The following is a 72,089-nucleotide window of genomic DNA, read 5'->3' as shown; positions in this document are numbered from 1 at the left end:
ATTCCATTTCATTTTATCATCAGTTAAGTGGGGTACCATCTGGTAACGGCTTGTACACAATCTATCCAAGAGTAGGGGAAGTGTGGGCAATGTACAGTAAATTTTGCTCCGACTTGAAGACATGTGAGTTCTACATGGTTGAAATCGTAGGGGTAGTGGATGATTGTTGGATAATTGTTTCTGTTTTTCTAAGTGCTAACGGTTTTGAGACTATATTCAAAGCTAAAGGAAGATATGGACTTAGTTTTACGACTATACCATGGGTTGAATTATATAGATTCTCTCATCAAGTTCCTTCTTTCATGTTGAACGAAGCAAGCTACGACGAGTTGCGTGGCTGTTGGGAGCTTGATCCCAGATCAATGTCAGTTCATATACAATCTTTGAACTGAAAATGAGCAGGTTCGGTATAATATTTTCTGTTTGGGCTAGCTAGGCCAGAAACTATTTGTGTTTCGTGGATCTTTATAGAGATGTATTCTGATGTCAGCTAGAGATATCATATATGCAGTTATTTTGCGTAGACACTTTTATAAAATCATTTTTGTAATACATACAACCTCCTTTCATTACAAATGGAAAGGCAAAGATCATTATTCGGATTCATGTACATTTTTTTTTCTGATATAGTTTTTACTTTGTGAACTTCATTTGTGAGATTTGCAGGCGACACACCTTCATCGAGTGTGTTTGGGGCCGTTAGGGAGATGGCATTTGTTTGGATAAAGCAACAACATAAGGTGAAATCTAGGTAATGATCGTGCTCTTTTAAGTTTTTTGGAAGATGATTGTTTACAACTTCATATATGTTCCTCAACTAAATTTGATCCGTGCAGTGCACACCTCTTCCACACTAGAGATTTAACAGTTTTTATTGAATGCTAGTGTCAATTTGTTTACAGCCTGACTTTTGATGAAAACTTTTAACGTGGGCCTGAAATTTTAATCGGTCATGCTTCTCACCAATTGGACAAGAAATTTTTTGTTATGTCACCTGAAATGATTGCTATTAGATGTTAGAGCAACTGCAGTGGTGCGATCAAAACCAAAGATCAAAGATCAAAAAAAAGACCAAAATTTGGGTTTAGTCCGTGTTGTGACGCAACGGTACATGATTAAAATTTCGTCAGGCGGACTTTAAAAGTCCGTCCCAATTTTTTTTTGTAAAATTTCATCAGGCGGACTTTAAAAGTCCGCCCCAATTTTTGTAAATTTCATCAGGCGGACTTTAAAAGTCCGCCCCATTAAAATTTCATCAGGCGGACTTTAAAAGTCCGCCCCATTCTTTATAACTTTCATCAGGCGGACTTTAAAAGTCCGCCTCATTCTTTTTTTTTTATTTAATTAAAATTTCATCGGGCGTAATTTAAATCTCCGCCCGTTAACAAGCGTACTTTAAATTTACGCCCAACAACAAGCGTACTTTAAATTTACGCCCGACTATATTAGAATTTGGGATTTGGTCACGACCATATTTGGTCTGGAATTTGATCTTTGGTTGAGATTTGATCTTTACTCCGTTCCACTGTGTTACGATCTCATCCCAAATTTTTGGTTATACTCGCCCACTGTGGATGCTCTTATGCCACCTGAAATTTTTATTAGATTTTTAATTATTGCAGAAGAAACCAAAGAAAATTTAGATATTGCAGAAGAATAGAGAAAGTGCAATCTCACATTATTAAATTCATGGCAAATATGTCTTACAACAAGTGTAAAAAAGAAAACAGAAGGAATGAGGATAAGCAGTACAGTCACAGGAATGCCGAGAAGTTAATGCTAAAGAGGTCAAGCTCCTCGATGAACAGTCCCAGCATGAACAGACGACCTCTATAGACTAAATCACTGTCCTAATGTTGAATTGAGGTCAATCCTAATCGCACTTTTTTGACATAAAAACCTAACAAAGCCATCCAATCACACAAACCACACCACAGACCAGTTGAAACCCATTTCAACAAGCTCATGGACTCACGATTCCCAGGCAGCGACTGGACCAGGAATTAATGTTTGGGTGGGTTAAAAATTCTTTTATCATGAATGCCCAATAATTAATTCGACCATATACTAAAGGGGAATTTAGGCCAAGGCCCGATTCATGGATTATCCATAATATCAAGCCCTTAATTAAAAGAAGTTTAAATTTAGGCCCCAAAAAATTAAAAGACGTTGATACCCTTATGTATATTGTCAAGCCTATAATTAAATAAAACTCAAATTAAGGCCCAAAATTATTAAAATATAGTGTGGTGATGTTCCAACCACCTCCTACCACCACAGCCACCGCCAACCACTTCCGACCACCACCATCACCAACCATCTCCGCCCACCACCGCCGCCACCCACCACCATACACCACCGCCGACCACCACCAACATATGGATGTGTACACAGAAGTTACACATGCATATGGCATGTGTATCCAGAAGTTACATATTCATATGACATGCGTAATGCAAAGTTACACATGCATATGGATATGTATTTATATGCATATGTAATGATAAGTTACACATGCATATGCCATGTGTAGTCCACAGTTACACACGCCATAACAGTTGCACATCAAAAGAAACATGCAAAAGTTACATGTAGCCTTAATATTTATTTACAATAATTTCCCCGTTTATCAATTACAATAATCAGTTGTTATTGATAACAACACACACACTAAAACACTTGATATGCAAACAAAAATCCACATCCTATACTAGAACGTTCCCATCCATTCTTGCCTTCCTCGATACCAGAATGCTTGCATATCTGCAACAAAATAAACATTTGTGGGATTAGGTTGGATGAACAAAAACAAAAAAACAAAATTATAGAACAATTTAAAGGCAAATAACAAAGATCATAAAAAAGAATCTAATAACTCGTTTTAGCATGTGTAATTAAAAGTTACACATGCACCTGTCTAGTGTAACTAGGAGTTACATATGCATCTGCCTAATGTAGCTAGGAGTTACACATGCATATGACTAGTGTACGTGGCATGTACACGATGTTAACTATGTAATATGAGATGATTATCTGATTTGTAAATTAATTAATCAAATGCATAAAGGATGAACACATGCATACATAACTTCACCAGTGAAAGCACCTCCTTTCTTCACCCAGCAAGCAGCCACTTGAATCTCATGATACAATGACCTTTTAGCCGAGGTAAGGAACACAAATGGAGGACTGACCACAACCTCTGTACAGAAAACATTCCCAACTATATTTAAATACTTCTAATCCATATAAATCTCAAATGTGATAGCGTATTCACAACGTTATCAGTGCATCCACTCACCAACAACATCTATGGATGCAATTTCAGCACCGTTAGTGTGTCAACAATCTTCTTCACTTGGTCCTCAATTCCATTCTGAAATTCCATAATTACTCAATTATGAATTCCACTTCCTAGTCCTCATTTCATCATTTTCAGCGCCAACTCCAATTCTAGGAAGACCATCCTACAAAAATACCACAAATAAGCAGTCAATTTTATTGAGTTATTGGCAACCGGAAGAATAACAAAAAGCAATAAGCTTTTATGTAATTAAAAAGAACAATACACAAAATAACGTATAACCAGTTTTACATGCACTTGACTAGTGTAAATAGGAGTTACACATGTATATGACTAGTGTAACTAGGAGTTGAAAAGAGTATCTGAATAGTATAACTGAGAGTTACATATGCAATTCGGATGTGTAGACGCAAGTTACACATGTAATTTGGATGTGTAGACGAAAGTCACACATGTTGTGCATAATCATCAAAATGAGAAACTCAATCACATTGAATATTAATCAAATTCTGAACAAAAGAACAGTAAACACAAATCATAAAGTATATACAATTTCAATATGATACATTCAAACCATAAAAAAACTCAAAGAAATTATCTTATTTCACTGATTTTCTATCGAAATAGTTGTTGAAATTGCATAGATTCAACGGTATGCTTCCAGTTATCTTCATCAATTAAGATTTCATCTTTAAGACAAGGTACTGAATGTAGCAAATATATATTGAACTTAAAACAATCTCCCAAGAAGAAAATCCATTAAAGATGATCTCTAATCAGTTTGGAAATAAAAGTAAATGAAATTCATATCAAATAGATGAGTAAAACGGATAATGATTCACAGATTTCGAATCTGAAAACCGATTTTCTGTCGAGATGAGAGATTAAAAGATAGATCCAATTATGTTCAAGAACCCTAAAAAATATTCTTTGAAGATTCTTTGAATTTTTTTTCTTCTGAAAGGTATAATTGAGGTGAGATTATATCAGATCTAACTCGAATTATGATTTCAGTAACAGATTTGAACTGAAATAAAACTGGTAAAGCTATCCAAATAATTTTTCAGAATATACAAATTCATAATCGAATAGTTGAACCTACCAATTGAATTGACATGAAATTAAAACTTATCTGATTCAATTTTTTGTACGTGAATCGTCAGATTTATTTGCTGATGATGATTATCACTTATGCTCCGTTGATTTTGCCCGAATCTTCCATGAAAAAGTGATGATGATGTTGAATTAGGTTTTGAAAATCGTTTTGTCTTCCATGAGATGGGATTGTTCTTCGCCTCATTTTTTTGCCTCGCGCATCTCTTCTTCTTCCTTCGTAGGATATGATGATAGAGCGATTGTTTTTTTAGTAGGTCGCATGCTTCTTTTGCGTATTTCTTCTTCCATTTCCAATATTGATTTGGTTAGTCGCTTGCATCTTCTAAGTATGTTTTCAATTAAATTGTTATTTGATGATGGACTTGACATTGAAAAAAATGATTTACTTTGATTATTTTTGGTTGTATTTGCTAGTTGATGATGGAATCTTTATATAGAAAATATCCCAGCGGCTCATTTTTTTGGGATAAGTGTATTCATAAATAGCCGTTGAATAAAAAACGATCAAAGAGTCATTAATCGTTATTTTTATACCAATAACGACTCTAAGCGGAAAAACATCCAGGAGATCAAAAATTTTATGTATGGAAGAGTCGGTAGGTAGTAGAGTACTCAAACTGACGACTCTGAAGGTACAATAGAGTCGTTAATCAATATTTTATTCCAATAACGACTCTAAACGACAAAAACATCCAGGAGATCAACTAATATGGACCGTTAGAGTCGTACAAGTATATGGGTCTCGACATTAACGACTCTAAGTCAGAAAATAATTGGAGGTTTGGGTCGTTATTTGTGTGAATATAAAGTTGACGACTCCATGTAACAAAAACATCCAGGAACTCAACTAATATGGTTGGTTAGAGTCGTACAGGTATATGGGTATCAACATTAACGATCCTAAGTGAGAAAATAATGGCAGGTTTGGGTCGTTAAGCATTAGTTGTTAAACATTAACGACAGTGGTTCAAAATGAATAAAAATAACAGTAAAAAACATTTGTGCGGGAAGATAAAACACATTGTATTCACTAAGCATTCTTCAAAATAAAAATATCCATGTTCTAGATACAACCATCTTCCAAAAGTATGCTTCAAAATACAAAGCTCAAAATAAAAATGTTCAAACCGTTAAACACTCCTTCATTCTTTCATTTCATCACCAATGTCAACGTAATCCGGCATCGGGTCCAAAGCATTCCACAAGTTCATGACGTACTCGTAATGGTTTTTCCACTCCTTAGTGAACTCTCCCCAGTCACCATAGCCAACCCGTGGTAAAAGACATTCCTCAGTTATCTTAAAGCTTGTGTAATGGTTCATGTTGACATGTGTCATTACAATTCTTCTTTTCTTTATTGCCGGATCACACCTAGTTCTTGAGGGAACATACGTACAAGAGCCTCCGGGGAAGCCTTTGTTGAATACATGAACGACACAAGTGAATGTGTCGGCTAAAAGTTGGGCACCAAAAGACATTTGCATCCAAAACTTATAACCGGCCGTCTTCGACCATTTTCGCCATTTCGCGTTGGAAACCAGTTCCTTGAACTTCATTTCTTTATCTTTTGGATCTCTTTCCATGATCATTGTTATATAGAGTTGCTTGTCCTCAATGAGTTTAGCGGCCATTTTTTTTCTTGCATATTCGATTTGTGTGAGTTTTAGTTTGTCCGCTTCATCGAAATGCCCTAACTGTTCCGTTGCAACATGGTAACCACAATTTCCATCGCTGTCAACATCGTCGGTGGATATAAGGTGATTCAAGATGACGTAAGGAAGTTGATCGGTATACTCTTTATACAAAGTGTAAGCAACACGATGTGTTCTTCATTGGGAATCTCTAGGGGTGTGAGGATTACCCTTTATTCCTCTTATCGTCACCATTCCGCTCGTTTGGCTTTGCTGGTTACCGACCATATGCTCAAAAACATCCATATTACCGACCGTATGCTCAATAACATCCATATCCTCCTTTTCTTTCACTTGTATATAACATTGGGTGACTACTTGATTTTTTGGCCGACCCTTTTTCTTGGGAATGAAAGAGATCTCATACTCATTAAATTCCGCCTGGACATACTCATGGCGACACGGATCTCTTGTGCAGCTCTTTTCTTCATTCACAGTTTCTCTAAATGACATTTTAGTTACCAAACGCCCTGGTGGTTTTTGTTTTATTGGATCTTCTTCTACCCCCAAGCTCTTACGGGCCGCCGGCCACAAGTTAGAAACCAATATTTATCTTCCTACACAATTCATTTTTCGTTATTTTTCGTTGATATACTTGCCAATATCCAAGTCTCTGAATTCTTGCTCAGCGTCTCTTGTGGGATTTGGGATGAATGAAAGTTGCTTCCAGAATGGATCAATATCTCCAAGAGGAATGATATCTTTGTACCCACCAAGTTTATGTTTACACGGGAGGCCGAGCCATGTTTCGGTTGTACAATAACACTTCATCACCTTTCCAGCGGCCGCATTGGCTCTAAACTTTATAAGTTCTTCCATCATATGGATTATTGGACGTGATACTTGGTGTGCTACCCCCGTAACAAATCTTTGTTTTCAATGTATTGCATCAGAAAACAGTCTTTACTTATATGGGCCACTATTTTTCTTAGATCATTCTCTGTGTGCTCGTGAATAGCTTCCTGTACCGCAACTACTCCACCATTATTCTCTTCCAGAATTTTTTCCAAACGTCCATGAGACTGCTCTGCAATACTTGTAGACTCATTTTTGAAGTGCTTGTATCTATTGGTCCATGCATAAACAAACTTCTCCTTCCAAGCATGTATTCAGGCAATACTCGACAACCTTCTTATGATCCATGCTCCAATCATCAATAAACTTCTGCAAGTTAGCATAATACTTAACCTCGGTCTTCGAATGAGCCAAATGGTCCCAATATTTCAAAAAATCTTTCCATAGATCCCCCTCTTCATCGTATTTTTCCTTTTCTCTTCCGCTCGCTCCTTTTTGGAAAGTTGACTTAGACGCTCGTCTTCCTCCTTCGAACGTTGATTACCCTTCTTGGTATTGATCTTTTGGATTTGATTCTTGCAATTAGAAAAAAGATTGGTTTGGATGTGTCACGTACAACGAAAATGTTGAGCTAGTGGAAAAACATGACGGACGACACTCATAACTGCAAAATCCCTATTCGTAAATATAACCCGCGGTCTCTTTGACACGGTAAATCAACCTCACTTGCTCCAATGCCCAAACATAGTCCTCTATTTCTTCTTTTTCCATAAAGCACCATTCCACGGTGAATGATTGTTTATCCGAAGTATGACTGACCACGTTCAACATTGGCATGTTATACATGTTTGTCTTGTAGGTGAAATCTATGAAAAAACCTGGTAAAAACACTGAGCCAAATCCACCACCCCTGGGGGCGCAAGCAAAATATGAGTCACCTTCTCTGCTGGACCAACTTTTATTTGCATGGCGTAGTTAAGTTTTTCTGCTAACCACTCAGATTGTTGCATAATTAATCTACCATCCCATTCGGTTTTCTTGATCGATGCTTTGACATCGTAGATTGTGGAAATGGTAGACAAGTTATCCTTATCATCCGCCCTTATTGAATTTAGGATCTTAAGAGGCCTACATCCCTTCATCTGCTGAACCTTCTCCATTTGATGCGGTTTCACCGGGCATATGCAGGGTGTCCATATAAACTCTTAGGCGTAGGATGGTTATGACGACCGTCCGGAATACTATACAATCGGAATAGATCAGTTTCGTGATGCCTTTTGATAACAATCCTGAACGGGTATTCACACTTCTTCGACGCAGTTTTGTAGGCCCTAGTCGTCTTCTTCTCATATTTGTAATTCTTACCTCTTTGACTTTCTCCCTTTTCCCCCGCTGTCTTGCATACCATCTCCATATTCTTACAATATACGTGTCTGCTTTGAACATCCACTCACATCTTCTCTTTTGCCTTTGAGATAAGCCATTCCTTGGCCTCAGCCTTGCTTTTCCATGTCTAAATTCAGCAAAGAAATTACACACCATGAGATCACTAATAAAATAATTTATAATTAAATATAACTAAACGGTTAAGGGAAACGTACCAAATCATTCATATAGTGTTGGGAGGTATCTGGACCCATTGTAGAGACTGGTTCTGGTTGAGAGCTTGGTTGCACCACCAACTACAACATAACACAAAACCTTCATTAGAGGGTCGTCACTATATAAAATAAAACAATGACGACCGTTCTGTTAATTAACCTTTCCAAGGCTAGAGTCGTCACCCATGGAACATGCAGATTGACGACTCAACAGCCTAGAAATTATGGTCATTATTACCTTTACTAGGGTCGTCAATTACTATTTTAGCAGATTGATGACCTAATAGTAAGGAAGTCTTGTATGTATACCAGGGATAGGGTCGTCATGGGTATTATAGCACGCGAACGACTCATTTGGTAAAGAATGATGACCCTAAAAGAATGCTAACGACTCTTTACATACAAACACACACCATTCTGTTCATTTTTATTAAAGGGTCGTTAGGTTATATGTATCATACATGACGACTCTACATGTAGTTATTGCATAATTTGAAGATCAAATTTACATTTGATTCCTAGGAGCAGTTATTATTTTTTTTTTTGAACAAAGTAACCGTTTTTTTCAAAATAAACTAGTCGTTGGGTCTTTTTTCCTATAAAATGAGTCCTTTCCCTTTCAAAGTTATTCATTCATCACTTTCAATCTTCTCAAATCAGTCACCCATCACTTTCAAACACTGAAAATGGCTCAAATTCCATTCAATAATCAAGAAGATGTTGCTATTGTTAGAGCACACATCACCGTCACGAAGCACGACTTTGAAAGAGCGCACTGGGTCGCCAATAACCATGACCAAACTAGAGATCCGTACCTTAACATGGATCAAACATCCAATGCTTGGTGGAAACGTGTATTTACCATTTTTAAAGCACTAAACGGAAATCCTTATAGAAGGACGCTCTAGCAGATAAGGGAAAGATACAATTATTTATACAATGAATGCGTAGTTCTGAGAGACGAGTTGAAAGATCGGGCTGACGCTCTTCCCGACAAACCTCGAATGGATAGAGTAAGTTTGTGAATCAATAGGCCGTTCATCAAAAATTATTTATTTGGTTATTTTTATTCAACAACGCTAACTTATAAAAAAAAAAAGTTTTTCCAGTACTCTTTGGGTCGCAGCCAATACAAATTAAAGTACGGCAAGGAGTTTTTTCACGAGGACTGCTATCGTCTCTTGGGGGAAGTGAATGGCAAATCGCCGCATATGATTAAACTCGTTTAGGTTTTCAAGCGCAATGTATTGAACTATTTTATGTCTTTTCCTTCTATTTCATTTTGTAGTACATGTATGTTTTTTTCGATTCAATAAAGTGAGTTCAAATATTTATTCACTAAACATTCCCAAAACATGTCGTCAGGGTTTGTAAATATACGAGTGAGATTATTTGAAATGTTTGGTATGAGTCTTCACTTTTGGAGAAAGCCATATTAACGACTCTAAACATTACTTAACACGGAGACTTTTTGAAAGTAGAGTCGTCAGCCAATAAACATAATAAATGACGACTCATTTGATCTGCAAGAGTCGTCACTTTGTTAATATGCCTGATAACGACACACTTAGCAGTTAATGTGAGTTTTGATTTTCACCCAATGTGGTTGAGTCGAGCAACGGTTAAAAATTCAAAAAAATTAATCTTGGGTCGTTAATTTCTATAAATAGAGACCTATATCTCACCCCAAACCATAATTCTAAACCTTTACATTCATTCTCATTGATTTACCATCCAAGAGCAAGAAGAAAAGGAAACACCATGGCTACTCCCTACACAGAAGAAGAGAATTGCGCCATTGTGAGAGATTGGTTGACAGTCACAAACCACTTTGAAGATCTAGGAAAAGACATTGATCAAACATCCGATGCTTGGTGGAACCGTGTATTCATCGTTTCTATGGCGTTAGACGGAAATTGTAACTCTAGGTCTTTGAAACTCTTCAAGGAACGGTTCGAGGAGATATTCATAGAATGTGAAGCATTCAAAAAATATTTGAAAGCCGTAAGGGAAGCCATGCCCAATATGTTGGGTGCTATAAGAGTAAGTATTTAAACAAGAGGTAAAACTAATCCCAAGTTTTGAATGATACTAACTTAAGAACTTATTTATGTGTTGCATTTCAGTTGGAGAAGGCGTATGCCCGATATGAGGTGCTTCGTGGGAAAAAGTTTGAGTTCGACGAATGCTACCGTATCTTGGAAGGCACTACCTTTAATTACAACATCTATGGTTAAGTGTTTAAGTGCACCATTATTATTTATTGTTTTTCATTTCCTTCAGTGCAACGGTATGCAAGATGTATTCCTTTTATGATTCAATGAAATGATTCTATGAAATCAAAAGTTATTAAAAAAAAATGTGATAAGGTCGTCATTGAGTATGACTACATATATGATGACTCTAAGGTATATTTAAAATGGTTGGTTAGGGTCGTCATTGAATATAAATACACAAATGACGACCCTAAGAGTTATATTTACAGAAAATTTTTGGTTTTAGAGTCGTTCGGGTATAAACTAACCAAATTAACGACTTTATCTGACCTGGATATCCGGAGTCGTCATTGTTTATCACACCATCCTGACGATATTTTTATAACCTGGAAAAGTTGCAGGTTTGCGTCGTCATTGGAGGTTTTAATAAAATAACGACTCTATAGAGTCGTTTGGGTATACAACCCCGACAATAACGACTCTTACACTGAGTTATTCCATAGTGGGGATGATTCGACCAATTGAAGCAACAAACAGACAAATCGAAGGGTATAAGATGTTTACCTGATTGTTTTGAGCTTCGTGTTCCTCATTTTGAGGGTTGGTTCCTTCATTTTGAGCAATGGGCTATTCATTTGCACCATTATTCATGGCTTACTCTATCAACATCTCCTCATTATACATCCAATCCAAATGGGAATGCAAGATAATCTCAACATCAACACAATCATGTTTGTTATTTGAAGCTTCACCAACATCATTTCCTCCACTAGAATCACTCATTTCAAATAACCCTAAGTTTTCCCCCAAAAACTCAACTTCTCCTTCTCCACAACACAAAAACACAATTTTTCTTTTATCAAAAATTTATTCCTAAATCTGATTTTAATTTAATTTAACTAAACTAATTAACTACTTAATTAACACTAATTATTTAGGGTAGTTAGGCATTTAAAAAAGGGGACAAGAGATAACCACCAATTGCTATTTCATGTTCCTTTTTGTCCTGTAGTGTGAGGCCCCTAATTGTTTTTTGAGGCCCCCAAATAAACGAGGTTATTAATCTATCAGTTATTTAATATCTCAGGTATATCAATATATTTGACCGATCCCATGACAATTTGATCATTGTGATTTAGCAATACCCAGTGCCTAAAATCGGTCGTGTGCGTTTGTGACCTAAAGCCTATTTTGTGACCTCATTTATTTGTTCGGGGAGTTGAATCGCCCATACCCAAAATCTTTCTCATGGAAAAGAGGTCTCCAAGTCGAAGAAAATTCTATTTCATAGAATAAAATTTCTCTTACGACCCAAAGTTATCTCGTAACTCTAAAACACGAAAACTTTCTTCGTAACTCAATTATGCCTACATCTGCGAGTACTCCAACCTTGTGTTGGGACCCAAAATGTACTAAGCAGCATCAAGTACCAAATTCCATATAAGAGGGCTTTTTAGTATGAAATTTAGTATCCTCCTCGATAATTTGGTATCCTCATTAACAACCATAACTAATTTACGACAAATATTTCAATTGGCTTGAAATAAAAACCAATTTATCATGTTATTTTTGTTATTTTATCATATGACACGTATAACATATGAAAATTTCTGCATCGCATATCTGCATGTTTGGATGACTACCCAACTCCATATTATTATTTCACCACGTGACCCAATTGTGCCCATTGAACAAAAACATGCCTCATGACTTCAAATCTGCACCATAGCCCACAAATTGCCATAGATTTAAATTTGGAACAAATTTTTGGGGACCATCCTTTTTTGGGACCATTGTTTTATTTTGGGTAAAGACATTAGAAATAAATCTGGGTCACCCCATATCTGATATTTATATTAATACCTAAACTACCCTAATAATTAAATTTAGGTTATGATTAGTTAAATGATTTAGTTAATAATAATTGGTGAGATTATATTAAAAGATGGTATGATTATTAGATTAGTAGAATTTTAGAGAGAGTAAAGTTAGAGAAGATGAAGGAAAAAACATGGAAAATAGTTTTTTTTTCCAATTCACTAAGTTTGGGTATTCAAGTGATGAAAACTCATCTGATACTTCATCTCCATCCTTTCCTAGAGTATTTGTTAATATTCACAATGATCCGTATATGAGTTATTTCTTAGATGGTGATTCTATTCTTCCCAAAACTCGATCTCAAGATGAATATGATGGATTTTATCAACCACAACCGGATCGGAAGAGTATTTGGGTATCCAGATATGCTCCAAACTTAGATAATGTATGTTGAATTGGTCAAAACTTTCCTAAAAATGTAAAATTTTCAAGTGGATTTGGGCTAGTTCGGTTACACTTTGTCAAGAACAGCTAACCAAACTCATCTGGAAGTGCAGTTCGGTTGCTTTAGCTATACACGGAAGTAATCGAACTCACCTGAAAGTGTTGTTCGGTTACTTTCTCCAAACACGCAGGTTACCGAACTCAGATTTCAGTGTAATGTTCGGTTGGTTCGTTACAAATTAACAAACCGAACTTTACGTAAAAATTAGATCTAACTTAGTGTACAAAGTTCGGTTGGTACGCAACCAATAACTAACAGAACTTACGTAAAAATAAGAATTAACTTAGTGTACAAAGTTCGGTTGTTTTGCAAACTGCATGTTTACGAACTAGATAATCGAACTCTACGTAATATTAGAGTTTACTTAGTGTATTAAGTTCAGTTGTTTCGAAAACTCGAAATAACAGCGCAAATAACCGAACTTAGGAAAAAAAAAAAGAAGTTCCAGTGTAATGTTCGGTTATCTAGATAAAATAAGAAGTAACCGAACGTTTTATTTGTTACTTGTTCGGTTATATGTCAACTTTGCTTCATAAACCGAACCTTGAGTTCGGTTATTGCGATAAAATTTACAATTAACCGAACTGTAATGTAATTTCAATTGATGTTTTTACATTTCTTGTAGATGGAAAGCCAACCTATACCAATGGATGATCAACCTTCCCCGGTTAATATGTTGTTCGAAGATACATCTCTTCACTATGCTAATGAGTTGGTATTTGACTTACCTATTGATGTGAAGAATCGGGATAGAGAACATGCTAAGAGAGTCAATCACGTCCTAGTTTTGAATGGAAAAGAAAGCCAAACTCGTTTTGAAATGGTTTGTGAGAGAAGTGGAGATCCCGATGTTAGTCACAAGAGGAAGGGTTATGAGTATAAAGGAAAGACGACGAGGAAGAACACAACATGCACAAATAAAATTAAATGCCCGTTCAAGCTAGTATTTAGCAAGAGAAAATTAACGAAGAAATGGTTTCTAGCTATGAATAAGGTGGTAGGTCGTCATAGCCACCCTCGTCCGGAAGATCTTGAAGAGCATGCAATGGCCGCAAGGCTCACTCCTCAATAAATGGAAAAAATTGCTAAGTATAGGAAAACGAGTATTCTGCCTACCGTTATGATTCTCTTATTAAAGGAAGATAACCCGGATAACGTATCAGGTTTGCGAACCATTTACAACGCAATTGAGATAATTAAAAGGAATGAATGGAAGGATAGACAAGTAATGCAACAATGAAAGGTACCGTCTCTGGACAACATCAAATTTTTGGTGCGCATGTTGCATCGCGTTCCAAAGTACACAATCATATACCGCCAACCGGACCTCATCGCACTCATTTTCTATATTCCATATCTTGTTCTTTTGACATTTTGAAACACGGACAACATTATTATGGTCCTACAATAAAAACATCTCATCTTATATATTAATATATATAGAAAAATATATGTCAAAATACGATAAAATCATTGAGAAATCTTCATGGTTAAGATTCAATACCTTTGCCGAATAGATCTTAGCAGCCCATGAGTTTTTGTAGCCAAACAAGACGTCCCCTCCATCTCTTGGAGTACCATAAGTTGGGTTCTTTGGTGGAAAACACATATCGTCATCAGGAATGTATGCTTATCTAGCACAAGGTTTTTTAGCCGCCTTTCTAGGTTTTTTCTTTACTTCTTCCTTTTCAAATTCCTCTTCATCCGAGTCGTCTTCTGCTTCTTCATCTTCATTGTCTCCATCCTTATCCTTACCTTCCTCATCTTCTTCATTGTCATCCCCATCATCCTTATCTCCATCTTCCTTATCTTCTTCATTGTCATCCCCATCATCCTTATCTCCATCTTCCTTATCTTCTTCATTGTCATCCCCATCATCCTCATTTCTACCCATGACTTCAACTGGTTCCTCTTCTCCTCCTTGATTATCTTCTTGATTACCCATGCCTTCCACAATTTCTTCATTAACTTGTTGTATCACATTGTCAACATTATATCTATTGACATCGTCTTGGATGACAACACCCGGTAATGACACGCGTCTATACTTAGCATTTTTGGTTGCACGCTTACCGACATCACAATGTACTTTCCCTCGAGGCGTGGGAGTTATAAAATCTTCCGGTAATGGTTGGTTGGATTTCTTACCTTTGCCACTAAACAAAAAAACAACTCAAGAAATAAGGAATAATTCACGAAGAAAAAAAACAACTCAAGAAAAAAAATTGTGTTCTAGGGTAGAGTTCGGTTACTCAAGCATTTTTGCGAGCAAACCGAACTCCACATATATATGTAATTAGCCAAGAGTTCGGTTTATCAAGGTTTTTTGCGAACAAACCGAACATATTGGACAGAGTTCGGTTATAAAAGAACTCAACATAATGGGAAAAACAGTAAAGTTCGGTTACATGGAAAAGTTTGTTTTTCTTTTCAAATGTGGTTAAAGTTCGGTTACATGACAGTTTCAAAAAAATTTGCGAAGCAACCGAACAAATTGGAAAACGTTCGGTTGTATGGGTACTAAACATACAGGGAAACAAAGAACAGTTCAGTTACATGGAAAAAAAAAATTCTTTTGTAATACAGGTAGAGTTCGGTTACATGGCAGTTTTAAACATTTATACGAAACAACCGAACAGAGTTTCTTTTGTAATACATGTAGAGTTCGGTTACATGGAAGTTTCAACAATTTTTGTGAAATAGCCGAACTCAGAGTTCGGTAACCTAGTTTTAAATCCTATAGAACCGAACTGTTCTTCGTGTTCTTCATACCAGGTAGTTCGGTGAAGAAACTAGGGTAACAATAAAACACGTTCTAACCGAACTCAACACTGTAACTTCCATATGAACACTATTTTGATGATTTCTACTCAATTGAACCGATGAAAATCAAATTAAAAGTAATGGGTTTGTCGGGAAATACCTGCGAATCGGTCCCATGGCAGACTCAGGGTTGTTCTTGCGACTGTTACGCCGAATCACTTGTTCACCTTCCGGTTCAAGTTCTTCCTCAATTTCATTTGCTTGATTAGCTAGATGTCCTAATGGTGGACCTTTTCCTGGGAGTCTTTTGGTTTGCTTTCGACGAACCATTTATATAGTTGATCGATTAATCGACGATGAAAATTTTATGAATCGACGATTAATCGATGAAGACAAGTTTGAAACGAAGAAGAAGAAGAAGAAGAAGAAGAAGCGGAGAAGTAGAGAAGAAAACAGTTCTCCTTGCGGCAGATTTTTTTTTTCTTCTTTAGATTGGGTTTCACGATTTAAGGTAGGGTTAGTGTTAATTAGGATTAATATTAACTAAGGTAAGGGACAAATTAGTAAACTCGCTATTTTAGGACACCCCTTAGCATTATAGGGTAGATGATCGTATAAAACAATGGTTCCAAAAAAAGACTGATCCCAAAAAAATCGTTCTAAATTTGTTCCCATGGTCTCACATCTGCGTGGTGATCCAAAATATTAAATATGCCATCACTCTACTTGATAATCCAAAATTTTCTATTGTTAATTTATCTCTTTGCCGTGAATTTATCAGATGCGACTAGTGAGCTAACTCGTTGAGAGACATTTTTGGTATTTTTTTTTCTTTTGACGTCCCTACTCAAAGGAATGAATTATTGTCTGTCCAGCGACTCAAAAGTTATCTTGAGGCGCACCAGCATCTCCTCGGGGCTCAAATGTTCTTGGCTCAAATTCTCTCTTACGTATATTAAATTCGTTTTTTTTTTTTCTTTTTTATCCAGCAGGACCAGCACTAACATAACCCTCCACGTGTATGCTGTTGCATTTTCCAATCATTTCTGTTTCCAATCATTTCCATTTTCCAATAACAAAACTGTAAAAACAAAAGAATCCAGTTTCCGGATACCAGACAGAGAAGAAAAGAAAGAAGATGACATTGGGGACGACAACACAAGCATACGGAGAACCATCGTACTGGGACAATAGGTACACACAAGATCCAGGACCATTTGATTGGTACCAAAAATATCCAGCTTTATCTCCTCTTCTTCATCTCTATGTACCTCTACATAATCGTGTTCTTGTCATTGGATGTGGTAATGCAGGTTAGTCATGATTAAGATTCATCATTTTAAGCCCCCAATGTACCAAATTTTTTTTTGCCGGGTTTCGATTTTGTATTCAAAGTTCTGATTTTTATTCATTTTTAAGATGGATCCTTTCGGATGTGTGTTTAGAATGTTAGCTATTTAGTAAAATTCATGTGAAAGTCACAATTGAATAGGATTTTAAGGATTCGTTGAAATGGTTGTTGCATTAGTGAATAACATGATCATGAATTTAATGGCTTTACCACAGCTATCAGTGAAGACATGGCCAATGATGGGTTTGAGGATATTGTAAACATCGATATTTCGTCGGTGGTGATTGAAGCTATGCAACCAAAGTATCAAGACATTCCTGCTCTCAAATGTATCCTACTCTTATGTTATTTGCCTTATTGGTGATCTTATTACTTTGGGTGAATTGTGCTTTCATATTTCGCACCCGTAAATTGTAGATCATGTTGAATGAATTGCTAGATTTGGGCTTGTTGGGATCATTATTTCGGTGTCGTTAGCTTGTTAAACGTTCTCAATTGTAGCTTTCCTGAACAATTGGTAGATATTCAAATGGATGTCCGAGATATGAGTGGTTTTGAATCAGGGTCTATTGATGCTGTTCTTGATAAAGGTACTTTTTTTTCCCAATCCTTTTAGCTTGAGCTTGGCCTTCATTCTGAAGTTCCAGACCTGTGTCGCATAAAGATCTTATCTACTGTTAACTTTTATTTGTTTTGTGTTTGATATCTTCAGGGACTGTGGACTCTATTATGGTGAGTATTTTACCTTTATATTTCATATAAGAAACTTCATGTCTGCTTAGAGATGATTGCGGTTACTCACTAGATACTTGTATCTTCAGTGTGGCCATAATTCGCAAGATAATGAGTCTAAAATGCTAGAGGAGGTCGGAAGGTACCTATTAAAAAACTTGTAGAATTGATTTAGTTCAACGTTTTTAGTTTTTCCTTTTTTTGATCCAGTCACCATATATCATATCAGTTAATGCCACTGTCAGGGTCCTCAAGGATAATGGAGTGTACATTCTGGTACGAAAACCTTAATCTTTGTTCTTTCGCTCTTTCACCCCCAAATAGACCTGGAGTATACTTGTCAGAAGTTTCATTTGTATATCCTGACTTGGTTCTATAAATGCAGATTACGTACGGAGCTCCAGCTTACCGGCTACGAATGTTGAAAAAACTGTCCTTGTGGACCATAAAGTTACATGTTGTAGGTTAGGCGAATTTTGTTTGCATTACACTAGGATTCTGAAATGCGTAACCAAAATAGTATGCTAAATCTTCCCTGGTGTAATTGTTTTAGAAAAGCCCATGGCTGATGGAAACTCAGAGCAGATAAAATGGGAATTAACAAATCCTGTATCCTTGGACAGCTCTCGGAAGGACTCCAGAAGTCCATTTTATTTATGTCTGTACCAAGGTACCCCAGACTTCCCTCAACTGTCATTTCGTTTTCTTGGGCAATTTGCCATGCCCATTGTCATGGTCTGATTCTAAAACAACTCAAGTTTGCGCTTGGCCATTTCAGGACGAGTCCTTACAATCTTCGAGTTCGAAGCAGGAGATCGAGTTTTGAAGGAAGAAGTAATTAGGAGATTACCTCCAAAGTTTTGTGTGAAATTTATATCCCCTAGTATGTTTCTTGGATTCAATATGTTGAGACTTATCAGTAAATAAGGGTCACTGTCATATCTCTCAGTGTTTCCATTCATTGATTTATATGACTAAATCTTTTGTAGATAGGAACTATTTACTGTTTAGGGCAATAAGAAGAAATCAGTAATTTGTAAAACAACAATTCCATGTAAATTTGAATCGGAAACAAATTGATTTCCAAGTTAACCTTTATTAAAACAAAAGCTGCCATCTTCAGCACAAAGAATAGTTGTTGGGCACTCACAAGTCACGACCAAAATACAGCAGCAATACAACATTTTGCAAAAAATCGTAAATAGTGGTACTAAACTAGTATACACAAAATATTGCTATAACTATTACTATAATTATGCCTACAAGTTGCTAGGCGTGATTTTCTTTTTTACAATTGAAACTCTTGTTGGAGAACTGTCTCTTCAGAAGGCCAACAGCTGAAAGACCATTCACTGAGTAAATGCGTGCTCCGAACTTGAAAAAATATGAACAACAATTAAGGTTTTACACTTAATTTAACATTTTTTTTTTCAGGAAGATGTTGTCTTTCAAGGTTTGCTTGGGCTAATTGTAATCATCTTCGCGTTCCTGTCACATTAAATACTGGTTAGTTATGTTCTCATTACTGACAAACTTCTGTTATAATGTTGTGTTTTGGTTACTGAAGCTTGTATGGCATTTTATTTCACCTAAGTTCTTACCTGTCTTCTGTTTCTGTGTCTTTCCTCGTCGTATTGATGTCGGCTAGAAGGTTTCTGGTAATAATTAAGTTCATTGTTGACATCAGATAACAGCCTATCTGAATGCACTACCCTCTTGCTAAACTCCGCATTACCATCACTTGAGAATCGGTTTTCCTGTCAGACCAAAGAAAAGTTAGTAGTAGATAACGGGTGACACAACTAGTGTAGTTGAGTAAATAACCAAAATCTACAGCATACCTTCCCCTTCATCTTCTGTTGAACCCTTTGTTGGGAAGTCTGTGACTCGAACTGCTTCTTCACCATTTCGTCCAAGTCTGTCACCTTTCTCTTTAGATTGGTTTTGTCCATCTAGTCAACAGGTAGGATTGTTACACATGTTAAGAATAATTTGGATTGAACCAAGGGTCTACAAAACATGTTACAAGTTTGATCAAACTATTCAGATTTTAGATGCTGTGCACCTTTAACATTTCATTTTGTGCTTTGAGCATGTGATCTCGTTCTCTTAATTGTTCAACTTTGAGCTGCGTAGATAATATATCTGCTTCCTTTTGATTTATTTCATTGACGTAGCTGCATATCAGAGGAAGCCATATTCAGATATAAACAAAAATGTAATAGTCAGTCTTATTCCCATCATCTATATCTCTGGAAGTTTGAGAGTAAACTATGACAAAGAGAAACCAAACCCCAGTACACTAAGTTTCCAGAATGCAAGGAGGAACACGTCTCACCTTTGTCTTTCCTCCAACAAGTCATTTATCTGCTTCCTCAAATTCATAATTTCTTGCTCCTATCAACAAAAACCAAATTAAAACTAAGCGCAAAAAAAGTGGAAAAAAAAAAAAACTCAAAGTTTTCAACATAAATAAATAAAATTGAATCAGCATTTTGTATGACAATACCTTCGCAATGGACTCTTCTGTTTGTTGCTGAGCTTCTTCTACCAACTTCTGAACCTCATGCTGGTCTATCAAGTTCTGGATTCCAGTAGAGAAGATTAAAAACTAAGAACACTGAGAAAAGTAACGTATAGAAGAACTCTCTAGATGGCAACATCAAATGCTAATCTAAACTTACTGCGTAGTTAGTGAGGTCCAGTTTGACAGCAAGTAAATCCCTAATCACATCATGTGTCATGCTTTCAGCTGCTGCAAGTCTAGCATTTAACACGCATACCTGAGAGGCAAACAGATCAGCTAATTTTTTTTTTGCAACATATAGGAAGAGCTTTAGTACTAAGCAGGCAGTTCTTACTTCTTTTTGTTGTTTGGACGAAAATGCCTGCAGCTCTTCTATCTGAAGTCTGGCCATTGATAACTCTTGATCTTTCTCTATGCTCACATGGTGAACCAAACCCTGGATGCATCTAAAAGGTGAGCTAGATCCTCTTGGCCTTGTTGAACTTTTCTCTGTTTTTTCTGATGGTAATGCCACAGAAGTGGAGGCTGATGAGTCTTTCTTCACTTCGCGAACCATGGACTCCAACTCGTTGTACTGTTTCAAGCAAAAGGGATTATTTATCTTAAGTAATGAAGGGAAACAGTGCTTGGGTCGACAAGATGAACATGAAAGTCGCCCTAATTGCTTGCATATCTGGCAATCTTGCAGAAAGTGAGGGATTGCTTGTAACATTGGACAAGACACATAATTTGCTTGTGCTAGTGTCAATTTATTCGATTGACTGTTTTCAGTTTTTTTGGTTGAATAAGTCCAGAAGTTGCTATAGTGATAAAATTAGAACTATTACTGCTCAAAGGTATGTTAATGTACCTTTTGGTGATACAGGGACGCCTGAGCATCTGCGTGCAATACCAGTTCTGAGATGTAGTCTCTGCACTCTTTGATCTTCAAAACATGGAAAACATTATGCGATCAGCATAGTATTGGCAGGAAAATGCAATAATTACATACATAAGACATACAGATCAACCAAAAATAACTCTCGGGAAGTAAGGAGTTCACCTCTTTAGCCTGTTCTGCTCTTTTCTTTTCCAGAATTCTTATCTGGTCTCTATACTCATGAGGCGGCAGAGTTTGATCATCCAGGTGCCTGCCAGTGTATTTCCAGTATTTTAATAATGAAAAGATGAGAGAAACAATAAAAGTAGTGCTTCAAAAAAATAAAAATGATAGTAGAGTTTTAAGAATTATAACTCAACATTTCCAACCTTGATATCTGATGTTCCATTTGCCGTTCGTCGTCTGAATATTCAGATGCCATATTTTGTTTAGTGTTCTCAACAGTCAATGTTCTATGTAGCGAATTTTGGACTTCCTGTTGCGAATCATCAATTAGTCGGTATCTCTCTACCTCCTCGCCCATCTCATGCACCTGAAAAGAAACATGGTATTTACTAGTTAGTAGTTGAGGACTAAGGGAGTAGATATGCATTGGGAGTTTCTAGACACCTGCATATATGGTAGCCGTAGTTCTAAAAGTTTCACACTTGCGCAGGCCTTTTGACATTTTATTACTTTCCAGTTTTTCTAAAACGAAGAAGCCAGGTTCCCAGACAACATTAAAGAATCAACAAATGTCGTACTTAAAATAAAGGTGGAAGAAATTACCTTCTGATCCATCACATTTATGGTATATTCAAGCTCCTCCACAGAACGTTCAAGAATTTTAACCTCTTCCTCCTTTTGTTCAGCATATAATTTACTTGCTTCTGATTCCTACAACAGTGTAAATTTGGGTTGTTCAGCAATAATTTGAAGCATATATCTAGAGACAAGCATATATGTACACACCTGCCGAGCTTCAACAGCAACAGCCTCATTCTCATCTGCAAGTGCATTTGCCATCTCAAGCTTATCATTCAGGGAGATGACCTCTTCACGGAGATTATCCCTCTCGTCAGAGACTGCTCTTAGTTCATCCTCAATATCCTCAATTGAAGCCAGAATCTTTTCCTCCACTTTAAAAGCCATGCGGAGGATCTCTTCCTCCAAATTTTTGATGATTTCTTTTTTTTCTTCCAGTTGTCCTTCTACATCATCTTTTGTAGTAAAGAGATCATCTACAAGAGATTTCAGTTCAGAATTTTGGTTCATCAAATCATCTTGTATCTCTTCAACTTGCTCAAATTTGGAATTTGTCATAATTAATGCAGCTTCAGTTTCGGCCAGTTGTTCTTCGAGTTTTTTATTTTGAGCCAAGATGTTGTCGAGCTGAGTTGTTTTCACCGCTAGTTCTTCTTGAATTCCTGTCAGAGTTGCAAACATTTGTTCAGTCTCATCTTTAATATCCTTGGAATTGGAGGTAGATTCCTGCAACAGACTGAGATCAAAGAGCAAGCCTTTCAAAAGAATGTCTTTTCGAGCAATTTCTTGTTTTAGCAAATCATTCTCAGTTGTCAGATTATCTTCTGTTAGTCCCAGTTCTTCTTCCTTGGATTTTTCCCCTTCTCCCAAGGAATATCTGAGGTCTGTAGTGTCTCCTGGATTAGATACTTCACCAAGAGCTTCAAAACTTTGATCTGCTTCCTTTATTCCATGTGGACCATTGAAACATGTAGTTTTCTCCACAAAGCCTCTTTCCTGGACATTGTATGGTATGGAATTGCAACCTTTCTCTCCCGGCTGGAGAATGGGAGCTTCTGAATTAAGCCTCGAGATTTTTTCTAATGATCCTCTTATGTGACACTGGTACATTACAAATAAAGAAAATCCTTTCTCCATTATGTCGGACCAAATATCTTCCAGCGATGATCTTGAGTTGCAAACACAGTCCAGTAGGTCCTTTCCTAAAGAAGAAATATCAGAATAAACTAACTTGAACTTCTCCTCTACATCTTTTTGCATTTCGACAACAAAATTTTCCAATGAAGAGACTGAGTTTGTTATTTCCACTAAACTTGAATGGAATTGGCCCTCCAATGATTCATATTCTCCTTGTTGTAGACAAACAGTAGCTGTGAGCCGCCGTACTTCTTCATTCAAGCTGGCTCGCTCTTTCTTCAGTCTCTTTCCTGCTTGCTTCCACCTGTCAGTCATGAGTTTGGCATTTTCATTTGCTTCCAGCAATGTGTTTAACATAGTATCAGCTTCTTGCATTGTTGCCTGAGCCTCCTCTAGTTTAACAAAGAAGTCTGTAGCTGCATTAATCTTCTCATCAGCTACCAATATAGCACTGCTGAGATTGAAGTGCATCTAATGAAGGGACATCAAAAGACAATAACAGTAACTAATTAGTAATTATCAAAAAGGAGAACCATTATTAAGGTCAATGGAATGGTATACTGCCATATAAGAGCCACCAATATTTTTATTGAACTAGTACCTCTCTTGTATCTCTGCATCCTTCTTCAGATTCCTTAATAGCTTCTACGATCTGGATATTTTCTTCAGCTCTAATCTGGATGTTTTTATCCTGCTCAACAGAAATAGGCAACTTTAACTCGGGATCTTCCTTCTCAGCAACTTCTGTACATACAGCTCTCGGAAAATCAGACAGCCTCTTCACAACAACAAATGCAGCAGCAGCACATTTTTCTGCATCAATAATCTCATCCTCCTTTACTTGAAGTGCACTTTCGAGATCCTGTATCATGTGAATCTTCTCGCTCAATTGTGAACGTAACAAAATTGTTTCTCTATCCTTTTCTAGCTGTTGAACATCAGTTATAGCCAGTGTTGCTCCCTTCAAGGAGCTCAATTTCAACTCCATATCCAAACCCATTTTCAATGCATCTTCTAGGTTCTTCCGTAGTTGTTCGATTGTCTTTTCCTTTTCCAAAAAACTTTTGGCAGCCATCTCAACATGTTCACTAATCCAAACTTCACTCTCAGGAAAAGAATTTGCAATTACCCGCACCTGATCAGAAGCATCCTCAAGGGATCTACAACCATCTGTAATGAAAGCTGTTAGTTCTAAGGTCGCTTTCTCCCATTCCTCGGTCAATACTTTCATTTCGTCTTCTCTGGTAGAAAGACTGTTTCTCAGTCTCATATTTTCTTCGGTAGTAAGACATAATTTGTCCTGGAGTTCCTGTTGTAGTGTGGTGAGGTTGTCTTGTAAGTCAAGAATTGCTTTTGCTGTCTCCACTTCAACCTGCTGACGGATTTCTTCGAATTCATTCTCTTGGTGTTGCTTTGATTCCTGGTCATCTTGATACCGCCTAATTAGTTGTCTGGCCTCCTCAAGATCCCTGTTCATTCTGTCCAGCTTACATTGTAAAACTGAACCTGCAACATTGTCTTCTGTAGCCAAGGTACGATTAAGTTGAGCTGGATTCTTAATTAGTTGGTCCCTCTCTGAAGGTTCACATGGATTTTCATGCTGAAGCTTAGTTTGCCTGTGTCCAAATTCTCCATTTCTCAGTAATTCTAAGTATTCTGAATTCTCCTTCTGTAGAATATCCAGCTCTTCAATTAAGCGTACCTGCTCAGATTCCATCGCTTCAATCAGGTACCTTGCTTCCATCAGATCATTCTCAGTTTCACTAAGCTGAAGAGCTAAAGTACTATCCATCTTCAGCTCATTTTTTCTCAGAACCTCATCATCCTCTCGAGCATAGGACCTAGTCTCATCCAAATCAGTTCTGGCAGATACAATCTCAACCTGTTTAAGTGATACAAATCAGCAAAAAAAAAAACTCAATAAATGCCACTCAACAAAAAATGCATGATATCAAATACTTAAGAAAGCCAGGGAAAAACTATCTCCCCAAAACAACTGAAGTCTTACAGATGATTGCTGTTCTGTCTGTTTAATTGTCTCAGCTTCCTTGGATATGGAATCAGCTACCTGCAATAGGTGCAAGTGGTAAAAGAACACAATCAAAACCGAAACGCGCACAACAAATAAAATGACCTTAAACAGTTGTATTATCTAGTAGTTCACGAATCAGCCTTACAGAATCAAAAGGATCTTCACTATGGTTCAGATACTTGTTGAGATCCCTCTGCAATTCATCAACTTCCCTGTGAACAAATTCACAAGCAACAAAACAAATTAGCGAGATAAGTAAGATTCCTTGCTAGTTTGCCATGCCAGGATCATGTTTTAAAAAAACTCCTGGTACTTATTTAATGGATTTAAAGCAGCAGTAATGAATGTCAATTACCTATTCAAGCTATCATTGATTTTCAAACATGCATTTAGATTTCTCTTGCAATCTTCCAACTCCCTTTTGGAGTGACTGCCATGTTCCTGTATAATGTAAAATCTAAAGGTAAGTAAGGTACATATTGGATGATAAGAAACACACAAATGCGTAGTATGCAAAGTTAATATTGCATGCTTTAACTAAGACCTTAATCTTTGCTCCTGAAGATATTTCCTGCTGCTGGTAATGCCCCGCCAAGGTTTCCATGAGCTACAAAGAGGAGAAACACAGTTTCAGTCTTTCAGATCATATTGAGTTGCAGTTGGAATGGAAACTAAAAAAAAAAAAAAAAAAGCTAAGTGCGCAAACCTGATCACGCAGTTCGGAAATTTCACTAAATAGAGTTTCTCTCTCCCCTCCTTCATAGAAATCTTCGTACCTACAATGTGAATAATTTATAGAAATTATCGCTCATGCTCTACAGTGGACTTGGTAGAAGAAACACAATTTTATCCATTTAATAGAAAAAATGTTTGTGAGAGCTACATTCTGAGCCGTTCAAGGAGTCTGATGTTTTCCAATGCGAATCGAGTTAATTCTGGATTTCTATCAATTCTTGCTTGAAGCAACTGAATCTCTTCGTATAATGCGGCATTTTCCTCCTTGAGAAAATCATCGGCAGTCACTAATCCATCTGCAAGCGACTCCATCTTTTTAATCTTCTCCTCACGAAACCTTAGAATCATTTTAGTACGCTGAGCATCCTCTTCTCGCTGGTGCGCCTACAATTAGTGGTGGTATTGTTAGCTATATATATAATAAAGCATGAGCACAAACCACAGCTAGTCGGCAGATTCCAATACGGTGGGATAAGGAGGCATACCAAGCGATTCATGTGTTCGATTTCAGCTTCTAATCTGCTAACTGCAGCTTCAGCCATTTTTTCTCTCCTCAGGGCACCAGTTAAAGTTGTTTCAATGCATTTCATCTAATACAGGAAATCACACACTGTCACATGCTTGACTTTATCATTTAAATATTAAGAAAGTGGTAATATGACTGGGAAGGGTACCTTCTTTTTTGTAATGCTTATACTATTCTGGAAATTAGGAATTCTTTTATTCGGAGTGGAATAGTTTGTTTCATGAACATCATCACCCAACTGAAAGTGCTCAGAATCTGGCATGCAAAGTGATAGATCCCTTGATGGTTTTTGATGATTGAGCACAAACAACTGATCCTGCTTCGTAAAAACATTGACAAATTCACCAATTGATCAGTTCTACTGGTGCTTGTCTGTGTGGTGGGATTAACACGTAATATGAAACAATATGTACCTTTAACTGTTGTATTTGTCGCTGCAATGCCAACACATCACCTGAAGCATCTTCATTTACCTTAGCCTAGAGAAAGGATAGAAATGTATAAGTATTTAATCCCATGATTAACAGGGTAGTTTGCATATGAAATATATATTATACTCACATTGTTCTGAATAAGTTTGGCACGTTGAGCAAATTTTAGAGTGCTTAGAGTTTCATTTGCAGAGCTGCAAGAATGCATAAAAGATATTTCAAATACAGAACTGGAACATACTTGGCAGTTGGGTGCCTCACAGATATTTGAAATGAAATGCATCTCAAGGATAGAGGTAAAAACCAAGTAGATGGACTGATATTGGCGATTATTTTTGTTTTTGAATTTCCACCAAGAGAATCCTGCCCGCAAAAGTTCAAATATCATAGTCTGCAGTTAAGGATTTGAGACCCTTGATAGATACAATCTATCTTCATAGGGCTTAAGGATGTACCTGAAGCAGAAATGTAAGTCTAGAATCACGGTATGGGACATGTCTATGTTTCCCATGCGCTAGATCTACTAAAGTCATGATCACCAGACTGCAAATTTTCAGCAGGAGAACAAAAACAAAAATATTCAGATGGACTCCCAAACAAGACTCAGCTATGTTTAACTGAGCACACAATCAAGCAATGAATAAGAAACAAACAGTAAAATAAATTACCCTAGAGTTGAAAGTGATTTGTTGATGTTTGCAGCTTCTTTTAAGCGCTCTCCTTCAGCACCAGAGCTTTTCTGCCTAAAAATGTAAATGTAGACGAATATCAGAACAAGCATAAGATAGCACATGACACCAGTTTGAATTCAACAATTACCTCTCTGAACCAGCAAGGTCTACAAGGTTTAACCTTCCAAATCTTAGGTGAGTTGTGGAATCCATTTCCCATCGGCTCTCAATGACACAGGTAAAAACACTATGGGAGCGACTGCTCTCACTGTTCATGTTTGTTGCAGCCATTTTTCTATTTGCAGCACCCTGGACAGACACAATTTTGGGAGTTATAATAGCTGCTATATCTAATCAGAAATGGTAAATGTGCAACTAAAATTCACCTGTAATAAAAGCTCGACAACATCCTTAACGGTGGTAACTTCATGTTCGGTAAGATTTTCAACATATACGCCTTTTCTTATATCTTCTCTAAGCTACAACAAATATTAAGGTATATCAGAAATGACCAGATGGATCAAAAATGAACTGAGAAATCGCAAGAAACGCTTTAATTACATGAAGATTAGTTGATGAGGGTTCCAAGAGATCAGTTATTTGCTCATTATAAATCTCAAGGAAGGAACACTTGCAGCTGTACTTCAGATTTTCTTCGCGACGGTTCTCCTCTTCCTGAGAAACATGAAGTACTTAAGGTAAAATTGAAGGGAAAATGGAAAATGCAGAGAATATGTAAGAAAGCAATTATCTCAAGTCACCAGAGTTTCCTTGTGATATCTTACATCTCGAATCCTCATAAACAAATGTTCAAAAATACGAGGAGTCATTCCACAGTCTTCATTAAGATATCTATCCATTTCATGTATCTCTCCCATCATAGTATATGTCTTACCACTTCCCGTCTGCAAGAACCACATCAAAATGTCATCTTCCATTGCACAATCCCCAAAACTACCTCAATAACTGTACCAACGTACCTGACCGTAAGCAAACATACAACTATTATACCCAGACATAGAATTCTCTACCATGGGCAATCCAGCAACCATGAATAGCTTCTCCTACAACACATATCAAACATCCGTCAGTCACTAACATACTCCGGATTCTCAAATGCAAAACAACAACAACAAAACCCAATAATTTGTTACAATTTGGTCATGTGTGTACCTGCGATATCGTCTCACACGCAACATGATCAAAAGTAAACCTAGTTTCAGGATTCCCAAGCCATGTTAGGGTATGCGCACTGTCCTGTCTCAAACATCTAAAATTCCCTTGAGTAACCTTCTCTGCGTTACTAATCGGTCTAATTCTTATCAAAACCTACAATAAACCATCGAAATACACAAATTAAAATACTAATCATTTGAATTCTAAAGAAAACAATAACAATACATACCTCTACATTACGATCTAAAGGCATAATCAGTACTAATCGTTCGAATTCTAAAGATATAACGACACATACCTGAACATTATGATCCATCCAGAAAGATGGATCTTCAACAAGCTCAAAATGTTGAACATCCACAGGTAATATCTCAGACGGCACAACTGAAACCCTTCTACAAACTTTAGGATGACTTCCTCCTCCTCTGGCGCCAACATCACCACCGCGATGAGGTTTAACACATCCTGTTACAGAAACACTCTTAGGAAGACTCCTAGATGGAGTACTTTGAGCTGAATTTGGTTCAGAATATGGTAATTTCCCTTTACCACCACCACTAGCTCTTGGAGTTCCATTATTATTACTAGTAGTAGTACTCCAAGATCTGTTATCTGATAATGGATCTCTCAATGGAGGTAATAGAATTGAATTACTACTGGTTTCAAAATCATTCTCGTTTCCTTCTAATTGATTTGTATTCCTTCGAAGAAATCGAAACGACATTCCGACGATGATTAAATTAGATTAAATTAAAAAACTGAGAAGAAGAAATTCTCAATCTGAAAGAAACCCTAATTTCCATGAATTTTTTCAGTAGAAATTTATAAGATTTGGGGAAAATAGAGAGAGTGAAGATGAGCTTAAGCCCCGCTCAATCTAGATTTTGAAAACTATAACGGTTCAGCAATTACGCCTTTTGACACTGTAAAGTAATGTCTGGATTGACTGTACAGGGATCATGTTTTCACGTGCTCTGAGTAAACGGATAGTGATGTGGGTGAAGTTGGACTTGCAGAAAAGGTAGGTGTACGATACGACGTTTCATCTGATTGGTTTGTGATGTGATGGATGTAATGTACACTTACATTTAATAAGTAGGTAAAGGAGTAGAAGAGAGGAGAAACTGAGATGTTTGAAAATGGGGATGATTTAGGACTTAGTTATCATTAATTAATGTTTGTCTAACGGAAACATTAATCATTTGTTTTTGAATATAGAAAGATTTGAATTCAAATTCTCCAAGACCCCACTTGACGGGGGAAGGATGCATGGACGCTCTCTTGGACGGGGACGGTCCATTTGACTCATACGGAAGGGAGCTGGGGTTTACCCTCTTTTGTGTGTTCTTTTGCTGATAGCCTATTTGGATATTACTTCACAGGATTGAATGATAAATGAATTGGTGAGTTCCTTCCTTTGCTTTGTGTGCTCTTTTGATGCAGTTATTTCGTTTGGAAATTGGGAAAAAATCGAGAATTTTTTTATTTTTTATTTATTTTTAAGGTCTAGAAATTACAAAAACAAAAATTAGTTGCGTGATACAATTTTGAAAATGATTTTTAAAAATAAAAAGAGTAAAAAATTAACTTTTAAAATGTCTCATATTATCGTGGTCCTAAATTTTGATCATGATGATTCTTGTCAATCTTAAAACAGAAGTTGGCCATGAAAACTCGTCATGGTTTAAATATATAATCATGCCGACTCTTTTAAATCATCATGGTACAAATTTATCGAATCCTGGTCCAAATTTATAGAGCATGATGATTTTTATTAAAATATTCAATATCATTGAGTACCTTGACTAGGGCAGAGCCAGTTGCCCATATGTCATGCCCCGGTTATGGGTTGTCCTACTTGTTAAGGGGAGACCGAATGCTTTTTTAGTAAAAATAGTAATACTAGGCGTGTGAGTGGCATGTGCCGGTACTTGAGGTTGTTTTCCCTTATAAGCTTCAATCTTCTGTAATTGCATTTTCATGAAAAATTAGTAATCAAAATATCTTTTCTCTCTAAAACCTTCTATTCTCCCCAGTCCATCTCTATCCTTAGAGATCAGAATTGCTTCCTGAGACCCAATTATCATGTAGATCGTGATAACATCCAACCCAACTGACTGCTAAGCCTAATGATAAGAACGATATTTTGGGCATCTTTCCATTTGTGGGAACATGTAATGTGCTTAGGTCATATTCCCTACGTTTATAAGAGGTGTCTTAAAATTAGGAAACGACTAACTTATGCTCATTACTAATTTAATTTATTACTAACCTAATAATCATCTGAACCTAATCTTATGTGTATAAATATATATGATCTAATCAAAATTTATTAACAAAAAAGCAACCAAAACCCAACCTAGGTGGTTGAATTTTCAATTTGAATTTTTTCTCTCTTCTTTTTTCCCTCTTTCCATAACCGTTCATCGTCATCGATTAATAAAATTTTCATTGTCGATTAATCAATCAACGAAATTATTAGTAGGTATTTTACAATAAACCCATTACTTTTAATTCGTTTTTGATTGAAAAAAATTATGAGTACTAACCATCAAAATAGGATGAAAATAGAAGTTACAGATAGCAGTTCGGTTAGGAGAATTCAAAAAAAAAAAAAATTGGAAATGATGAACATGAGTAAACACTTCGGTTAGGAAGAAATTATTTTTGGCCTAACCGAACTTTTATATACAACACCAATTGTTGTGTTCTGTTAAGTCGAATTTTTTTTCTTTACCGAACTTTAGTATGTAAGAAAAATGTTAAGTTCGGTCTAGTCGAATCAGTTTTTCTCCTAACTGAATTTTTCTCTGAAAACCTTTATGTAAAGTACGGTCATGTTGCAATTTTTTTCTCCTAACCGAACTTGCTAGAGCAATGCTCCGTTGAACCCAAAACTTTTATTATCTCAATCTTGTTGTCAGTGTTGGTTGATCAAAACTATATCTTGATTTCAAGTCTACTAAGTCAAGTCTCGGACAAGGTTTGAATTTGGTGGTTGAGTATCATATATCATCCTCCAAGACTGAAGATTGAGGAAGAAATTTGAAGAACTTCATTAATCAGGTATGTGAAGACTAAACCATTTTATTTTACTCGCTATCTTACCATTCTATCTTATGAGACTATGTCGTATGACTTCTAGTATATTTACAATGAAGAATTTCGAGTCAAGCTTGTCTTGTTTAAAATCTTGAAATATGATTCAAGTATAGATGTTCAAAGTTCCTTAACAATATTAGTTCAAAACAATTTATTGCTCAAGAATTAATTTGTGGATCACTTAAACATTTTCCGATGTAAATGATATTATCATTTGGGAATGTTTCAAACATCAAAACAGAGAAATTCATAACTTCTGATATTTTTTCTTAGGATAGGTTGGCGAACCACTTCGCAAACCATATATATTCGCGCTTCAGAAATATAAGGAAGGTTGAGGAACGAGTTCACAAACCGCAAGATCAGTTGGGGACAGTTCATGAACCTGGTTCATCAACCGTGGTGATCTAAATTTTTCATGTTGTATAAAAGGCTAGCAGTTGGAAAACCTTGTTCACGGATTGAGTCAATCTGAGTTCTTGAGCCGAATAGGTTTGGCGAACCCGGTTCATGAAGCGTATCACGATGAGTCGTGAACTAGCCTTATAATTGACTGTTTCACCTATGGTCCCAGTAAAATTTAACAGCTGTTCAAAGATTTATCGCTTAAATATGTTTAAGACATCATTGATCACTAAAACACTTGTGTATGAGTATCATCATTAAATTATGAAGTATCTAAATGAACATCAAATCACTTATTATTCATAAGGCATACTTTCCAAAAAGGAACATCCATTACGCACGGTTCCGTAACCGGACCACTGTGAATATTCTTCTATATAGTTTTCAAGATAATTTCGCACATGCTTACTTAAAACCCTAACTATAGTTTCATCTAAATAGAGAAAGTATTTGCTTGATTCTCAAGTTATTTTAGCTTGAATTCTAAGTGAAAAAGCGGGGGTCTAACAACCACACCCAATATTTCGTTCGACAATCTGTATGGAATAACTCCAATATAATTCCAAGAGAATCAACTATAAAGTCAGACTCAATCAAGGAAATACATCCAAGAATTATATCTTAATTTCTCAATATAATATGCAATCGAACAGATAGGAATCTGTGAGCCCGATTGATATGAGAAATAACTTGAACGGTATTAAAAACCAATGTTCAAGTATTAATCAATTTCAATCAACAACCAAAGGTTGGATTTACCAATTGATTGAACTATGCACAACCTGTGATATTTCAATTATATAAACAAATATAATGCGGAAAAGAAATAACACAGACACCAGAAGTTTTGTTAACGAGGAAACCGCAAATGCAGAAAAACCTCGGCATCTAGTCCAGTTTTGAACACCACACTGTATTAAGCCGCTACAGACACTAGCCTATTAATAGTTAACTTCGGACTGGAATGTAGTTGAGCCCTAACCAAGTCTCACATCGATTAAGGTATAGTCGCGTTTCTTTCACCTCTGAATCCCAACAGGACTGTACACACTTGATTCCCTTAGCTGATCTCACCCACAATTAAGAGTTGCTATGAACCAAAGTCAAAGACTTGATAAACAAATCTGTTTCACACAGATAAGTCTATTCTGATAGATAAATCTGTCTCCCACAGAAATACCTATGAAGTTTTTGTTCCGTCTTTTGATAAATCAAGGTGAACATGAACCAATTGATAAGCCGGTCTTATATTCCCGAAGAACATCCTAGAAATATCAATCACCTGACAATAACTTAACTATATGGTAGTAGAACAAGTTATTGTGGAATCACAAAGAATGAGACAAAGAGCTTTGTGATTACTTTTTATATCTTACCTATCAGAGATAAATCTCGAGCTAATCTTAGAGAATATAGTACTCAATATGATAGAACAAGTAAGATCAGAACACGCAACTACAGAGAAAATATTTGGGTCTGGCTTCAGAATCCCAATGAAGTCTTCAAGTCGTTAACCTTTAATGGTTTTATGAAAAACCTAGTTAAAGGAAAATCGTCTATAGTACGCAACTAGTATCACACATGAGGTGTGGGGATTAGGTTTTCCAGTTGCTAGAGTTCTCCCTTATATAGTCTTCAAATCAGGGTTTGATAGCTTTGAAACAAAGCAATCAATATTCACCGTTAGATGAAATCCTGATTTAAGATTCAAGCTAAGTTTGCTTAAAACCAAAGCAACATCTCTCCACCGTCAGATGGTCTTATCTTGTTACACACAAATAAAAGATACCTTTATTTAGATATGGGTAACCGTACCTAAACGTGTATATTGAGTTGGCTCAACAATAGTGAACCGAAGTTATCCATATGAACACTTTTCTATTAACCTCATTCATCTATCACTTCTAGATCAAATGATAATCAAATGAATCTAATTGTATTACTCATAGAGTTGTTCAATTGTTTCTATTCTCATAGAAGTATACAATACACAATTGAAACAAAATCGGATTGATTCAAAAGAATCAGTTAATGAACATTTAGCCACGGTTTGCAAATATTGCATTCCTTATTTTATATATGTATTTGTTCATGAGTATGAAATCATACTTAACCAATTTTAGAACTTAAACCAACTTAGTTCTGGACATTGGTCATGTACGACAGTTCGCAAACGGGTACTCATACTATCGTTTCGGACCGAACTCAGGTGAAACCGTTCGCAAACGGGTACGCACACTTGGTTCCCGGACTTTGACAGTGAAAACTATTCGCATACTGGTACGCATACTTGGTTCCCGGACCTGAATCACACTTCAACAATTTGCATACTGGTACGCACACTATGCTATATCTAGACAATGGTTAATTGTTCTAATCTCCCATTTCAATCACTGAAACATCCTTAGAAGATGACAATAGCTGTCTCACACAAACTATTAGCTTATAAGTAATTTTCAAGTGATCGAACGATCAATACGAAACATTCCGAGTCTACATCAAATGACAGTCTCACACAAATCATGTAAGATGTTTCAAGGCAATTTTCACATGATCATATTTTGACTCATCGTTTAGTTTCCAACAAATAAATCGTTTCCAACTAAACTCGTCAAGAATAATGATGAATGTAGCTAAAGCAAAAATCTTTCCAACGCATATTTCGAGAAAGATATAAGCGAGTTAAACTTAGATCGAAATATCAAATGTGTATAATGTAAAGTATAGCTATACGACTTAGTCTCAATAGGATATAGAATAGAATAGACTTCTGAGTGAATATAAGTTTTAAGTCTCCACATACCTTTTGTTGATAAAGTTCCTCCAAGCTCTCCTCAGTAGATCTTCGTCTTCAATAGATGAACATCGTGAAGTCTACAGAACAACTACACATTCTATCCAAGTCCGAAACATAGCTATAAGTAGACTAAAAATCAAGACTTATAGTTTTGATCACCTAAACTTGACAAACAATCTTGAGATAGCAACGCCTGTGAGTTCGATCGAGCAGTGCTTTAACAATCTCCCCCTTTGTCAATTTTAGTGACAAAACTATCAATACATATGGATTACAACATAAATAAACTTTGTAGCTTCTCATCCAACATATTTGGTTTCCTTGGTTCTTCAACATTCCCTGAATTCTTCGCCACTCTAAGTACTCTAGTGATTCTGAACGTGTTCAACTCAGCATCATTGTTGTTGAAGATCCTTAGCTATAACAATACAAAAACAACTGTTCTCAAATATTGTTATACAGTGTAATAGTATTATTACACATCATCAAAGTTCAATTGTATCACAACTTTGACAATAATACTACGGTGATATATATCACTCCCCTTTAGTCAATACTTCATCTCACAATGAAAACCACTCCCCCTTACATAATGATCCGTAAACCATATGTATGTAGTGTGAACTACAAAATAATTCTCCCCCTTTTTGTTAATATAATTTGGAAAAGGTACGAAAACTATCGGGATCATAATGAAATTCTCATAGAGACACTTCATGACTAAAAGAGAACATATCAACTTTGTTTCGACGATTTCACATAGTCGAAAATTAGTGCATGAAAAAAAGGGGGTCTAACAACCATACCCAACATTTTGTTCGATAATCTGTATGGACTAACTCCAATATAATTCCAATAAAATCAACTAGACATTCAGACTCAATCAAGGAAAAACATCCAATAGTTATATCTCAATTTCTCAATACAATCTGCAATCGAACAGATAGAAATCTGTGAGCCAGACTGATATGAGAAATAACTTGAACGATATCTAAAACCAATGTTCAAGTGTCAATCAATTTCAATCAACAACCAAAGGTTGGATTTACCAATTGATTGAACTGTGCATGACTTGTGATATTTCAATTATATAAACAAATATAATGAGGAAAAGAAATAACACAGACACCAGAAGTTTTGTTAACGAGGAAACCACAAATGCAGAAAAACCTCGAGACCTAGTCCAGTTTTGAACCCCACATTGTATTAAGCCGCTACAGACACTAGCTTACTACAAGTTAACTTCGGACTGGAATGTAGTTGAGACCTAACTAAGTCTCATACTGATTAAGGTAAGTCGCGTCCCTTACGCCTCTGAATCCCAGCAGTACTCTACGCACTTAATTTCCTTAGATGATCTCTCCCACTACTAAGAGTTTCTACGACCCAAAGTCGAAGACTTGATAAACAAATTTGTCTCCCACAAAAAAGTCTATTCAGATAGATAAATTTGTCTCCCATAGAAATACCTATGAAGTTTTTGTTATGTCTTTTGATAAATCAAGGTGAACAAGAACCAATTGATAATCCGGTCTTATATTCTCGAAGAACATCCTAGAAATATCAATCACCTCACAATAACTTACCTATATGGTAGTAGAACAAGTTATTATGGAATCACAAAGAATGAGACGAAGAGATTTGTGATTACTTTTTATATCTTACCTATCAAAGATAAATCTCGAGCTAATCTTAGAAAAGATAGTACTCAATACGATAGAACAAGTAAGATCAGAACACACAACTACAGAGAAAATAGTTGGGTCTGGCTTCAGAATCCCAATGAAGTCTTCAAGTGGTTAACCTATATTGGTTTTAGGAAAAACCTAGGTTAAAGGAAAATCGACTCTAGTACGCAACTAGTATCACACATGAGGTGTGGGGATTAGGTTTTCTAGTTGCTATAGTTCTCCCTTATATAGTCTTCAAATTAGGGTTTGATAGCTTTGAAACAAAATAATCAATATTCACTGTTAGATGAAATCCCGATTTAAGATTCGAGTTAAGTTTGCTTAAAATCAAAGCAATATATTTTCACTGTCAGATGTTCTTAGCTTGTTACACACAAATGAAATATGCCTTTTTTTAGATATGGGTACCAGTACCTAAACGTGTATATTGAGTTGGCTCAACAATAGTGATCCGAAGTTAGCCATATGAACACTTTTCTATTAACCTCGTTCATCTATCACTTATAGATCAAATGATAATCAAATGAATTGAATTGTGTTACTCATAGAGTTGTTCAATTGTTTATATTCTCATAGAAGTATATAGGACACAATTGAAGCAAAATCGGATTGATTCAAAAGAATCAGTTAATGAACATTTAGCCACGGTTTGCAAAGATTGCATTCCTTATTTTATATATATGTGTTTGTTCACGAGTATGAAATCATACTTCACCAATTTTAGAAGTTAAGCCAACTTAGTTTGCAAACGGGTACGCAAACTAAAGTTCCGGGCATTGGTCATGAAAGACAGTTCGCAAACGGGTACGCATACTATCGTTCCGGACCGAACTCAGGTGAAACCGTTCGCAAACTGGTATGCAGACTTGGTTCCCGGACTTTTACAGTGAAAGCCTTTCGCATAATGGTATGCATACTTGGTTCCCGGACCTGAATCACACTACAACAGTTTGCACACTCGTATGCACATTGTGTTATATCCAGACAATGGTTAATTGTTCTAAACTCCCATTTCAATCACTGAAACATCCTTAGAAGATGGCAATAGTTGTCTCATACAAACTATTAGCTTATAAGTAATTTTCAAGTGATCGAATGATCAATATGAAACATTCCGAGTCTACATCAAATGACTGGCTCACACAAATCATGTAAGTTGTTTCAAGGTGATTTTCACATGATCATCTTTTGACTCATTATTCAGTTTCCAGCAAATAAACCGTTTCCAACTAAACTCGTCAAGAATAATGATGAATGTAGCTAAAGCAAAAAGCTTTCCAACACATATTTCGAGAAAGATATAAGCGAGTTAAACTTAGCTTGAAATATGAAATGGGTATAATGTAAATTCTATATAGATATACGACTTAGTCTTAATAGGAGATAAAATAGAATACACTTCTAAGTGATAGATAAGTTTTAGTCTCCACATACCTTTTGCTGATGAAGTTCCTCCAAGCTCTCCTCAATAGATCTTCGTCTTCAATCGATGAACGTCGTGAAGTCTACAACACAACTACACATTCTATCCTAGTCCGAAACATAGCTATAAGTAGACTAGAAATCAAGACTTATAATTTTGATCACCTAAACTTGACAAACAAGCTTGAGATAGCAACGGTTGCGAGTTCGACCGAGCAGTGCTCTAACAATCTCCCCCTTTGTCAAATTTAGTGACAAAACTATCAATACATATGGATTACAAAATAAATAAACTTTATAGCTTCTCATCCAACATGCTTGATTTCCTTGGTTCTTCAACATTCCCTGAATTCTTCGCCACTCCAAGTACAGTAATGATTCTGAATGTGTTCAACTCAGCATCATTGTTGTTGAAGATCCATAGATATAACAATACAAAAACAATTGTTCTCAAATATTGTTATACAGTGTCATAGTATTATTACAGAACATCAAAGTTCAATTGTATCACAACTTTGACAATAATACTACGGTTATATGTGTCACTACCCCTTAGTCAATACTTCATCTCACAATAAAAACCACTCCCCCTTACATAATGATCCGTAAACCATATTTATGTAGTGTGAACTACAAAATAATTCTCACCCTTTTTGTAAATATAATTTGGCAAAGGTACGAAAACTAGCGGGATCATAATGAAATTCTCATAGAGACACTTCATGACTAAAAGAGAACATATAAACTTTGTTTCGATGTTTTCACATATTCGAAACTTAGTGTATGAAAAAGCGGGGGTCTAACAACCATACCCAATATTTCGTTCGGCAATCTGTATGGACTAACTCCAATATAATTCCAAGAGAATCAACTAGACATTCAGACTCAATCAAGGAAAAACATCCAAGAGTTATATCTCAATTTCTCAATACAATCTGCAATCGAACAGATAGAAATCTGTGAGCCCGATTGATATGAGAAATAACTTGAATGGTATCAAAAACCAATGTTCAAGTTTTAATCAATTTCAATCAACACCTAAAGGTTGGATTTACCAGTTGATTGAACTATGAATAACCTGTGATATTTCAATTATATAAACAAATATAATGCGGAAAAGAAATAACACAGACACCAGAAGTTTTATTAACGAGAAAATTGCAAATGCATAAAAACCTCGGGACCTAGTCCAGTTTTGAACACCACACTATATTAAGCCTCTACAAACACTAGCCTACTACAAGTTAACTTCGGACTGGAATGTAGTTGATCCCTAACCAAGTCTCACACCGATTAAGGTACAGTCGCGTTCCTTACGCCTCTGAATCCCAGCGGGACTCTATGCACTTGATTTCCTTAGCCGATCTTACCCGCAACTAAGATTTGCTACGACCCAAAGTCGAAGACTTGATAAACAAATTTGTCTCCCACAAAAAAGTCTATTTAGATAGATACTTTGTCTCCCACAGAAATACCTATGAAGGTTTTGTTCCGTCTTTTGATAAATCAAGGTGAACAGGAACCAATTGATAATTCGGTCTTATATTCGCGAAGAACAGCCTAGAAATATAAATCACCTCACAATAACTTACCTATATGGTAGTAGAACAAGTTATTGTGGAATCACAAAGAATGAGACGAAGAGCTTTGTGATTACTTTTTATATCTTACCTATCAGAGATAAATCTCGAGTTAATATTAGAGAAGATAATACTCAATACGATAGAACGAATAAGATCAGAATACGCAACTACAGAGAAAATAGTTGGGTCTGGCTTCAGAATCCCAATGAAGTCTTTAAGTCGTTAACCTATAATGGTTTTAAGAAAAATTTAGGTTAAAGGAGAATCGACTCTAGTAAGCAACTAGTATCAGGAGGTGTGGGGATTAGGTTTCCCAGTTGCTAGAGTTCTGCCTTATATAATCTTCAAATCAGGGTTTGATAGCTTTGAAAAATCAATATTCACTGTTAGATGAAATCCTGATTTAATATTCAAGCTAAGTTTGCTTAAAACCAAAGCAATATATCTCAACCGTTAGATGGTCTTAGCTTGTTACACACAAATTAAATATACCTTTATTTAGATATGGATAACCGTACCTAAACGTGTATATTGAGTTGGCCCAACAATAGTGAATCGAAGTTAGCCATATGAACACTTTTCTATTAACCTCATTCATCTATCACTTCTAGATCAAATGATAATCAAATGAATCTAATTGTGTTACTCATAAAGTTTTTCAATTGTTTATATTCTCATAGAAGTGTACAAGAAACAATTGAAGCAAAATCGGATTGATTCAAAAGAATCAGTTAATGAACATTTAGCCATGGTTTGCAAAGATTGCATTCCTTATTTTACATATGTATTTGTTCATGAGTATGAAATCATACTTAACCAATTTTTGAACTTAAACTAACTTAGTTTGCAAACGGGTACGCAAACTTAAGTTCCGGACATTGGTCATGTACGACAGTTCGCAAAAGGTACTCATACTGTCGTTCCGGACCGAACTCAGGTGAAACCGTTTGTAAACGGGTATGCAAACTTGGTTCCCGGACTTTGACAGTTAAAACTGTTCGCATACTGGTATGTGTACTTGGTTCCCGGACCTGAATCACACTACAACACTTTGCATACTGGTATGCATACTGTGTTATATCCAGACAATGGTTAATTGTTCTAAACTCTCATTTCAATCATTTAAACATCCATAGAAGACGATACTAGCTGTCTCACACAAACTATTTGCTTATAAGTAATTTTCAAGTGATCGAATGATCAATACGAAACATTCCGAGTCTTCATCAAATTACTGTCTTACACAAATCATGTAAGATGTTTCAATGCGATTTTCACATGATTATCTTTTGACTCATTGTTTAGTTTCCAACAAATAAATCGTTTCCAACTAAACTCGTCAAGAATAATGATGAATGTAGCTAAACCAAAAAACTTTCCAACACATATTGCAAGAAAGATATAAGCGAGTTAGACTCTGCTCGAAATATCAAATGTGTATAATGTAAATTATATATAGGTCTAGGACTTAATCTCAATAGGAGATAGAATAGAATAGACTTCTGAGTGATAGATAAGTTTTAGTCTCCTCATACCTTTCATTTATGAAGTTCCTCCAAGATCTCCTTAGTAGATCTTCGTCTTCAATCGATGAACGTCGTAAAGTCTACATCACAACTACACATTCTATCCTAGTCCGAGACATAGCTATAAATAGACTAGAAATCAAGACTTATAGTTTTGATCACCTAAACTTGATAAACAAGCTTGAGATAACAATTCTTGCGAGTTCGACCGAGTATTGCTCTAATAGTGCATTCATCAAGGAGTTTATAAAGATACAAGATAACTCCTACTATATTCCACAGCCGCACTCCGCACAAAGATTTGGCAATTAAGCAAAAGTTCAATTAAGAACTCTCCCCCATAAAATGTCATTCCCGAAAGAACAACAAGAGCGACCTTACTTTTTAACAAGAAAATAAGGATTTCTTTGGACAATAACAAATCACATGAAACATGAATTTGAATCCAGTAACCTCAAATAAGTTAACCACAAGAGAAACTTAATGATTATTTTAATCAGAAACGCTCAACATATGAAAACTTACGGAGCCATATGGTACTTTCACATAGAAGTGAATCAGGGAAAGATCAATACTGCAGAATATTCAAAGTTCATCCATCTTTTACCAATAATTGCATAAAGACAAAACAGACTTAACTTTTATCATATATTCAGCTAAACTTCTTATGGATTTAACACATTTAGCAATTTAATTGAAGGATAATATCATTCAAGGCTAAAATATCATTAAAGTTATTACAACCATTAAAAATAACAGTTTTAATAAGTTCGACATAAGAAAGTTCAACAAAAAATACCATAAACAGAGTTATAACAAATAAAACATAAGAAAAGAATTTAATTCAAACTCTCATAAAAGTCTCTAGCAATATTAACAAACTTCTCAATCAGATCAGGATGAGTTTCAAAAGCATAATCCAACTACTCTTTCAAGCACTCAACCTCTTGTCGAAGATGGATAATCTCAGTATTTGAGATAATTGAAGTTCTTGCTGAGGTTCTAGTTAAAGTTTTCTTCATCTTTTCGATGCTTGCTATGGTTAAGATTTTTGGCCCTCCAAGATCGGTTCCAAAAACAACGATACCGAAGTGACTGCAAATCCTTGAAATGAGACAAGGAAAGCCATGAGTCTTCTTAGAAGTCTGTTTTATACTTATCATCTGACAAATGATAAGACTACAGAAATCAATGTCTCTCCCTTCAACAATGTAACAGACCAATTCAGCAAGAGACCTGGTCCATAACATTTTGTCAATTGTGCTCAGCATCATGTTTGCTTGAACCAGTTTTCTAGCAACTTTAAGAAACAAATCAGCACCATGAACATCAATCTTGCCATCTTTCCAGGAAACATCTTTGTTAAGAAGACGATTTGATAGCACGTTAGGAGACAACCTTTTATGCTCAGGTGGTGGGAATTGGAAGTTACCAACTTGGGTCAAGTTCATGAGCTCAGCAATAACTTGACGATTCACCAAAAAGATTTCATTCCCTACAATGGTCTTGAACGTGCAGTTCACAAAGTCCGGTTCATGTAAATTTGCATAAAACTGGGCAGTCATTTCAACATGAGTAGTTCCCATAGGTTTATGAATTATTCCCCATACAAAACCTCTAAAAGACCTAGAGAGATGTTCTACACTAATTTTTGAAGGATCATAATAGGAAATTTCTTACTATATTCCAAATAGTGGTCGCGAGCCTCTTTGCTGACAAACCTAGTTCACAAATTGGAATCATAATAAGTATCACCACTAACTTGAGCACCTGAACTTTCACCACGACTTGACCTCTTCCTATATGTCATTGTTGACAAGGAAAACTCAAAATAATATGAAATAATTACTTGGTACATGAACTGACGTTAATGGTGGAGTTCCAAAACGAAAAGTATAATGAAAACGGTCATTGACCCAAAGCAAGAAAGCTTCTCCTGATTTCAATGGTTTATATCAAACACATAAAGGTTAAGAAATGAGAGAGAGGTGAAGAAAGTTTGAGAACTTTTGTTTTTTTTTTCTTTCATATACGAACCGTTGAGAAGAAGGGTGAAAAGAACAAGAAGAGTTCTTTCTCTTTTTATGTGTAGATGGACTAGAACCTGAACCGGCTATTGTACATTTGGGAACACGGTTTTAACATGGTTCTAACAAATAATGGTTACAAGTTCAACGTACATGAACCACACGAGTGCAAAACAAGGGCTTGTTTGTTTTTATGCTACACTATGTTTTGATAAGCAAAAACAAATACATGTTTTTTTTTGGAGAGTCAAGAAGAAACAGTACAAAGTAGCCTTGTACACCATGACACTAAGATAGAGTTTCTTTCCAATTATTTTTGCATTTAACAGTATTATGAGACACCCAAAGGTCTGTTTTTACAAGTCTTTCAAAAAAAATGTAAGAAGAACACAAAAGAGTTTATGTTCCTGATTTCTTGTTTTACAACTTATAAAAACCAGTCTCTGTAGAAAGCGCTTAGAACTGCATAGGAAACTCTTTTGAAAAGAGACATCCTATCTTTCTCACAAGAGAACACAATATCAATGTCTTGATAAGGTGTAACAGGATTTGATCGAAGAAATGAGCAATGTTCTGAGATGAATCCATCTGATGGATGAGGTTTAGACTCTTCTTGTGCTTTATCCAGTTTGTTACAAGATTTTGGATAGAAGTAAAGAGAAGTATTTCCCTCACTAATAAGAAGATCAATATCAACCTCAACATGAAGATTACTCATCATAACTTGGTTTAGATTATCAAGAGAGTTTTGTTCTTTCAAGAGATAAAACTTAACATCAAGAGATAAACCTTCAAGTTGTTCTTCAATTCCTGAAAACACTTCAAGGGATTTTAGACCTGGAGAAGGTCGAGATAGAATACCTTCTACAATAAAATATGTCATGGAAGAAAATTCTGAGTCCCCTGGATCTGGTGGTGCGTTTAATAAAGACTTACTATCCATAAATTTAGATTGCTACAAACACAGACTTATGAGGTCTTTAACGTGTTTGCCTGCTCTGATACCAATTGAAAAGGCGGGGATCTAATAAACACATCCAATATTTCATTCGGCTATCTGTATGGGCTAACTCCAATATAATTCCAAGATAATCAACTAGACAGACAGACTCAATCAAAGAAATACATCCAAGAGTTATATCTCAATTTCTCAATACAATCTGCAAACGAACAGATATGAATCTGTGAGCCCGATTGATATGAAAAATAACTTGAATTGTATCAAAAACCAATGTTCAAGTGTTAATCAATTTCAATCAACAACCAAAGGTTGGATTTACCAATTGATTGAACTATGCACAACCTGTGATATTTCAATTATATAAACAAATATAATGCGGAAAAGAAATAACATAGACACCAGAAGTTTTGTTAATGAGGAAACCGCAAATGCAGAAAAACCCCGGGACCTAGTCCAGTTTTGAACACCACACTGTATTAATCCGCTACAGACACTATCCTACTACAAGTTAACTTCGGACTAGAATGTAGTTGAGACCTAACCAAGTTTCACACATATTAAGGTACATTATAGTTCCTTACGCCTGTGAATCAACAGGACTCTACGCACTTGATTCCCTTAGCTGATCTCACCCACAACTAAGAGTTGCTATGACCCAAATTCGAAGGTTTGATAAGAAATCTGTCTCATACAGTTAAGTCTATTCTGATAGATAAATCTGTCTCCCACAGAAATACCTACGAAGTTTTTGTTCCCTCTTTTGATAAATCAAGGTGAACAGGAAACAATTGATAATCTGGTCTTATATTCTTAAAGAACATCCTAGAAATATCAATCACCTCACAGTAACTTAATTATATGGTAGTATAACAAGTTATTTTGGAATCACAAAGAATGAGACGAAGAGCTTTGTGACTACTTTTTATATCTTACCTATCGGAGATAAATCTCGAGAAAATATTAGAGAAGATAGTTACCAATACAATAGAACAAAGTAAGATCAGAACACGCAACTACAGAGAAAATAGTTGGGTCTGGCTTCAGAATCCCAATGAAGTCTTTAAGACGTTAACCTATAATGGTTTTAGGAAAAACCTAGGTTAAAGGAGAATCGACTCTAGTCGTAACTAGTATCACACAAGAGGTGTTGGGATTAGGTTTCCCAGTTGCTAGAGTTGTCCCTTATATAGTCTTCAAATCAGGGTTTGATAACTTTGGAACAAAGCAATCAATATTCACCGTTAGATGAAACCTGATTCAAGATTCAAGTTAATATATTTCCACCGTTAGATGGTCTTAGCTTGTTACACATAAATGAAATATACCTTCATTTAGATATGGGTAACCGTACCTAAATTAGTATATTGAGTTGGCACAATGACAGTTACCCGAAGTTAGCTATATGAGCATTTTTCTCTTAACCTTGTTCATCTTAACACTTCTAGATCAATTGGAAATCAAATGAATATAACTTTGTTACTAATAGAGTTGTTCAATTGTTTATATTCTAATAGAAGTATACAAGACACAATTGAAGCAAAGTCAGATTGATTCAATGGAATCAGTTCATGAACATTTTAGCCACGGTTCGTAAAGATTACATTCATTTATTTATAAATATATTTGTTCATTAGTATGAAATCATACTTCACCGATTTTAGAACTTGAACCACTTAAGTTTGTAAACGGGTAGGAAAACTTAAGTTTCAGACATTGGACACAAGCCGACTGTTTGCAAACGGGGTACGCAAACTTTAGCTCCATACCGAACACAGTTGAAACAGTTTGCGAACGGGTACGAAAACTTGGTTCCCTGACTTCAACTGTTAAATCAGTTTGCGAAAGGGTATGCAAACTTAAGTACCCTAACTTAAACAGTTTAATTAGTTTGCGAACGGATATGAAAAATTAACCTACGGTCCTGAATTCCATCAAAACAGTTCGTACACTAAGTACACAAACCGTAATGTATCCAGACATGGGTTTTATCTCTTAACTCCCATTTCAATCAATGAAACATTCTTAAAAGACGACAATAGCTGTCTCACACAAACTATTAGATTATTATAAATTTTCAAGTGATCGAATGATCAACACGAAACATTCCGAGTCTACATCTGTTGATGGTGGTTTTTAGTTCAGGGCTAAGGTTGTAAATTTTGCGTATTTAATATGATGTCACTCTGCAAAGAGACAGAGCCATGTAATAGTGATGAGTGTTCAACCTATTCACTGGCGTATTTATTGAGAAATTCAATATATTCACATGAAATTTACCCAGAATGGTGCATGTAGCAACAATCCCAGATGTTCTGTAAATTCCAGCGCCCTTCCTATATTAATCATTAATATATGACTCACTGAATACTTTTTTGTGCTATGTTCCCTGGCTGAACTCTTAATACTGATATGATATGACAATTAATTTTCACTCGCAGCAGAGTAGCATGAATTTTCCGAAGTATCGAGGTTAAGGTATTTGCATAAAAGAACTCTACAGGAAAGAATATTGCTCTCCGGCAATAAATTTAAATAACTCTATGTAGAGTTCAATCAATTTTGTGATAACTTACGAAAATATCTTAACCCAATTAATTTGCAAAATTAGGGTTTTACGCCCCGCGCAGTATATCAGACCTTGCTGGTCGAGGCTAAACCTAGGCAAGCTAGGAAATTGATCCGCCATGGATTAGTAGGTTCAAAATCCTACCCAAAATCAGAAAACAAGAAATTAAGAGGAACTGCGGCAAATAGGAGCAACGACAAAAGAGGCGTGGCCACGCCACATAGACGGCCAATCTGCTCCAACAGGCACCGCCTATGGCCGCTGGGCACACTACATGTTGATCTTGCCATCCCCCTTTCCCATCGACCAATCAGGTCGCTCTAAATGCGTCGCACGCATATTTTAAAGTCGGGATGTGGCCGGCCACGCTCCATGTTGCCATTGCCAGCCCCCGACCAATCACGTCGCTCTAAACCCGCCGCACGCACACCAGAAATGTGGCCACGCCCATGCTTGGTCGGCCCCTCTTATATTCACCAATCAGGTTGCTCTAAACTTGCCACAATGTTAAAAAGGGGAAACTGCGTCAGATGTTCACAAAGCCAATTGGCTTTCCAAAACCGCGCCAACATGCCAAACGTGCCATGTTGCGCCAATAAGTTGAGCGGCATGCCAACATGTCACTCCGCCACGCCAAACATGCCACTTTGTGGCAGCATGCCAACGTGCCGTAAATAACGCCCTACGTGCTAACCTACCTCCTGTTCGTGGCCAACACCATGATGTGCTTAAATTAGGGTTTTCTAGTCAGATTCACGACTCTGCTTTAGACGCATTAACCAAAACCCTAATTTCCAGTTGTGGCTCAAATCACGCCACTTTGGGCCCCACAACATTCCATAAGCCATGCGGGACCCAGGAAACCCTAGGAATGGCGCCATATCATAGCAACTCTTACTCCTGTGGCAATTTCCACATAATGGCCTTATTACAGTTCCTTTGGCATGACTATGGTGTCGTTTGCACAAAAAGTGTCACCATGTCGCGGCCGCATGCCAAACCCTAATTTAGGCAAAGTTGCTACGCCAACCAAGCCCAATCACATTATCCAGAGTATTGTGATTGATGTGGAAACTAGAACTAATGTTTCTAACCATATTCGGGTCTAACACCAATGTGCCAAAATCTAGCGGCCATGGCTACGCCAGGCGCTACTTACACCACCGTGCCATTGGCAGGTGCAAACTATGCCAACCACGCCATTGTGCCATTATCAGGCGCCCACATAATGTGGCCATAATCAATGGCCACCATTTCTCATGGGTCACAATTTTAGCCGTCCAAATTCGCCACACAATTGACAGGCATGTGGCAAGTCTTAGGCGACCAGCCAAGACAAGCCTAATAACATCACATGTTATTCTCCTGCGGAAAGTCTTCTGACTTTGACTTGCCACACATAGCAATCTGTTACACGTTTTCCATGAAAACACTCGAGACATCAAACATGTCACAAACTGGGGGATACTCATCAGGGTATTGGTCTGGCGGTTTACAGCGTGCGGCGTGCAACACGCCCATTATAAGAAAGTGTCAGAAAGCAGGGCAGTTAGTGGTGGCAAGAAGTAGTGGGTGCAAACTAACATGTCTACTTCATGATGTGAACGTGGTTTTCTGGCATTTACACACGACCCCACTTCTCCATCACTCAATCGTTCCCACTTTCTACGAGATCAGGATGCGTTCATATGACTTGTATAAATAGGTTCTACCTATTTTCAACCAGACGACAACAGTTTGGTTAACGACAACACAGTATCCAGAAAACACAAAAGAACTAATAGCTTACATTTTGCAAGCCAGTTCCAAATTCTGATACAAGTCATAAAATAGCCACACCTTCAGAATTAACCATTCTGGTCTCAGCACCTTCTTTGCTTCCCTCCCTAAGACCAACCCTTCTCCTTCACTTTGTGACCGAAGCAAGATTGGAACGACCATTTCTTGGTTTAGGCCAGGATTGTACAGATTGATCTCTCGAATCTAAAGTACTCCCGTGCAATGCATTTGTTTTAGGTTTAGATTTGTTTCTCATCCACACACACCCAAATTTACCAGAACTAGCAGAAACAGTTTTTACCCATAAACAACTGGCGACCACAGTGGGAGATTAATCTCTCGGTTGCAATACCAATTTCCCATTTCATTTTTCAATCCCAATTTCAAGATGGTAGAGCTCAGGTCCGGGTCAGCAACAAACCCTGATGCGATCGGCGCTGAAAACGCCCTTGATATCAACGGTCCTTCCAGTGACATAAATGTACCACTTGTCAGCATGATCAACACCAGCGGCGTAGGAAACGTTCCCTCAGGCGTTACACCTCCGGTCACCAGAGCCAGAGCCGCTGCCACCACCCTCATTGTTTCTTCAAGTGTGACGCCCCCAGTTGTCACCAGAGCTGCTGTCACTCCACCATCAGGACGAGAGACTGAAGGAGCCAGAGGAAGCCAACCCCTTATTAACATTGCTGATTTAATGGAAATACTAGAAGTTCTTGCTAAGGCTCAGACGGACATGGCCACAACTCAAAAGGAGCAAAACAATGAACATTCGAATAATTAGTCAAGGATTCAAAATTCGGGCGTTAGATTGTCATAAACTAAATGTGACTGAAAATCAATTGGTGGAGTTGTGCATTGATACTTTCTGGGGACTCTGTTCACAAAACCATGTAATCTATTATGGAGAAAGTGTGTGAGATTCTCTATTTCTCCAAGGTGCAGCGCCGAAATATATTTTCGGTCCTCAACCGTGTTGCATTGGCACTTCGACCTTTGCTCCAGGAGCCGCTTCAACGTTCTCTCCAGAAGTCATCGCTTCAACTTTATCTCTAGAAGCCGCTCCGCTTCAACGTTTCGCTCCAGGAGCCGCTTCAACATTTCGCTTCAGAAGCCTCTGCTTCAACTTTTCGCTCCAGAAGCCGCTCTTCTTCAACGTTTCGCTCCAGAAGCCGCCATTCCTTCCTTCCAAGGTTCGTTCCCGTAGCCGCCACTCCTCCCTGTCAAGGATTGTGATTGCAGCCATCCAAGTCTCTTCTGATCATAGCTGCTTCCAAGAACCGTTGATGCTCGTTTGTTGATACCAGCCAGAGCTTCACCATAGCAACAACCACTACAAAGAATATTTTGTCCATGTGATGTTCCAAGCATCCCATCTAGGAGAGTACAATAAGCTTCTATCAAATCACAGAGGCGTGGATTCAAGGCGGTGCAATTAAAGTAAGCTACACTTGGGGACTGAAGCCTCTTTCAGGTTTAGAAGTTTAAACGCAGTCACTGCCTTACTAGCGAATACAATGGAAGCACATCTTCCATGAGAAAATAAGTTCAGGACAATTACACATGGGGATTTTTGTCACGCTGCTTACTCACGGGAGAGCCCGATACACCTAAAGCCCAATCATGCGTGAAGGACATGCCTAGCGGAGACAAAGCTAAGTAACTATCCTTAAACTAAATGTTTTATATCTATTAGGGATATCAAATAAATTTTAAATCTCTTAGTGTTGAGACGTGAAAATTCCTCAACACTCACCACTATGTTGCCCGGCAAACTGCCTCAACACATTTTTCCTCTTAGTGTTGAAACGTTCAAACTCCTCAACACCCACAACTGTATTGCCAGGAAAACTGCCTCAACACATTTTTCCTCTTAATGTTGAGACGTGTAAATTCCTCAACATTCACTACTGTGTTTCCAGGCATGCTGCCTCAACACACCTTCCCTTTTAGTATTGAGACGTGTAAATTACTCAACACTCACTACTGTGTTGCTAGGCATATTTCCTCAACACATCCTTCCTATTAGTGTTGAGACGTGTGAAAAAATGGGGGTCTAACAACACCACCCAATATTTCACTTAGAAATCTGTAAGGACTAACTCCGAAATACTTTCTAGAGAATCAACTAGACATTCAGACTCAATCTAGGTAAAAGAATCTCAAAGAGTTAATATCTCTCTCTTGTTTTGATTTACTCAAGCTAATAGAAATCAGCGAGTCTTTAATCAAACACAAGGAATAACTTGGATGGTACCAAAGACTAATATCCAAGGATCAATCAATGACAATCAACAACCAAAGGTTGGATTACTCTAATTGATGATCTAACGCACAACCTGTATTATTTCAATTATAAAGATAAAACAATATAATGCGGAAATAGAAATAACACAGACACCAGAAATTTTGTTAACGAGGAAACGACAAATGCAGAAAAACCCCGGGACCTATTCCAGATTGAACACACACTGTATTAAGCTGCTACAGACACTAGCCTACTCCAAGCTAACTTCGGACTGGACTGTAGTTGAACCCCAATCAGTCTCCCACTGATCCAAGGTACAGTTATACTCCCTACGCCTATGATCCCAGCAGGATACTGCGCACTTGATTACCTTAGATGATCTCACCCACAACTAAGAGTTGCTACGACCCAAAATCGCAGGCTTTGACAATAAACAAATCTGTCTCACACAGACAAGTCTATCAAAGGATCAATCTGTCTCCCACAGATAAACCCTAAAGGTTTTGTTCCGTCTTTTGATAATAACCAAGGTGAACAGGAACCAATTGATGATCCGGTCTAATATTCCCGAAGAACAGCCTAGAGTTATCAATCACGTCACAACAATCTTTATCGTATGGTAGCGAAACAAGATGTTGCGGAATCACAAACAATGAGACGAAGATGTTTGTGATTACTTTTTATATCTTGCCTATCAGAGATATAAATCTCAAGCCAATCAATCTGATTGTACTTGTACAATAAAAGATGCAAGATCAGATCACACAACTACGATAAAAGTAGTATCGGCCTGGATTCACAATCCCAATGAAGTCTTTAAGTCATTAACCTGGTTTTAGAAAGAAGAAAACCAAAGGTTAAATGAGAACCGACTCTAGTATGCAAACTAGTATCACACGTGAGGTGTGGGGATTAGTTTTGCACAATACTAGATGTCTCCTTTATATAGTCTTTCAAATCAGGGTTTGTAATTAAGTTACCTTGGTAACAAAGCAATCAATATCCACCGTTAAATGAAAACCTGATTTAGATTCAAGCTAATATTTCTCAACTGTTAGATCGAAAACTTATCTTGTTACACACACTTGACAATGCACGCTTCTAGTTTTGTTAACCGTACCCAAACGTATGCACTTGTTGGTTCAACAATAGTTAACCAAAAGGTTAGCCATATGAGCATTTCATATCAACCATGTTCTTCTTCACCATGACTAGTTCAAATGACTTCAAATGAACTAGTTAGAGAGTTGTTAAATTGCAAGGAAATCTTATGTACTACACAATACACAATTGAAGCAAAGATGAATTCCTTAGTGTTTTTAATTTTAAGTTCAGAAATCATCTTCAGATATATAACCTTCTCAAGTTCGCAGACTGAGTACGCGGACTTAAGTTACCGGGCAGAGTTTACAAACTCCAGCAGAAATTCTCGGGTATGAGAACTTCGCTGGTTCGCGGACTGGGTTCGCGGAATGAGTTCGCGGACTTAGCTTCACGCAAGTAGTTTTCAAATCCAGTAGAAATTCTCGGGTTTGAGAACTTTGGCAGTTCGCGGACTTGGCTCACGTCATTCTTCCGGTTCTCTTGATCAACAAAGTTCGCAAACTTTGTTTCAAGGAATATGACTTATACATAAATGTGTTTCCACAACAATGCTTATGTCCACCATTGGTTATGTAATCTAAACTCTCATTTCAATTATTTAAACATTCTTATAGGACGTTATATAGTTGCTACACCATTTCTCGTCAAAGCAATTTTCAAGATGATTGAAACATATCATGACTTTCGTCACTAGGTAAAGATAAACTTGATCGAAGCGAAAAGCTTACCAACACATATTTCGAGATATAGATAGGCGAGGTGTACCCGGCTCGAAATACCAAATGTGTATAATCCAAGTCTATATATATAGCATACGACTTCTTGTCTCAAAGAGTAGGAGATAGAGTAGATAAACTTTTGAGTGATAGATAAGTTCAAGTCTTCACATACCTTTTTTTTGAGAAGTTCCACCAGTTCCTTGAGTAGTTCTTCTACTTGTATGATGAGTCCCCATGAAGTCCTTGAGCTCAACTACACTTTATATCCTAGTCCGAGACTTAGTTATAATAGACTAGAAATCAAGACTTATAGTTTTGATCACTAACATTGACAAACATGCTTGAGGTAGCAACGCATGCGAGTTCGACCAAGCAATGCTCTAACAATCTCCCCCTTTGTCAATTTTAATGACAAAACTATCAATACATATGGAATACAAAAAAGATAAAGAAACTTTAGTAGATCCTATTCCACATGTCTAATCTTCAACATTCCTCGAAATCTTCGTCACTTCCAAGTACTCCAATGATCCTAAAGGTTGTAAGTTTAGCATCACCGCTGTTGGAGATCCGTATCTATAACAATGAGAAAGCATCGGTATAGATCATTGTTATACAGTGTCATAGTATTATTACACAGTGTCAAAGTTCAATTGTATCACAACTTCAACAATAATACTATGGTGATATGTATCACTCCCCCTTAGTTAATACTCCATCTCACATGGAAACCACTCCCCCTTACACAATGATCCGAAAACCATATGTACTTTTAGTGTGAACTACATATTAATTCTCCCCCTTTTTGTCAATAAAATTGGCAAAGGTACAAGAACGTGATCATAATGAAATTTCCGAGAGAGACATTTCATGACAAAAGGAAAAAATACATACCAACTAATTTAGATGCAATCATAAAGCCGAAGCTAAATGCATTCATCAAGGAGTTTAAAGATACAAGATAACCCCTCTAAAATTTCACAGCCGCACACCCCTCAAGATATGACCATTAAGCACAAGTTCAAAAGAACTCTCCCCCATTTGATGTCATTCCCGAAAGAACAACAAGAGCGACCTTAATTTCGAAAGAAAAGAAGGATTTTTATTGGACACCAAAAACCATAAGAATGATTTTCTATATCCAAAAACTCAATCAAATTATTCACAAGTAAACCCATGATTAATTTAATCGGAATACGCAATCAAATTAAACACAAAAAGTGACCAATTCAATTGATTGTGCTCAACATAAGAGAACTTATGGAGACACGAAAATATTCAACTAGATTAATTACAAGAGAACCCATAATTAATCTAAATGGAATTCACAACCAAAATAATCACAAAAGTAATCAATTTAATTGTCAATTGTTTTGCTCGACATAAGAAAACTAACGGAGCAATAACTAAATAACCAAACAAGATGATTAATTTAGTTCAATATGCTCGACATAACATACCTCACGGAACACCAACTAAGCTAAAAAATCAACTTGGTTGTATAGTTCTCAACATAAGATACATTACGGAGCCTCACAGTAATACATAAAATATGGATCAGGGATGATCAATACTGCATAATACACAAGGATTCATTCTATCTTCAATCATTATTTGCATAACGATATTAATAGACGTAATCCTTGAAAACAAAAGATTTTAACCTATCTTCCATCAAATAATTGACTATATAGGCTTAACTTTTGTATTTGTCAAAATTCCATTCATTCTTTTACCAGTACGTGAATACCGAACACGAACGACTTTACTTTTGACAAAGTATAGGACAAACATAGTTCACGGACGTAAACACCAATCCCATAAAAAATTGCAATATATCACATAATAAAGATTAATACTGAAAAAACATCATCCTCCAAATATTTTTAGAATTTAAACCAAATAAACCTAAAAAAGAACAAGAAGATGAAAAATAATAGCTATGTGTAGTCACAATCATTGCTATTCAAAGCACTAGTTATTCTTCCAACTAATCCAAAAGAAGACTTACTAGGAAACAAATAAACTTCTATGATGCATTTCACTTACTTTGAAAATTCTTTTCATATTCCCTATATTCATTAAGCTCATCTTCGATTAGATCAATCCTGGATTCAAAATTATCCACCTTTTCTTCAAGTCTTTTGGAGGAAGCTTCGAGTTCACTTTTCAGGGAACGTACTTGATCCAAGACAAAATCCATGGTTAAAGAGAGCTTATCAAATTGTGAGACTGAAGGATTCTCATCAGACGATGAGATGCGCTTCTCATAACACATCTCGTTACCGGAAGAATCAAAACGAATCTTCTTAGAGGGAAACAGAACAGTCCATACATCACTTTCTTTGATTGAAAGACTAGAGGAGGACATGATAGAGAAGATAAATGAAATGATCATCCAGAAGAGGGGAAACTTCATTTTAAAAGAATGAAGATGAAGAATTTCCTAAAACGACCTTTTACCAAACCCTAACATAATTAGGTTATCACCAGAAAAAGTCTTTTAAAGAGTCAGAAACCGTACATGAACAATAACGGTACAAACGGAGAATAAACAAAAGCCAAAAAATCCTAGAGAATTAACAGACACATTCCAACACAACCCTCTCGAACATCATGATTCTTGCCTAAGAGGGATAGACGAAAGAATCATGAATAACAAGATTACAAATCATAATCATTCCAATCCAATATAGGACTGGGATATATCTCGTGAGGGGAGAAATTATTTGTTAATCCAAGTTTTTCTTATTCTTTAGAAAAGAAGAGTTATGCACATCATTATTTTCCCTTTTAATCACAGTTTTGAAGAACTTGATTGTTGATTTGCGCAAATCCTGCGCCATTCTAGAAATCACTTTTTGAGGGAAAAAAGATTTTACAGGAGATTTCTTCTTCTTCTTCTGCACACAGCGTTTAGCAGAGCATGATTTCTTTTGATCATTCGTGATAAAATGATCCTGATTTTTACACAAGGAAACCGAGAGTTTTGGTAGCATCTTGTGTTTACTGTATCACCTTTGTTTTCAAGATGACTGGAGAGTGATACATAATCGGGTGACATTTGCTGACATGGCTTACGAGACACAGTCGGAGTTATTCGACATGTCGTATAAGAATCACGATTGTGATTTTCAGCAAAGAGATTAAGATAACAATCATAGATTTCATCCTCAGGACAATAATCAATAGTATTCATCCATGCTTTAGTTATCTTATTCACCTCAGTATCTGGACCTTTGGAAGTATGAACACTTTTACAGTACACGGGACTAGTTTCGCTAGTACAGTTTTTCTGAACTCTCTTATCCTCCTTTTTGATTGATCGAACTTCTTTTTGAGACTTTTTTTTTTACTTTGCCTAAGAAATTTCTTAAGCTGTTGTATAAACCGAGACAACGTAGACACAAAGAAATTCTCAGTTTTCTTATCAATCAATTTAGGACAATGAGATTTTCCATCAGGAGTAGTAACATGACCACTAGACCAGTGATGTTTATCTCTTGATTTAAGTTCGCGATCGAAAATTTTAAGCTTCCCAACAAGTGTGTTTCACGAAAGAGTATCAAGGTTATTTCCCTCAATGATGGCATGTTTTTTAGATTCGTATTTAGATGGCAGTGGTCTGAGAATCTTCATCACAATTTCCCTTTCAGGAATAGTCTTACCCAATGCACAAGATCATTAACAATTTCAGACATTTTTTGATAAAATTCGTCAAATGACTCTTCTTCTGCCATATGAAGGTTTTCCCAATCTGAGTTAAGGTTTTGAAGCCTAACTTCCTTTTCGCTGGTGTTACCTTCAAATACAGTTTCTAAAGTATCCTAAGCATCTTTAGACGTGGAGCATGAAGTCATATGGTGTCGAAGATTCAGGGTAATGGCATGCATGATGGCGTTCAAACCGTCGGAGTTTTGCTTTGCAGCAGGCGACTCAGCAGCAGTACATGTACCGATGTTTTTAGGCATGGTAACATTTTCAACTATAACAACGGGAACCTCATAGCCATTGACAACATATACCCATGATTGAAAATCACGCGATTGAAGAAACGTATGCATAGCAATTTTCCACCATAGGTAGTTTGAGCCATCGAAGACTGGTGGTACGTTTACTGAGATAACACAATTGTCCATAGATTCAGATTGCTACAAACACAAACTTGTAAGGTCTTGAACGTGTTTGCCTGCTCTAATACCAATTGAAAAAGCGGGGGTCTAACAACACCACCCAATATTTTGCTTAGCGATCTGTATGGACTAACTCCGAAATACTTTTAGAGAATCAACTAGACAGTTAGACTCAATCTAGGTAAAAGTATCTCAAGGAGTTAATATCTCTCTCTTGTTTTGATTTACTCAAGCTAATAGAAATCAGCGAGTCTTTAATCAAACACAAGGAATAACTTGGATGGTACCAAAGACCATAATCCAAGGATCAATCAATGACAATCAACAACCAAAGGTTGGATTACTCTAATTGATGATCTAATGCACAACCTGTATTATTTCAATTATAAAGATAAAACAATATAATGCGGAAATATAAATAACACAACACCAAAAATTTTGTTAACAAGGAAACGGAAAATGCAGAAAAACCCCGGGACCTATTCCAGATTGAACACACACTGTATTAAGCTACTACAGACACTAGCCTACTCCAAGCTAACTTCGGACTGGACTGTAGTTGAACCCCAATCAGTCTCCCACTGATCCAAGGTACAGTTATACTCCCTACGCCTCTGATCCCAGCAGCATACTGTGCACTTGATTACCTTAGATGATCTCGCCCACAACTAAGAGTTGATACGACCCAAAATCGCAGGCTTTGACAATAAACAAATCTGTCTCACACAGACAAGTCTATCAAAGGATCAATCTGTCTCCCACAGATAAACCCTAAAGGTTTTGTTCCCTCTTTTGATAATAGTCAAGGTGAACAGAAACCAATTGATAATCCGGTCTTATATTCCCGAAGAACATCCTAGAGTTATCAATCACGTCACAATAATCTTAATCGTATGGTAACGAAACAAGATGTTGCGGAATCACAAACAATGAGACGAAGATGTTTGTGATTACTTTTTATATCTTTCCTATCAGAGATATCAATCTCAAGCCAATCAATCTGATTGTACTCGTACAATAGAAGATGCAAGATCAGATCACACAACTACGATAAAAGTAGTATCGGTCTGGCTTCACAATCCCAATGAAGTCTTTAAGTCGTTAACATGGTTTTAGAAAAAGAAAACCAAAGGTTAAAGTAGAAATGACTCTAGCACGCAAACTAGTATCACAAGTAAGGTGTGGGGATTAGTTTTGCACAATACTAGATGTCTCCTTTATATAGTCTTTCAAATCAGGGTTTGCAATTAAGTTACCTTGGTAACAAAGCAATCAATATCCACCGTTAGATGAAAACCTGATTTAAATTCAATCTAATATTTCTCAACCGTTAGATCAAAAACTTATCTTGTTACATACACTTGAGAATGCACGCTTCTAGGTTTGTTAACCGTACCAAAACGTATGCACTTGTTGGTTCAACAATAGTTAACCAAAAGGTTAGCCATATGAGCATTTCATATCAACCATGTTCTTCTTCACCATAACTAGTTCAAATGACTTCAAATGAACTAGTTAGAGAGTTGTTCGATTGCAAGGAAATCTTGTGTACCACACAAGATACAATTGAAGCAAAGATGATCTAATTCACTTGAATCGATTCATGAACTTTTATAGCCACGGTTTGCAAACTGCCTTCCTTAGTGTTTTTAAGTTTAAGTTCAGAAATCATCTTCAGATATATAACCTTCTCAAGTTCGCAGACTAGGTTCGCGGACTTAAGTTACCGGGCAGAGTTTACAAACTCCAGCAGAAATTCTCGGGTATGAGAACTTCGCTGGTTCGCGGACTGGGTTCGCGGAATGAGTTCGCGGACTTAGCTTCACGCAAGTAGTTTTTCAACTCCAGCGGAAATTCTCGGGTTTGAGAACTTCGGCAGTTCGCGGACTTGGCTCACGCCATTCTTCCGGTTCTCTTGATCAACAAAGATCGCAAACTTTGGTTCAAGAAATAGGACTTATACATAAATGTGTTTCCACAACAATGCTTATGTGCACCATTGGTTATGTAATCTAAACTCTCATTTCAATCATTGAAACATTCTTATAGGACGTTATATAGTTGTTACACCATTTCTCGTCAAAGCAATTTTCAAGATGATTGAAACATATCATGACTTTCGTCACTAGGTAAAGATAAACTTGATCGAAGAGGAAAGATTACCAACACATATTTCGATATATAGATAGGTGAGGTATACTCGGCTAGAAATACTAAATATGTATAATCCAAGTCTATATATATAGCATACGACTTCTTGTCTCAAAGAGTAGGATATAGAGTAGATAGACTTTTGAGTGATAGATAAGTTCAAGTATTCACAAACCTTTTTGTCGAGAAGTTCCACCGGTTCCTTGTATGATGAATCGCCATGAAGTCCTTGAACTCAACTACACTTTCTATCCTAGTCCGAGACTTAGATATAATAGACTAGAAATTAAGACTTATAGTTTTGATCACTAACATTGACAAACATGCTTGAGATAGCAACGTATGCGAATTCGACCGAGCAATTCTCTAACTACGTGTAAATTCCTCAACACTCACTACTGTGTTGCTAGATATGCTTCCTAAACACACCTTTCCTATTAGTGTTGAGACGTCTAAATTCCTCAACACTCACTACTGCATTGCCAGGCATGCTACCTCAACGCACCCCTCCTCTTGGTGTTGAGACGTGCAAATTCCTCAACACCACTATTGTGTTTCCAGGCATGCTGCCTCAACGTACCCTCCTCTTGGTGTTGAGACGTGCAAATTCCTCAACACCACTATTGTGTTGTCAGGCATACTGCCTCAACACGTTTTTCCTCTTAGTGTCGAGACGTTCAAATTCCCCAACACTCACCACGGTGTTGCCAGGAAAACTGCCTCAACACATTTTCCTCTTAGAGTTGAGATGTTCAAACTCCTCAACACTCACCACTGTGTTGCCAGGAAAACTGCCTCAACATATTTTTCCTCTTATTTTTGAGACGTGTAAATTCCTCAACACTCACTACTGTGTTTCCAGGCATGCTGCCTCAACACACCTTTCCTCTTAGTGTTGAGAGGTGTAAATTCCTCAACACTCACAACTCTGTTGCTAGGCATGATTCCTCAACACATCCTTCCTCTTAGTGTTGAGACGTGTAAATTCCTCAACACTCACTACTGTGTTGCCATACATGCTGCCTCAACACACCTTTCCTCTTAGTGTTGATACGTGCAAATTCCTCAACACTCACTACTGTGTTGCTAGGCATGCTTCATCAACACATCCTTCCTCTTAGTGTTGAGACGTGTAAATTCCTCAACACTCACTATTGTGTTGCCAGGCATGCTGCCTCAACACACCTTTCCTCTTAGTGTTGAGACGTGTAAATTCCTCACACTCACTACTGTGTTGCCAGGCTCAACACATTTTTCTTCTTAGTATTGAGACGTGAAAATTCCTCAACACTCACTACTGTGTTTCCAGGAATGTTGCCTCAACACACCCCTCCTCTTGGTGTTGAGACGTGCAAATTCCTCAACACCACTATTGTGTTTCCAGGCATGCTACCTCAGCACACCCTCCTGTTGGTGTTGAGACGTGCGAATTTATCAATACCACTATTGTGTTGTTAGGCATACTGCATCAACACGTTTTTACTCTTAGTGTCGAGACGTTCAAATTCCTCAACACTCACCACGGTGTTGGCAGGAAAACTGCCTCAACACATACTTCCTCTTAGTGTTGAGACATGAAAATTCTTCAATACTCACCACTGTGTTTCCAGGAAAACTGCCTCAACACATTTTTTCCTCTTAGTGTTGAGGCGTTCAAATTCCTCAACACTCACCACTGTGTTGCCAGGAAAACTGCCTCAACACATTTTTCCTCTTAGTGTTGAGACGTTCAAATTCCTCAACACTTACCACTATGTTGCCAGGTAAACTGCCTCAACACATTTTTCCTCTTGGTGTCGAGACGTTCAAATTCCTCAATACTCACCACTGTGTTGCAAGGCATACTGCCTTAATATATTCTTCCTCTTAGTGTTGAGACGTACAAATTCCTCAACACTCACTACTTTGTTGTCAGGCATACTGCCTCAACACATCCTCCTTTTAGTGTTGAGACGTACAAATTCCTCAACACTCACTACTGTGTTGTCATGCATGCTGCCTCTATACTTATAGTGCTGACGGCTCCACCATATCAACACTCTTCTTTGTATTCAAGGCTCGCTGCACCAACACTACATGGCACCAGTACTCCGTGGCCAAGATAGAAGCGAGCCAGCACATAGATTATAGACTGCTCATGCCTCTTTCCAAAGGTCAATCAATTTTCCTGGTACTCTTCTCATGTCTTGCCCTTTAGATTTTTCATCCTTCCCTGTCACCATCTCATGCTTACCCCGCAACAATGACACTGTTACGTGCTAAGCATGGGACTTAATGTTGATGGTGTTTTTTAGTTCAGGGCTAAGGTTGTAAATTTCCAGTATTTAATATGTTGTCACTCTGCAAAGAGACATAGCCATTTAATAGTGATGAGTGTTCAACCTCTTCACTGGCGTATTTATTGAGCAATTCAATATATTCACATGAAATTTACCCAGAATGGTGCATGTAGCAAAAATCCCAGATGTTCTGTAAATTTCGGCGCCCTGCCTATATTATTCATTAATATAAGACTCACTGAATACTTTTCTATGCTATGTATCCCAGCTGAACCCTTAATACTGATATGACATAACAATTAATGTTCACTCGCAGCAGAGTAGCATGAATTTCGCGAAGTATCGAGGTTAACGTCTTTGCATAAAAGAACTCTACAGGAAAGCATACTGCTCTCCGGCAATAAATTTAAAGAACTCTATGCAGAGTTCAATAAATTTTGTGATAACTCAAGAAAATATCCTAACCCAATTAATTTGCTTAATTAGGGTTTTACGCCCCGCGCAGTATATCAGACCTTGCTGGTCGAGACTAAACCTAGGCAAGCTAGGCAATTGATCCGCCATGGATTGGTAGGTTCAAAATCCTACCCAAAATCAGAAAACAAGAAATTAAGAGGAACTGCGGCAAATAGGAGCAACGACAAAAGAGGCGTGGCCACGCCACATAGCCGGCCAATCCGCTCCAACAGGCACCGTCTATGGATGCTGGGCACGCTCCATGTTGCTCTTGCCGTCCCCCTTTCCCATCGACCAATCAGGTCGCTCTAAATGCGCCACAGGCATATTTTAAAGTTGGGATGTGGTCGGCCACGCTCCATGTTGCTATTTCCGGCCCCTGACCAATCACGTCGCTCTAAACCCGCCACACGCACACCATAATTGTGGCCACGCCCATGCTTGGCCGACCCCTCTTATATTAACCAATCAGGTTTCTCTAAACTTGCCACAATGTTAAAAAGGGGAAACTGCGCCAGATGGTCACAAAGACAATTGGCTTTCCAAAACCGCGCCAACATGCCAAACGTGCCATGTTGCACCAATAAGTTGAGCGGCATGCCAACATGTCACTCCGCCACGCCAAACATGCCACTTTGTGGCAGCATGACGACGTGCCGTAAATAACGCCCTACGTGCTAACCTACCTCCTGTTCGTGGCCAACACCATGATGTGCTTAAATTAGGGTTTTCTAGTCAGATTCACGACTCTGCTTTAGACGCATTAACTAAAACCCTAATTTCCAGTTATGGCTCAAATCACGCCACTTTGGGCCCCACAACATGCCACAAGCCATGCGGGACCCAGGAAACCCTAGGAATGGCGCCATATCATAGCCACTCATAGCAACTCTTACTCCTGTGGCAATTTCCACATAATGGCTTTACTACAGTTCCTTTGGCATGACTATGGCGCCGTTTGCACAAAAAGTATCACCATGTCGCGGCCGCATGCCACATGCACTAATTAGGGTTTCGGCATGCCAAACCCTAATTTAGGCGAAGTTGCTACGCCAACCAAGCCCAATCACATTATCCAGAGTATTGTGATTGATGTGGAAACTAGAACTAATGTTGCCAAGCCATATTCGGGTCTAACACCAATGTGCCAAAATCTAGCGGCCATGGCTACGCCAGGCGCTACTTACACCACCGTGCCACTGGCAGGTGCAACACGAAAACACTCGAGACATCAAACATGTCAAAAACTGGGGGATACTCATCAGGGTATTGGTCTGGCGGTTTATAGCGTGCGGCGTGCAACACGCCCATTATAAGAAAGTGTCAGAAAGCAGGGCAGTTAGTGGTGGCAAGAAGTAGTGGGTGTAAACTAACCCGTCTCCTTCATGATGAGAAAGTGGTTTTCTGGTATTTACACACGACCCCACTTCTCCATCACTCAATCATTCCCACTTTCTACGAGATCAAGGTGCGTTCATATGATTTATATAAATAGGTTCTACCTATTTTCAACCAGACGACAACAGTTTGGTTAACGACAACACAATATCCAGAAAACATAAAGAATTGATAGCTTACATTTCGCAAGCCAGTTCCAAATTCTGATACAAGTCATAAAATAGCCACACCTTCAGAATTAACCATTCTGGTCTCAACACCTTCTTTGCTTCCTTCCCTAAGACCAACCCTTCTCCTTCACTTTGTGACCGAAGCAAGAATGGAACGACCATTTCTTGGTTTAGGCCAGGATTGTACAGATTGATCTCTCGAATCTAAAGTACTCCCGTGTAATGCATTTGTTTTAGGTTTAGATTTGTTTCTCATCCACACACACCCAAATTTACCAGAACTAATAGAACAGTTTTTACCCACAAACAACATCAAATGACTGTCTCACACAAATCATGTAAGATTTTACCAGGTGATTTTCACATGACCATCATTTGACTTTCGTCAAGAATAATGATGAACGTGGTTAAAGCAAAAAGCTTTCCAACACATATTTCAAGAAAGATATAAGCGAGTTAAACTCGGCTCAAAATATCAACTGTGTATAATGTTAAGTCTATATAGTTATACGACTTTGTCTCAATAGGAGATCGAATAGAATAAACTTCTGAGTGATAGCCGAATTTAACTCGCTTACATATTTCTCCAAATATGTGTTGGTAAGCTTTCGCTTTAACCAAGTTCATCTTTATTCTTGACGGAAGTCAAAAGATGATCATGTGAAAATCGCCTACATATTACATGATTTGTGTGAGACAGTCATTTGATGTAGACTCGGAATGTTTTGTATTGATTTGTTGATCATTTGAAAATTGCTTTGAAGCTATAATTGTGTGAGACAGTAATTCTCATCTTCCAAGAATGTTTCAATGATAAAGATGGAGTCTAGAACGACTATCCATTGATTAGATATAGCACAGTATGCGTACTTGTATGCTAACTGTTGCAAGTTATTCAAAGTCCGGGAACCATAGTATACATACCCGTATGTGTACTAGTTTGATAGTTGAAGTCCAGAAACCATAATATGCATACCCGTATGCGTACCTCCTAAGAAGTTCAAGTTCAGGAATTCAACTGAGGTTGGTCACGTACGACAGTATGCGTACCTTTTCGCATACTGGCGAACCCAGACCAAGTATGGAACTCTAAGTATGCGTATCCGTTTGCATACTTGAATGCGTTAAGTTATAAAATAGGTTTGTTCATGAATAAAATCATACATTAAGGAATGCAATCCTATGCAAACCATGGCTATAATGTTCATGAATTGATTCAAGTGAATCAAAATCGATTTTGCTTCAATTGTGTCTTGTATACTTCTTTGAGAATATAAACAATTTAACAACTCCATAACTAGTTTCATTTGAGTCATTTGAACTAGTTATGGTTAAGATGAACAAGATTGATATGAAAGTGTTCATAGCTAACTTCAGTTAACTATTGTTGAGCCAATTATGTGCGTACATTTGGGTACGGTTACTCATACCTAAATGAAGTCACATTTTATTTGTGTATAAAAATCTAAGTTCGATCTAACGATTGAAAGATATTAACTTGACTTTAATCAGGTTTTCATCTAACGTTGAATATTGAATTCTTTGTTACCAAGGTAGCATTGATTGCAAACCCTGATTTGAAATCTATATAATGGAGAACTCTAGCAACTGGGAAACCTAATACACACACCTTCTGTATGATCCTAGTTGCGACTAGAGTCGATTCTCCTTTAACCTAGGTTTTTCCTAAAACCATTATAGGTTAACGACTTATAGACTTCATTGGGATTCTGAAGCCAGACCCAACTATTTTCTTTGTAGTTGCGTGTTATGATCTTACTTTGTTGTATTGTGTTGATTACTATCTTCTCTAAGATTTGCTCGAGATTTAATCTCTGATAGGTAAGATAAAAAGTAGTCATAAACATCTTCCTCTCATTGTTTGTGATTCCACAATATCTTGTTTCTCTTCCATACGATTAAGATTATTGTGAGGCGATTGATATCACTAGGCTGTTCTTCGAGAATATAAGTCTGGTGTATCAAACGGTTCCTGTTCACCTTGATTTATCAAAAGACGGAACAAAAACTGGTAGGTATTTCTTTGGGAGACAGATTTATCTATTCAATAGACTTTTCTGTGTGAGACAGATTTATTTATCAAATCTTCCACTTTGGTTCGTAGCAAATCTTAGTTGTGGGTGATATCATCTAAGGGAATCAAGTACACAGAATCCGGCGTGGTTCAAGAGGCGTAAGAAACGCGACTGTACCTTAATCAGTGTGAGATTGGTTATGGCTCAACTACATTCCATCCCGAAGTTAATTGGTAGTATGCTAGAGTCTGTAGCGGTTTAATACAGTGTGGTGTTCAAATCTGGACTAGGTCTCGGGGGTTTTCTGCATTTGCGGTTTCCTCGTTAACAAAATTTCTGGTGTCTGTGTTTCCGCATTATATTTGTATATAATTGAAATGTCACAGGTGGTGCGTAGTTCAATCAATTAGATAATCCAATCTTTGGTTGTTGATATAAATTGATTGACACTTGGATATTGGTCTTTGGTACCATCCAAGTATTTCTCATATTAATCCGGCTCACAGATTTCAATCTGTTCGATTGCAGAGATTTGAGAAATTGAGATATAACTCTTGGATATATTTTCCTTGATTGAGTCTGACTGTCTAGTTGATTCTCTTGGAAATATATTGGAGTTAGTCCGTACAGATTTCCTAAACGAAATATTGGGTGTGGTTTTTAGACCCCAGTTTTTTCAGTTGGTAGCATAGCAGGCAAACACATTTAAGACCTCATAAGTCTGTGTTTGTAGCAATCTGACTCTACGGAAAATATTGATATCTCTGACAAACGCATCACCAGGGACAAAAGTTATGTTTCGATGAAATCTATTAAAGAGAAAGACTTGTCAATCTCACATATAGATGAACATTCTGTTCCTACGAAATAGACAAGTATTGATATGGGTTACCCTGATTATCTTACTGATGAATCTGATTTTGAAGTAGAAAGGGAAGCAGCCCGAGATAGTGCAGCGATCCTAAAACTTATTAGAGTCCAGGAAGTTAAAATCAATATTCTGAAACACAAGGTCAATACAATGGTTGGTATGGTAAAAGATCGTGATTCCCAACTAAGGATTCATCGTGAGGAAAATGTTATAGTTTGTTCATCCTGAACCTTACTCGAGGCTAAACTCAAGGAAGATTCCCATGAAATTGAACGATTATTGAGTAATCTCTCTATTAAAGATAAAGCTAGTTCTGGGAAGTCTGTCATACCAACTACTTCTGACTCTGCTGTAATATTAGAAAACATGACTAATTCTAATCGTGCTTCTCTAATGAAAACAGCTTCAGAAGATAAGCATCAAACCCTTCCTATTGCTAAAGAAGTGCTTGATCCTTCCACTGATCATGGATTTACCATATCTCATGGAAGGAAGAAACCTCCTAACAATGTTTCTAATGCTACACACTCTAATCACTTCGGTGATCAGAAAGTATGTCTTTTTTTGTGATTCAAAAGGACATGTTCAACGAAAGAGAAAACTGAAGATGAATGACAATTACTTTGGTCGACTTCAGCACACCTTAGATTTAATACTCAAAGGTGTAACTGACATTCAGATGTAGTAAAATATTGGTTTTTGTACTCTCCCTGTGAATTCTTCCAGGCTAGTTAGTTCAATATGCTCGTTGAACGTTCGAACCAATTGTAGTATTAATACAAATCGTTCAAGGAGATTTCAGAAAGGTTCTTCTCAACCTAATGTGAATAATGATGGTCAAGATGTGAAAAAGGTACCAGTAGGTGGAAGCAACAGTGGAAATATGAAGGACAACCTTAATCTGATAATTGAAGGATACAAGGATCTTATCAACAGACTATCAAAATCCTCCATACAAACTTCTTCTTGTAAGGATTCAAACTTAGTCTCATACTTTGATGATAGTAAGTTTTATTTTACTTTTTCACATCACAAAGGGTTTCCTCCAAAAATTAGAAGAAAAAAGAGGATTAACCATGAAGCTTTACTTCCGTCAATATTCATTTGATGAGCATAAAGCTCATACTTGTGCTAATTAATCACAGGGGTTGAATCCTTACTCAAAAAAATCATGTTGAGCAAGTTTTACTAAAAAACAGGTATACTTATTGGTAAAATGCTTTCTTCTTAGTGGAGCTATTCTCTTATCGTCCATAGCTAAACTATTGTCTACAGAAAAGTGTTGCCTAAGTATTGTATGTGTCTCGAGGATCTCTTCGATTGTCGTCTTTTTTTTTTTTAAGTTTTTGTTGCAATACTGTTTTGTTTTAAACTTGTAAAAGGGTTTGTTATAAGTTTTAGTTTTTTCTTTCTTTTGGGTTCGGGTTGTGTTTGTACGGGTACCCATGACTTTACTTGTCACGAACTGTCTTTAGAAACCTTAAAATTTACCGTCCCTAAGAAACCATTTAAATACCAAACCTATTGAGTCACGTACGCGTACTCTAGGATTTTTTTCAAGAATGTCTTCACCTTCTCGCACTTGTTATTTTGCAAGAGGTTTTCTTGATAAAGGTATTGGTTTTGAATCCAAAGGGAGGAAGAAAATAACCTTAGTAGATGTTGATGGACAAAATCCTGATGCCTCATGCTACTATGCCTATTATCATCAATATGTTGAGATTGAGGAGATGGTTTCGGCCAAAGTGGTTCATGATTTTCATAAATACTTCGAGGAAGCAAAACTGCAGATCGTTGATACTATGAAAGGTCTCGATGTGTTAAGAACTGAGTTAAAAAAGGTTAACTCTGACCTTGTTCTCATGAAAACACATGTTAAAGATCTTCTCAATGAGGATATCTTCTCTGAAGAAGCAGTGGATGCTGTCAATCACAAGCTCAAAGGTCTCAAGACTCGTGAGGGTTCCGGAAAAGCTCTTTGATTTCAGTTCATGATCGGTTTTGTTGGTTTAGGAGTCCTTTTGTTTTTAGCTTGTTGATTTTTATTTTATGTCTAGGAAACTTCTTATGAGAATTTATTCTTGTGTTTTAAGAAGGATAACTAGGGTTTGGAATAACCTATATTATGATTACACATTGCTATTGCCAAAGATTTTCATCTTGCAATGTCTTTAGATTTATTTATTTAAATTCTAAAATTTATTTGGAAGATTATTTTGCAGAATTAATATTTATTGGTTTTATACATTGCAAAAAATTGTTATGGGATATGTGTGTTTGTGTCTGTGAATTATGATTGTCCCATATATGTCAAAAGTTAAACCTATTATGTCGTTATGCAAATATTGATGGAAGATAAGATGAACTTTTGATTGCAAAGATTAAGTCTATGATATCATTATGCAAATATTGATGAAAAATAGAATAAATCTTTGAATATTCCGTAGTATTGATCTTTCCCTGATCCACATCTTTGTGAAAGTATTGTATGGCTCCATAAGTTCTCTTATGTTGAGCATTTTTGATTAAATTAATCATAGGTTCTCTTATGGTTAATTTAATTGAGTTTTCTGGATACAAATTCATGCTTCATGTGATTTGTTAATGTCCAAATAAATCCTTCTTCTTTTCTTGTGAAAGTAAGGTCACTGTTGTTGTTCTTTCGGAAATGACATTTTATGGTAGAGAGTTCTTAATTGAACTTGTGCTTAATTGCTAAATATTTTTGGGAAGTGCGGATGTGGAATATTGGAGGAGTTTTCTTGTTATCGCTATAAACTCCATGATGAATACACTAAGTTTCGACTATGTGAAATCAACGAAACAAAGTTGATATGTTCGCTTTTAGTCATGAATAATCTCTTTGATAATTTCATTATGATCCCGCTAGTTTTCGTACCTTTGCCAATTTATATTGACAAAAAGGGGGGAGAATTAATGTGTAGTTCACACTACAAATACATATGGTTTACATATCATTATACAAGGGGGTGTGGTTTTCATTGTGAGATGAAGTATTGACTAAGGGGGAGTAATTGATGGCTGTCGTAAGTGCAATCAAATTAGTAATCTTATTTCCACACAATTAACTGGTAATATAATGAAAGTAAGGATCGTTCCCACGAAGAGCCGTGAGTTTTAGTTGTCAAAGTGTCACAAAGGGAGGTTTTGTTTTAGATTGTGAACAAAATAAATAATCAAAGCAAATAAATGTTGTATTGTAATCAATAGACAAAGATATGATCGAGGAATCCTTCTTCGTTAATAAACCGTCAATGAGTTATTATAGTTGCCTACTCGTCGTTAATCATAGATTATCACCAACTGTGGAATAACAACTAGATCAGTGCTATCCCCTAAATTCCTTATATCACTGGATAAGGAAGTTCTCGCCTACCAAATTCTATTCACCCAAACCACCTAGTAGTAGATCACTCGAGGTGTAATTTAGTCGAATGCTTTATCTTTTGTGAATTTATAGGTTGATCGTACTAGTTAGACTCTTAGATCAAGGTCAACTTTTTAGTGTTATTTATACACATAATCGTTCCACAGAATCCCTCTGTAAGGTTTCGTGTTCTCTACTTGTGTACAAGTTATTCGACGATTACTTATCACCTAACTTAATACTAGCAATAGTTTGAATCAACAAACCAATTTAGTTGGCCAGCTAAACAATCTATCAATCAATCATAAATATTCATATCGTATAACCAAACGATAATCATATGAAGAACTTCAAAGTAGATTAATATAATAACTCAAATCTTATTTACAAGTTAGAATGCATCCTCAATCAATAGGTGTTTAGCTACTCATGGATGTAGAAACATCCATGTTATACATATGAGAAAAGTTTAGAGATATCGTTACGATTGAATATCCGCTCCGAAACTCTAGCTTTCGATCCGTGTGATATTTCTCCTCTTCAAGACTTACAATTTCTTGATCCCTTGATGATGTTTCATTCATTACCTAATACCTCTCTTTATAGGTTTACATTGCTTGGTCTTCACGTATTTAGTTCGGTTCAAGAACCCAACCCGAAAATATGAAATAACGACCCCAAATGTGACCTTAAGCCTTACAAGGTATGCATACAAGTTTTAATACTTGTTAAGTATGCATACCTCAAATTCCAGCAGAAATTTTCGGAATTAATGTACGCGTACCCGTTTGCATACTTTACTGTCTTCGGTATACGATAAAAGCTTGTTTTGGCCACAACTTCTTCGTCCGAACTCGGAATGACCTCATTATTTTTGCATTATTTTTATATTTCAATTCTATTCAATATGATGATGAGAAATACTTAATTTGAATGAGTTAAGATCGGTTTTTGACCCTTCTCTTGATTTTGAGCGTTTTGCTCCTTTTCATCACTCTTCTTCCACTTCTCTTGGACTTGGTCGCTTGGATACCTGGAATACTTCTCTTCATATCTATTTTCAGCACTTTTTAGCTCCTTTTTGGATGATTCACATAATAAAAGAAAATAAAACAAAATAAGAGAAAACAAGAGTAATAATACGAAAATATGCAAGAATAATAGCTAAAACAAGTACGGAGTGGACACTAAAATCATATGAATTACGCACTTATCAAATTCCCTCACACTTAGCTTTTGCTAGTCCTCGAGCAAACTAAATAAACTAATCCTAAATACAAAAACTCCATTCCGTTGAGAAAATGGTTACACTTAGCATGTATAACAAGCCTTTAAACCCCTAGGTGTCCCTAGTGGACGAGTTATAGTCTCGTGAGGGTTTACAAGAGGTATACCCACAAAACCTACTCCAATATATCGCCATGGAAGAACCACTAAGGATAGACACAAAGTAGAAAGCCAAATAATTAGCTTGCATAAGTTCTTTAATTACAAACATCCCACATACATTCCAATCATCACACACAAGCAATTACTTACGCGTGACATTCAGATAGTCATTGTACTTGTTGCAATGTTTATCACAACACTCACATAATGAAATCACATGGATAGATAAGAAAATGGAAATATAAAAGTGAAGTGTGCAAATTTTAACTAAAATGAAAGATGATACCCACAATACTTGTGTGAATGTCGTCAAAGAATTCTTATTTATAGCATAATAGTTGAGAGAAGCACCCATTTAACTTGACCACATGATTATATACTCTAAGCGCATGTTTCCTTTCAGAAAGTATGTGATAGTTGCCTTGGATCCTGCGTTCCACGCTTGTTTAGGCGACAGAGACAGGGACAACGTTTCACACATACTGCTATCCAAGCATCAAGAACCCCATCAATAGTCTTTTTGACTTGCTATATAATGATGATATGGTTTTTATTTTCATCGACTAAATGATTAGATACTCTAAGAGCATATTCCTTTTCATCAAATACGCGATAGTTTCCTTGGATCCTGTGTTCCAAGCTTGTTTAGGCAACGGAGACAGGGACAACGTTTCACACGTATTGCTATCCAAGTGTCGATAAATGAAGAGGATCCTTATTTTTTTTTCTGGCTCACTCTTTATCAGTGTTGGACAACTGTCTATGGGGTTTTTATATACTCAACTAATGATTACCTTGTTACAACATCCACGACAGTATCAGGATCCCACCAAATCACTTTAGAGAAACATAAAACTGCAAAAATAAAAAGAAAGTGATTCAGTAATAATTAATTGCGAGGATGACTCTTTCAAACGACTACCATAGGTGAGTTTCACATTCAATTATGAACATATATATTTAAGAATTGAAATAAATGGAACTTAATCTATAGCTGGAATAATTGTTTCAACCTTAAAGGTTTAGAGTGTCATCCTAAGTAGCTCATAATTAACTCCAAAAGATGAAGTCTCAAGAATGCAAGAAATCATAGAGTATGATTTTTTCTTATGTGTATATGCAAATAGTATATACTAA

The 72,089-nt window shown here is 36.8% G+C and overlaps 2 protein-coding genes and 1 pseudogene across 2 annotated transcripts; 1 reads left to right on the top strand and 2 right to left on the bottom strand.

Moving 5' to 3' along the window:
- Nucleotides 1-14,676: 14,676 nt before the first annotated feature.
- LOC113334637 (mitotic apparatus protein p62-like) lies at nt 14,677-16,139 on the bottom strand. The gene is made up of 3 exons (XM_026580846.1): nt 15,970-16,139; nt 14,937-15,202; nt 14,677-14,810 (listed from the first exon to the last, which is right to left on the bottom strand). Exons 1-3 carry the CDS (start codon nt 16,137-16,139, stop codon nt 14,677-14,679), a joined length of 570 nt encoding a protein of 189 aa, XP_026436631.1.
- A 699-nt stretch (nt 16,140-16,838) lies between these two features.
- LOC113334833 lies at nt 16,839-18,968 on the top strand (annotated as a pseudogene).
- A 129-nt stretch (nt 18,969-19,097) lies between these two features.
- LOC113334831 (kinesin-like protein KIN-12E) lies at nt 19,098-29,535 on the bottom strand. Its single transcript, XM_026581049.1, has 34 exons — nt 29,050-29,535; nt 28,749-28,904; nt 28,556-28,639; nt 28,361-28,480; nt 28,137-28,250; nt 27,962-28,054; nt 27,724-27,884; nt 27,573-27,647; nt 27,360-27,447; nt 27,209-27,267; nt 27,035-27,098; nt 26,887-26,952; nt 26,622-26,789; nt 26,433-26,537; nt 26,096-26,331; nt 25,919-25,988; nt 25,757-25,819; nt 25,568-25,653; nt 25,358-25,424; nt 25,189-25,248; nt 23,782-25,062; nt 22,251-23,651; nt 22,068-22,175; nt 21,668-21,831; nt 21,462-21,549; nt 21,270-21,344; nt 20,754-20,993; nt 20,577-20,675; nt 20,402-20,476; nt 20,231-20,289; nt 19,958-20,069; nt 19,734-19,844; nt 19,494-19,649; nt 19,098-19,380 (listed from the first exon to the last, which is right to left on the bottom strand). Exons 1-34 carry the CDS (start codon nt 29,473-29,475, stop codon nt 19,357-19,359), a joined length of 6,354 nt encoding a protein of 2,117 aa, XP_026436834.1. The 5' UTR covers nt 29,476-29,535; the 3' UTR covers nt 19,098-19,356.
- Nucleotides 29,536-72,089: the final 42,554 nt, after the last annotated feature.

Source organism: Papaver somniferum, unplaced genomic scaffold (assembly GCF_003573695.1).
Source record: "Papaver somniferum cultivar HN1 unplaced genomic scaffold, ASM357369v1 unplaced-scaffold_137, whole genome shotgun sequence".
Taxonomy (NCBI): domain Eukaryota; kingdom Viridiplantae; phylum Streptophyta; class Magnoliopsida; order Ranunculales; family Papaveraceae; genus Papaver; species Papaver somniferum.
The sequence above is the reverse complement of the archived record's forward strand: the minus strand, read 5'-3'. Positions and strand labels throughout refer to the sequence as shown.

Coding starts and splice junctions, on each gene's coding strand:
- LOC113334637 (XM_026580846.1), bottom strand. CDS start 16,139: ATGGTTCGTCGAAAGCAAACCAAAAGACTCCCAGGAAAAGGTCCACCA. Junction 15,203..15,969: donor GCCATGGGACCGATTCGCAG/GTATTTCCCGAC, acceptor TTTTTTGTTTAG/TGGCAAAGGTAAGAAATCCA. Junction 14,811..14,936: donor GGAACCAGTTGAAGTCATGG/GTAGAAATGAGG, acceptor ACAATGAAGAAG/ATGAGGAAGGTAAGGATAAG.
- LOC113334831 (XM_026581049.1), bottom strand. CDS start 29,475: ATGTCGTTTCGATTTCTTCGAAGGAATACAAATCAATTAGAAGGAAAC. Junction 26,953..27,034: donor CCAAACTTATTCAGAACAAT/GTGAGTATAATA, acceptor TCCTTTCTCTAG/GCTAAGGTAAATGAAGATGC. Junction 21,832..22,067: donor TAAATGTGATGGATCAGAAG/GTAATTTCTTCC, acceptor GTTTCTTTTCAG/GTGCATGAGATGGGCGAGGA.